This window comes from Spermophilus citellus (genome assembly GCF_964194105.1).
Source record: "Spermophilus citellus genome assembly, chromosome: 14".
NCBI lineage: Eukaryota > Metazoa > Chordata > Mammalia > Rodentia > Sciuridae > Spermophilus > Spermophilus citellus.
The window spans coordinates 45,136,782-45,197,729 of record NC_138194.1 but is presented as its reverse complement, the minus strand read 5'-3'; the positions used below and the strand labels follow the sequence as shown (position 1 = coordinate 45,197,729).

Genomic DNA, 60,948 nt, shown 5'->3' with positions numbered 1-60,948 from the left:
AAAATTAGTGTGCTGTGCCTTAAAAGGGAACACCCTAGTTTTCAAAGGAATCAAGAGTACGGGTTAAAATACCCATGAAAGCCTGATTACTTTAAATCTGAAAAGTTAGCCTTTGGTACTAGCTGATGAGCAAACAACCTAGAAACTACATACACCTGTCTGATTGGCCATTACCTAACCTTCCCCTCGTGTTGTGTCACAACTGACCGCTGATAAAACCAGCCTTGTTTCAGCACTTGCTCACCTCAGCACCCCAAGCAGTGACCTCTGGTGCATGCCCTGGAATCATGGCAGCCTCTTAATCTTACCCAGGCAACCACCCTGGTCCCTTAAGGCTAGGTCCCTTCCTCTGCAGGACTGGCCTGCAACCCGGTAGAGCGGAGTCCGTAGCCCCAGGCGACAGGCGCCTAGCAACCAATGCGCGCATTGGACGGGCGTGGCTGCCGCTGCCCCGGGCCGGGCGGAGCTGAGCCACGCTGCCCAGCATCGCAGGGCTGCCGGCCGCCGAGCATGAGCATGCTTGTCCTGAGAGCAGCTCCCGTGCGAGTGCGCGGCCGACTGCCTCGTCCCACCACTGTGGACAGCACAGCAACGTGGCCGGGCTGGGCCAGGAGCTCGAGTCGGCACAGGGCCGCAGCTGGCTCCCGCGCTGCCCGTTACCCCCACTGCAGTCGTCGCTGCCAGAACTACCCCTCTTTTTACCACGGGCCCGGCACCACAAGAAGCCCTTCCTCTCATACGAGGAGCTGCAGGGACAGTGAGTGCGGGTGCCTGGCCGTCTGGCCATCTAGCCCCAAGGCGTTGGAGGTTGGGAGGGCCGGGACATTTCCGGGTCAGGCCTGAGAGGGAGGATGAGTCCCCTCCCAAGAAGGGGGAAAACGACCTAGAGAGACACCTGGGCTGGTTCCTCTAAAGCGGAGCTGCCAGAAAGAACTAGTCACAAGGACCTGATCAAGTATACACTGAAGGGTCGGGTGACAGGAGATGGGGAATGAACCAGGAGACGAAAACTTGCTTGCTAGATATGTAAATTCCATTCCCTCTCCCCTTCTGATACCGGGCAAACGTATCTCTTCATTAAGTGGACACACCCTTACAGGTTCACTCTCCACCCCTCCCAGAACTTAAACCTTAAGGGAGTGTGGGATGTACTTACTTCCTTCTTTCATTGCCATGTATCTGCCTTTCCCCCACACTTGGCACCCAACCAGATGGGCCAGGACTTTGGAGGCTGACCCTATTAGATTGTCATAACCCAGTTTTCATTTCCAATTTTGCCTTGTACCAGTTCTGATTTACCTATCATTTGTGTGCTACTTTTTTCACTAGGGCTTAAAGCTACTAGAAAATAGTTGCATTGCAGGTAGACTTCTATTGTCATCTTTTCATCTAGCCTTTTGGGGGTTATAGATATCATGGAAACTGTAGAGCCTCTCTCTGGATAAATGCAAACAATTTTGCAAACAATTTTAAAGCATTATACTCCCTAAAGCACAAAAATCTCTGCTCTTAAATACAACTGTGTATGCATATGTATGCTTAATAGTGTTAAAATCTATTAGAATTTTATTTTAAAAAATACTTCTGACATTTTCATTTTAAAATTCTTCCTTACAGTTTTGAAATTACATTATAGTGCATTGGTACTTTTCATGGGAACACCACAGTATATAGAGTTGGAGATGAATGAATGCCTTCTTTATTTTCCACTACTTTCTCTTTAACCCCAGTTAGAGTTAATTTAGTGTTCATCCTTACATTCTTTATTTTTTGGTCATGAATGAAATTATGTATGGATTCTTTTGAAAAATTGCTTTTCCAATTAAGGTTCAGAGAAACCTTCCATATGAATTTTATACTTAAGGGGGTGTACTGAGTATTTCATACTATAGATGTATCAATTTATGTAACCACTCTTCCACTTGAGATTAGTTCCTTTTTTTCCCCTATTATAAACAATGCAACAATGAACATTCTTACACCCAGGAACAGTTCTATAGAATAAATTCCTTAAAGCAGAATTGCAGGCTCAGATATATGTACATTTCCAATTTTGGTTGGATCTTGCTTTCAAAAAATTGTTTTTATGTACAGTTATAATGCTTTTTATGTATATTATAAAACTAAAAAAATTTTAAGTATAAATCTAAAAGAAAATAATGAACAACCTTTTCCCAATTGCATTCCCTTTACTTGTTCCAGTATCAAAATACACAATTTAAAAAAAATTAAACATCTTTTTAAAAAATTGTGAATTAACTTTTCATCAGCAGGCCGTGATAAGGAAAAATGTTTATTAATTTAAAAAATAGTTTATGCTCAGTGTTTATTACATGTCAGTCATTGTGCTGAACACTTTGCGAGTGTTTTAAAATTTATTCTTTATACACCTTATGAGGGTCAGAGGCAGGACCCAATGATTATGTAGCTATTGAAGGGCAGAGTCAATATTAGAATCCAGTTTCACTCCAAAGCCTATGTTCCTTGTAGGATTTGAATTCCTGCTTAGTCATTGGCTGAAATTTATGTTTCTTTGGTGTGTTAGCTTTTCATCCCTATAACCAAATACCTGACCTAACAACTTAGAGGAGAAAGTTTATTTTGGCTCAGTTTCCAAGGTTCAGCCCATGCATAATCTATGGTTAGCCACCACTCTTGGCCAAAGATGAAACAGAAAGATGCTCAGCTTATTGGGGGGGGGGCGGGGCGGGCAGAAGTGACATGATATAATCTCTGAGGGCACATCCTCTAACTTCTTCCAGCCACCCCACATACCTTTAGCACCTAGCACATTCAAAATTAGGATGGATTGATTAGGTTACAGCTCTCATAGCATAATCATTTCTCTTACTACTTAACACAGGAGCTTTTGGGGGATGCTTTGTATTCCAACCATAACAGTTGGGTAGTTTGAGGAGGAAATGAGATCCTGTGTTTGATGTTAATTTCTTTACTTCACTAACTTCTGTGTAATTGGTACGGTCTGATGCCTCCAGTGATGCTGGTTTTTCTCCAGTCACTTCTCTGCCCTTTCTTCATCTTTCTGCTTTGCATATATTTTAAGGAAATCTGTCTTTTTTTCTTTTTTGGATCTTCTAGGCTAACTTTAATGTAGTTTCTGGCCTTAATTGTTACCTGTAAATAGGTAACATTTTTTATCTCCAAACCAAGCCTATAATCCTCAATTCCTACTACTTGGGTCCAGGTTATATATCTCCACTGGATGGCTTGTACTTCAATTTTATCTAAAACTGGACTCTTATTGCCCTTTAGGCTGAAACTAACATGTTCTCTTTTAGATTAATTCATGGTTCTATAATTTTTTTAGTCATCCCAGTTCATCTTTGATTCTTTTCCAAACTTTCCACATCCAATCTACTATCAATCTGTCATTCTCACTGCCACACTGCTCTAATTTGCACACTCTGGACTCTTATTAATAGCTGTCTAACTCTTCCTGCCAGATTAATTTTCCTAACGCATAGCAGTGAATATATGCCACACCCCTATTCCAAAACCTCCAATGGCTTTCCATTACTTAGAGAAGAAAATATAAACCATTTGCCCAGCATTCAGATTCGTCCCAATCTATTATTTCATTAACTCTTACAATGGCCTTATCTGAACCCCTTTTTCCAGGCAAACTAGAATACAAACATCCCATTCTCCATGATATCTTGCACTTTTATATTTGGGTAGAATGCCTCTCCCCACATTTTGGCCTGTCTGGATTCTGTTGAAATCTTGTTTTCTTCTTTCTTCCACATCTTTATTGAACCTCCACCAGAAAGTATTCTCTCCCTCCTCTTAACTCATCTAATACTTTATCTTCTAAGGCTTTAATTTTACACACCCTGCCTTCCAGTTGTATAAGTGGATATTTTTCCCCTTCTGTATTGGAAATTGCATGAAGGCAGAATCTGTATTTAGTTTGTCTTTGTATTTCTCATACATATGGCACATTGATTTGTACATAGTACATAGGTAGTAAATGTATTTGAGTAAAAACTAATATATACTTGGGAATAAAAAAATCACAGGTGTTAGTATACTGCTAGCTGGAGTGACAAATAGGTCCCAACATGTTAGTGATTTAACATATAGAAGTTTATTATCATTCACACTGTAACAATTTCAACACAGGTGTTCCTAATCAGCTGGTAGCTTTCTTTCATTTGCTAAAAAGACCAGGCTCTGCCATTCATTAGTGTTTCATTCTTGTCTAAATCCAGTCAGTGGATAGTAATTATTTTAAATACATACACACACACACACACACACACACACACACACACACACACACACCATACTGTACATCTTAAATAGACACAATAAAATATATATTTGGAAAATAATCCTGTAAGCAGAGGGGAAAGATAAAGTGTGGATGAAGCAGTTATGTTTCTTAAAACCATGTAGAAATTTGTTACACCTTGTGTTTGCTCACATTTCCACCTCTAGGAACAACTCTATTCTTAGGAGGAGGAGCAAGAATTTGAGAGACTAGTTAGTCTTCTTTGCCACCATTATTTTCTACTTGTCAAAACCTCTGGGACTTAGCTCGTACCCCAAAACAAAAACCCAGCCACTGCCCCCATTCAGTTAGTTCAGCAAAGGTGCAGTTTTACCACAGAATACAAATGTAGCTTCATCATTAATATTTATCATAATGAACTATCATTGTTCACTTTATTTCCCCCAATAGACTGCATGTTTTTATATCCTAATGATGTTGGTATTTTGGCTCCTAGCACAATGCTGGCATTGTGAATAAATAAAATATCTTTCTTAATGAATCTATAATTCTCTTTGTTCATGTTCATTTGATAATTATTTTGGTTCAAACAAAACTAAAAATAAAGATGATCTTACCATCTCCTGCTTTTTTGGTGTTTGGATTATTTTCAGCTTCCTTTCTATTATAATAGTACAGGATTTGACATCCTTGAAGATAAATATTTATGTGTATCAGTGATTATTCCTTTCAAATAAATTGCTGAAAATAAAACTTTCTGAGTCAAATATATTTAAAATTACAAGGACATATATATTGCTAGATTGTCTTCTGGAAATAAACCAAACCATGCTACTACTGAAACTTTGTGAGAGTGCCTTTTTCCTTGAACCCAATCCTATACTGTCTGTTATTGACTTAAAGAAAAAAGTTCCTGTCATTTTCATTGGCCAAAATAGTAGCTCCTTATATTATTTTGCTTTTATTTGAGCACAAGTGAGTGAACTTTTTAATGACTATTTGTATTTTTTCTGTAACGAGTTAGCTGCTCCTTAATAAATGCACTCTATGGATTATTTTAAGATTTTTAACTCTATAAAATCGAACTTCTTTAGTTATTTGTGTTTGAGAAGTTTTACTGGGAACTTCTGGGTATTGTGGCAGAGTGGGCTGACATGGAAGAATCCCATTTTGCTTCACTAGTTTTCAAATACTAAGTAAAATATAAGATGATTTATGGATATGTGGTTGAGCAGGAACCAAGAGAAGGAAATCCCCAGGTGCCTGAAATGAAGGAATATTCACATAGAAAGCCACCATTGAGCCATCTGCTGAAAGCTAGGAGTCACAAAGGAGTACTGTTCCAGTTACTATGACTGCATAACAAATTTCTCCAAAACTTAGTGGTGCAAAACAACCATTTATTGTGCTCATGGACTCCATGGGTAAGGAATTCGGACAGTGCAGAGCAGGGACAGTGTGACTGTATTCCACCATGTCTGAGGCTCATCAGGAAGATTTGAAGGCTCGGGGGCTAGATTCACCTGAAGGCTTATTCACTCACACGTCTGGTAGTTGATGCTGACTGTTGATATCTGTGAATTGTCAGTTGGAACCTTTATATGTAGACTCTCCACATCTCTTGATATCCACACAATATGGTGCCCTGAGAAAATCTGGTGAAAATCAAGTCATTTTTTAATGACCTAATCTTGGAAATCATACTGTGTGACTTCCTTTGTTTTGGTTTTTTTTTTTTTTTTTTTTTTTTTTTTTTTTTTGGCTGAGGAAGTTAGTTTAAGGGAAAGGGACACAGATCTCATAGGAGTGTTGACATCACATTGGAGGAAGAACATGTGAAAGTGTATTAGTGCATCTATACTTGAAAAATATATAACATGTCACAAGTACCTTAACCCTGAGATGGTAACTTAAAAAATTCTCACCGTTGGCCTGAGAAGCTTGCCATTCACCTGAGCTGCAGTAAGAAAAGAGTCAGCTGCTAGAGATCAGAGCTTCTTACCTTCTACTGGCTCAGTGCTGTAGTCTCAGTTCACGTTACTACATGGTCAGGGACCATAGTCCAAGAAAATGACTTATTTGTTGGTCTGGTATCTCTGAAACTCCAGGCCAGTCAGAGACCAATGAAAAGCCTCTACCAGGATGTCCCTAGCTCAAGCAAGTGTTGACTTCTAAAGATAGCATTTTCTCTAGAGATAAAGCCTCAGTCAAGGATTACAAATTATGTGAAGAAATTAACCACAAGGAAGGAGACTTAACAGATACGCAAATGGGACACTTGTACCCCCAAACTAAAAGTAATAGAAGGGCATGAAAAAAAGTATAATATTCAAGGAAATAAAAGAGCCATGTGTGGTGTTACACGTCTTAATTCCAACAACTCAAGAGGCTAAGAGAGGAGGATTGTAAGTTCAAGGCCAGTCTCAGCAATTTAGGGAAATTCTGTCTCAAAAAATAAATAAAATAAAAAGGGCTGGGGAGTCTTAGACTCTGTCTCAAACAAATAAGTAAATGAATAAATAAATAAGGCTAGGGATGTAACTTGGTAAAGTACCCCTGGGTTCAATCCCCAGTAACATACACACACACACACTAAAGGAGATGAAGGAATGGACATGATAAGGCAAGAATGAGACAGTATGAAAAATAACAGGAGGATTAGGAAAATAACCTGAAAAACTTGGAACAGTTTGGCACAACAAAAATTTGTCCCACTTTCAAGACCAGTAGTATTGGGTTGAGGTGTCCTGTGTAGAAAATTAAAAGGAATTCAGATGACTTAAATGATTTTGGTTTAAAGAGAGTGATTGAACACATCCATTGACTCCCTCCTAAAATCTTATCGAAATGATTGGGAAAGGATTTAAAAATTAAAATTGTATAAATTCATAAAGAATTAGAGAAAAATAGAAGAGCATCAACAAAGTTTTAGAAGTTGGAATCAGGATGGCATTGAAGTTCTCAGCAATAATATCAGAAACATGTAGACAGTGAAACAGTCCTTTCAAAATTTTTGGAAAAGTAATTTCTAAACTAAAACTCTATTCCCATCCCAAATTATCATAAAGTGCCGGGGGGAAATGTAGACAATTTTCAGACATTCATGTTCTCAAAAATTTTACCCACTACTTTCCCCTTCTCAGGAAGCTTCGTAAAACAAGGAGTAAACCTTTTACATAATTTTTAGAAACTAAGGCAGTGTGATATTGGCTCAGAGGCAATCAATAAGATCAGTGAAACAGTATAAAGGGTCTAGAATCAGACTCTAATGAATTAGGTGTTCTGGCTTTATCTTTATGTTTTCAGGTAGGAGAAAGGATTTCTTCAATATTATAACATTCATAGAGAAAAAATTAACCAATATGAATACCAAAATTTAAAGTTTTCTATAGAATAAAGGACACCATAAATAGGTTACAATAAACTAGTAGTAGAAAGAAGGTATTAGAAATAAACTTAACATATAAAGAAGTAAAGCTCAGAATATGTAAAAAACTACTACAAACCAATAAGACTGAGACAAAACCCTGAACAAAAATAGCTAAAGCATAGAAATAGGCAATTCACAAAAGAGGAAATATAAATAGCCAAGAAACACTGTTTTCAGGGAAATAAAAATTAAAATAACAATGAGGTACTATTTTACATGCAAAGATTAGCAAAAAATTAAAATAGCTTATTCATTACAAGTATAAGATTTAAAATGGTTACTCATTATAAGAATGTGGGCAAACAAATTTTATGGAATATAAATCGATTAACCACTTACTTATTCAGGGCAAATTGGGACTAGTACATGGAGAATAAACTAGTAATAGTATGTAAAGTTCAAAATCTGCATACATTAAGGCCCAGGGAATCCAATTTAGCTATGTTTCCCTGGAGAAGCATGCATATACAAGACTGTTAACTGTCACATTGTTTGTAATATTGGAAAATAGTGAACAATTCATGTGACCACCTGTAGGAAAATGGACAAGTACATATTCATACGATTTATTTTATATAGGCAGCAGTTCAAATGAACACACTAGATCTAAATGTATAAATATGACTCAATTTCAAATGAGTGGGGTAAGAAAAGTTGCAGAACTGTGAAAACTTCTGTCACATATTCCCAGTAGAGATCAAATAAAGTGATACCTTTCTTTCTTGTTTTTGTTCTCATACTGTAAGCAAGTGTCCTTTTCATCATCTGGTGGGTGTCGTGTTTTTCACATTTTTGTGCTTTTCATTGTTGATTTTGTTACATAAAATGAGTCCTAAGTGTAATGCTGAAGTGCTATCTCATGCTTTTAAGTATAAGAAAGCCGTCTTGTGCCTTGTACAGAAAATACATGTATGAGATAAACTTCTTCAGTCCTGGGCAATGATGCTGTTGGCCAAGAGCTCAATATTAATGAATCAATAATACAGTAAATTAGGGATCTTTAAACAGAAACACACAAAACAAGGTTATGTATTAATCTGTTGCTAAAAATGAGTAGAGGCTGGTAAGATCCTATCCCAGTGTTTCTCCTAGGAACAATGATTCAGTGTTCACTAATTCAGTTTGCAGTAACTCTGAAGAACATAACTATCACTAAAAATGAGAATTGAATTTACTTTCATTGTACTTTATCTGAAATAAACTTTACGTATTTGCTTACTTAGACTTCAAAGCCAGGACCTTATCTGGTTTGGTTCCCTATCACATCCTTAGTGCCTGACATGATTGGCAAATTGTTATTAAATGAATGGAAGGATGGATTAATAATAAGTAAGCAAACAAACATCTGTTGAACTTTTCCTTCTAGTTCTAAACTAGGTTACGAAAAGAAAATCTTGCCAGGCACAGTGGCACACTGCTGCAATCTCAGATACTTGGAAAGCTGAGGCAGGAAGATCTCAAGTTTGAGACCAGCCTCAGCAACTTATTGAGACCCTGTCTCAAAATCAGAAGAAAAAAAAAAAAAAAGCAGAGAGGACTGGGAATATAGCTCAGTGGTAAAGGACCCCTGGGTTTAGTCCTGAGTACCATACACACGCACACAAAATAATAATAATAGAATTTGGAATTTAATTATTTCAGCACATGCCTGAAGCTGTACATATTTGAAAATGTAGGTTTAAAATTTTTTTTATAATGGAAAATTTCAAACAAACATAAAAACAGAGGTAACAGTAAAATGAATCCTATTTATTTATTTATTTTGGTATTGGGATTGAACCAAGGGGCACTTAACCACTGAGCCTCATCCCTGGCCCTTTTTATTTTTTATTTGGAGACAGGGTCTCACTAAGTTGCTCAGGGCCTTACTAAATTGTTGTGATCCTCCTGCTTCAGCCTCCCATGTCACTGGGGTTGCAGGCATGCGCCACCTCCCCCAGTCTCATGAGTTTATTTTGAACTTTCTAGAAGAATCCAGTTTTAAAGAAGCTTTCTCCTGACCTACAGGATCAAATGCCTCAATAAGACTATCTTTGGGTAACTCTGGTTTGAGATGTTCAGAAACCCAAGTGTCCACCGGAGGGTAGCAGGTACTTACTGTTAGTCCCAGCCTCTTCTGTCCTGGAAATGGGGCTTCTAAGAGGCTGCCTTGAAGCTTAAAGAACATTGTCAGGTCATCTCCATCTCTACAAATAAAAAAGAGAAAGAAGTTCCTGGGATGGTGTCTGGAGCATGATTCTAAGAGTCCTTTCAGGGTGTGGAAATCATAATTTACTCCATATTGCACTTTAGTTTTGTCACCATTTTCGTGACGTTTGGAGCCCCTATTTGTTTTTTCAAGTCTTTAGCAACAAATCCTATGAAATCAAAAGAGCTTAAGAGCTTGTCTTTAAGAACATCAAAGAAAGCATGAACCACTCTTCTTTCTTTGTTGTTTAGAAGAGGATCAACCCCAAGAATAGAGAGGGTGGTGGCCTCATTAGACAATAAGCCTCTGAGACTTGCTGCAGGGAAGGAAGCCTGGGCCAGCGCCAGAGAACTTGGCAGGTCAGATTGGAGAAGCCCAAGTGGCCCTTGGAACAGAGTTGGATTCTCCTTTCCTCTTGCTGTCCCTGACTGTTACCTAACATGCTTCACTCCTGCCCTGTAGCTCATGACGGTGTGGTCACCATCTTTACCTTTAAGTGCCAACAATACATTTCAAGCAGACCTAAGACCTTGTCTCCAAACCCAAAGACTTTCCTCCTGTATTCTTACTTCATTTTCTCCTGTTTTAATAAGTAGCCTCACCAGGATTGGACACAGCTGACTTCTAAGGAATAGCCCTCCTTGGGGAAGGTCACCCCATTGCCACTCCCCCAGCTCTGAGGCACCCTTTCGGTCTCCCTCTCCTCCTTTCCCCATGCCCTCCTCTTTCCTTTGCTCTCACCTTTACATTCTTGTCCTTGTTCTTTTTTCTCCCTCCTGCTATGTGCAGTACACATGTGCATGTTCCAGCCGTATTAAACTACATTCTTGAGCCTGCTCTCTCTCACCTAGGGGTGATTTTACATGCTTCCCCCCTACTAGGATTCCGTCCAGTGTGCTCCCAAGCACTCTGGTTTTATTTGTTTGTTCCCCCACCTGCCCTCTCATTATAGCATCGACTAAACTGTATTATCTGTTTCTTTGTGTTTCCTTTACTGGATTCTAAGTGTCTTAAGTCCCTCTCAAGGGCAGGGACTATTTGCTTAGTATATTTATCCAAAAGCTTGGGCAATTACTGACATAGAATCAACCTCCAGTAAGTTATTTTGTACAAGTGAAGGAGCAGAGCTGAATCTGGCCATCTCTGATTCTTTGCTTGTGGAGATTGGAAAGAAAATGTTCTGCAAGGAACCTGGAATTATGGACATTCAATAAATTGTGGCTATAGTGGCTGTTGTCATTCTTCAGTGAGTCTTGCTCATGACTGTTCTCTTTGGGGGGTTTAGTCGTGCCTTGCACATAATAGACACCTAAGATAGAAGACTGAAATGAATATGTATTTAATAAATTAAATAAGCAGGATATATGATTGGTTTGTCTGTGTTTAATGTAAAATTATGACTATATTGAGGATAAGTTTATTTTCTGTGGGACATAGATTTTGACTTCTTTTTTCAGGCACAGATGCATTTTGTAATGGCTGTATTTTTGAGAGAATCCTATGCTTTCTATTGTTTTGAAGATGACAACTTGTTAGACTTTACTTCTTTTTTTTAAATATATTGCTAAATGTCTGTCACCTGGAACTGGAAAGAATTTACTAAAATATTTAAAAATTTAAAAAATTCTGTGTAGTAGAATTAAAGGCATCATTTAAAAAAATCATTTAAAAAATCCCAGAATATGTATTTATAGGCTAGAATGCCTATGTTAATATTTGATCTGCATGATGAAAAACAAATAAGATATCTACAAACCGTACCTTGTTTTCTTTGTCCTTAACGCCCTGTACCTGGAGCAGCATCTCATTTTCATCAGATTTGAAAGAAGAAGAAAAAATGTCTGTGTTATATCCTGAAATCAAATTTGAGACTTCTAACTTCACCAGAAGTTCCCTGAACACTTATTTTCTTTTTGAGAGTAGTTGGAAGAAAGCAATTTTAGAAACCCCGAAGATGAGGACAGGTAAATTTATTTTTATTGTTATTTTACCAAAGGAAAAAAAATAGAAATAGTGCCTTGAATTTACCTGTTTTTGAAGCAGTCAAAAACACTTTATAATTTCTATGACATTTATATCATGAGTGTTAATATGTTGTTCATGAAAAAGAAAATGGAAGCAAATTAAAATGAATTAATGTAATTCTGTGACAGATCATTTTTTTTGCTTTTTAAAAAATGTATATATGACAACAGAATGCATTACAATTCTTATTACATACATACAGCACATTTTTTCATATCTCTGGTTGTATATATAGTATATTCACAAAATTCCTGTCTTTATACCTTTATTTTGGATAATAATGATCATCCCATTCCACCATCATTAATTACCCCACGCCCCCTCCCTTCCCCGACAGATCAATTTTAGAGAATTCTCTTAGCTGGGGTGTGGTGGTACATCCTGTTATCCCAGCAACTTGGAAGGCTTAGGTAGGAGGATTGCAAGTTCAAGGCCAGTCTGGGCAACTTAGCAAGACCATATAAAACAAATAATAAAATGTCTGGGAGTGACAGACATTTCAATGGTAGAGCACTTGCCTAACATGTATGAGGCCCTTAGTTCAATCCCAGTACCTCCAAAGAGAAAAAACAATAAAGAATTACTTCTCTTTATATTTAATGCATTACTCTCTCTGTTGGATCACACTAATTTTCATAAATAGTGTATCCTTTTAAATATCTCGATTTTTTTTATATTTTAGAACACTCAATTTTGTTTTATTTTTATTTTTATTTATTTTTATTTTTTGCTTTGTACCAGGGAATGAGCCCTGGGACACTTAACCACTGAGCCACATCCCCAGTCCTTTTTATTTTTTATTTTGAAGCAAGGTTTCACTAAGTTGCTTTGGGCCTTACTAAGTTGCCCAGGCTAGTCTTAAACTTGCAAATCCTCCTCAAGTTGCTGGGATATCACTATGCCCAGCAGGACACCAAACCTTTAACAATGTCTTTATGTGTCAGTAAATTCAACCAAAACTTTGTTTTGAGTATATTAAATGGAGACTATATTATATTCTACAGTTGCTCAATAAAGACTAGTTTGAGAATGATTGACATATGTATGAATAGCTTCCCCCCTTACCTTTAAGTTACAGCTGTTTTTTATTTATTCTGAACTCTGCCTTCAGCTTTATTGATGGACATAAAATTCTTGAAATAGCGAAATTCAGACTACTCAATCATTTCATCCCTTCTAGCTTTGGGTGTGTTGCTATACATACAAATATTTTTATAAGTTTCTCACCAGGTCCCCATTAAAAGTATGCAGAAAATACTTGATTGACCACTCTCCTACCCCTCAACCTACTGTTGAAAAGTGAATCTGTATTACAGATTTTTAGTCAAAGTATTTTTTCCAAAAGAGGAAAAATCAAAGGTTGTAAAATGGCATTTTGAACATTCAATGGAATAACTTGTATCTTAAATACTATGTTGCTGCTGGACTTGCTTAGTAGACACATTTACAAAAGCTTAAAGACCACCCAATTTTAAACTTCTTCATCTACCTTTTCCATTTAATGCCTTTGTTTTGAATTTTTAAAAATAATTTGACAATCTCTTTGTTCATTGATATGTAAGGTCAGTAGAAGCAGCAATCTGGATACTTGGTGCTGCTATTTATAGATTTGTTATGAAATTTTGTGCAGAGAAAATTAAAATCAATGCCTAAGAGAATTAATTCTTTTATCTCTCATTGCTAACTCAAATGATCATGTACTTCTACCTGTTAATTGTTTGCACAAAATCAGGAAAATGAAAAGATTCAAAGCTGTAGGTAATACCAGACTCTTGAAAGTGCTTTATTTAAATGTGATGCTAATATTCTAGCAGTTCTGATTAAATAAAATAATAAAAAATGTGGACAGTGAGTGGTACTAGAAGTTGAACCCCCGGTCTCCTACATGCTAGGCAAGTGCTATACCACAAAGCTATATTCCCCAGACCCTTTTATTTTGAGACAGGGTCTCACTAAATTGCCCAGACTGACTGCAAACTTTCAATTCTTGCATCTCAGCCTCCCAAATCTCTGGGATTACGGGCATGCTCCACCATGCCCAGCTCTTACTCTAATTTTTACATATATGAATTCTATACTCTAATTCATAAGTATATATTTAATGTTGATGGACCTTTATTTTATTCATTTATTTATATGCTGTGCTGAGACTTGAACCCAATGTCTCACACATGCTAGGCAAGCACTCTACCACTGAGTCACAACCCCAGCCTTTAATCAGTCCCTTATCCTACTATTCTGTATACTCCATGGACAGGAATTGGAAGACATTTTCTTGGTAGAGATACTAGATAAATTATAGTTGCTTAACTTACTTAATGGCTGATTAGCTATATTTTATTATGAATTAGAGTTTGTAGTAAAGTAATATACTTTAACCAAGATGATTATGATAATATTTTATATCAGAATACCCCTCAGCATTTGGTCTGGAAGAGTTCAAAGAATGTGTCAAGATGCCATATTTACCAGTATTGCCAACATGCCAAAAGAGTGTAAGTTCAACTCCACTGGAGAATCATAAACAACTGCTACGCACGGATGCCCAGATGCCTACAGTCAGGTAGATCTTTGATAGGTAACTTTATTTTGAGCAATAGTTATTCGCAGAAATACTGTTCGATGTATAGAGATTTTTTTCTCTTAGTGAATCTCTTTCTTGCCTACTGATTTTTTTTTCATAAAGGATTTATGTTTTAAAATCTAAACCATTTTATTCAGATTGACAACAAACACTTTACTATGTTTTCAAGTGTAACATTGCCAGAAAGGATTAGGGACTTCCTTTGAAAAATCTTGAGTACCCTACCCTAGATCATGCCCATGAGAACATTGAAATACTCAGAAATAAAAAAAGCTAACTCTAACTGAGTGCGGTGGTACACGCCTCTAATCCCAGTAGCTCAGGAGGCTGAGGCAGGAGGATCACAAGTTCAAAGCCAGAAGCAATGGCGAAGCACTAAGCAACTCAGTGAGACCCTGTCTCTAAATAAAATACAAAATAGGGCTGGGAATGTGGCTCAGTGGTTGAGTGCCCCTGAGTTTAATCCCCAGTACAAAAAAAAAAAAAAAACAAAAACAAAAAACAACAACAAAAAAAACTAACTCAATAGTATTAACAGTTTTCAGTATCTTGAACATAGAATCTGTAATTCAATTCTAGAATGAGGTCTAGTGTGGCACATGACTATAACCCCAGCCATTTTGGAGGGTGAGTCAGTAGTAGTTCAAGTTCGATGCCAGCCTCAGCAAGTTTGTGAGACCCTGTCTTAAGATAAAAAATAAAAAGGGCTGGGAATGGAACTCGGTGGTAAAGCAAACTGGGGTGAATCCTTAGTAACACACACACACACACACACACACACACACACACACCAAAAAAAAGTATTTATGGTATTATAAATTGCAACTTTTTAAATGGGAGGATTTATATTTTTATAGTATCTTCCAGAAATAATGAACTTTAAAGTCATCCAGTTATACATAGCACTGGTGTTTTAGAATATATTTCTTGAGTTTTCCAGCTCTAATATTATTGTTAGGGACTCTTGAAATAAATTGTGCTAATACAAATAGAAAACTAGAGCATGTTAAAAGTGAAAAGTTGTGATAATATTTATCTAAATTAGGAAAATAAATAAGAGCTTTGGAGAAAAAAGGAAAATAATTATTTGATTACCTACCCATTCTAAAATGTCCATTTTTTACTGTTAGGCATTTTCTTCTATCTTCTTTAGTTTCATGGATTTATTTTAGTTTTGATTTTAGTGTACTTGCAATTCTTTTTTTGCCTTTTTAAAACTTAATGCATTATGTGTTTTTTCATATTACTGAATATTCTTCAAACAACATTATTGGCTACATTATATTCCATTAATATGTCCATGTTTTATCCATTTTGTTTGGTGCTGGGGATTGAACCCAGGGGCGCTTTACCACTGAGCTACATACCCAGCTCTTTTAACTTTATTATTATTTTTTTAATTTTGAAATAGGTCTTCACTAAGTTGCTTAGGGTCTCACTAAATTGCTGAAGGTGAACTTGCAATCCTCCTGCCTCAGCCTCCCCAGTCTCTGGGATTACAGCCATTTGCCACCATGCCCAGCTTGGTTTTTAAAATAATACCATAAGTAACAATAATCATATATACAATATTTCTCATCATTTTAAATATTATCTGAAGATAGATTTTCAAGCAATAAAAATATAAAAAACAAAACTACTCTTTCTGAAGTAAGGTTATAAGAAAAGAAGACAGCCTTAGCAATGATGGAAGAGAAATAGTGAATTGTTAGCAGCAGGGTAGTTTGGTTATCTACAAGGAAGGAGGGTGGGATGCTAGAGATGAAGCACCTTTTGATAATTTTTTTTTTTTTTTTTTTTTTTTTTGCGGTGCTGGGGATTGAACCCAGGGCCTTGTACATGTGAGGCAAGCATTCTACCAACTGAGCTCCATCCCCAGCCCCATGAGACACCTTTTGAAACATGAGCATAAAACCTATCAAGGACAGTAATTTTACCTCATTACCAAGAACCCAGTCCCTGACCTTTAACTTCTATCATTTCCATCTGTGGACACAGTGCTCTGCCAGTGGCAACAGACTTTGTTCCAGTACTGACCAGTCTTGTTATGTTCCTTCATAACACAACACACAGTCATCTTAAAGGAGTGGTAAGCCTGAAAAGCACCCCTGAACTAGCCCATTCTGTCTCTTTATATAATTTCCATGTGATGTCAATTAACAAGTGGGTTCTGGGGTTAAAGATGAAGCTCAAGAGGAGAGCACATGCTTTACCATGTGCGAGGCCCTGAGTTCCCTCCCCAGCACCAAAAATACTCTTAATTTTTTTTTTTAATGTGTGTGTGTTTTGTGGTATTGGGGAGGGAACTCCAGTCCTTGGACATGCCAGATAAGCACTCTATCACGGAGCTTTACCCCCCAAGCCCCATATCTAAACATTTTATGTTGACTCGAGTGTGAATTAATTTAAGCCAACGAAGGATGATCTGAACACATTCATGTTATGACAAGCTTCCTTCCTATGTAAAGTGGAATTGTGGTGACTAAGTGACAGAATGTACACAAAGTGCTTGCCAAGCATAAATGTTAATTCTTACCCCTACTTCTGACATGCGTGTGTTCATTTTAGCTATTCTAGTGAGAACATGTCAAGTTGCCTACAAGTATTTTATTCTCCTCTGCACATCGCACAGCGCCCTGTGAAAGAACAATTTTGGCAAAGCAGGAAAGTACTCTTCTTAGTTTGTTTTGTGTACAACTCCTTACCCTCTTTTACTCTCCGTATGTGAATATTTGAAATTAAAATCTTTGATAAGAATTGAATTTTTTTTTCAAATTTCTTTAATGGTGATCAGAATTTTTTGGTGACTCTCACAGCACACTCTGGAAATATAACTGAAAATGGTCATCCTAGAGGTGAAGAGTATTTAAAAGTCATTGCTGGCTTTTTTAAAATTCTAATTTGTTTCGCTCCTGACTTTTAAAGTTTCATATAGCTATAAGAAGTTGAGAATTCTCATAACCCAGTATCTCATCCATAGCAGATTCAATCATGATGTATTTCCCCTAACAATCACTTATTATCTAGGCCGATTACAGCAGGAACAAAAGTTAAATATGACAGAATTCAGACTGCAGTGGCTGATAGGTAAGAAGTACACAAACAAGGAATAGTTGGCATCTGACACATCCAGATATCATGTTACTCTTGATTCTCCTCCTCTTAGTATTTCTTGTGTCATAACAACAAAGTGTTATAGTAAAGATTGTAGGAAAAGTTAGACATGGCACCCATCTACTGGTAAAACTTGCTAGGAAACCCAACACATTGGGTTGGTTCATATCTGCTTCTGATTGGGTTAGTTATAATGGAAGGGGTCTCCTTTTTTAACATTTATTTAAGTTCCCTGTGATGTCATTTAACAAGTGAGTTCTGGGGTTGGAGGTGTAGCTTAGTGGTTCAGCACATTCTTTGCATGTACAAGGCCCTGGGTCCGCCTCAACACTGCCCACCTCCCCACAACAGGAAAACCAAAAAACCAAAACAAGTGAGTTTTACTGAAAGTGTGTTGTTTACCTGTTATTGTATCCTTTAAAGTTTATATACATGTGACTTTATGATAATATATACTCTTTTAGGATAAAGAAGACAAAGGGTACATGTGCCATGGTACCACTTCAGGAGAAATCAAAAGGTAAACTGGCTTATCTTTTTTCCCACCAAATGTTTTGTTAGAGTGTCACATACTTATCTTTTTTACTTCCTTTATTATTATTTTTTAATTGATTTGTCTTTGTTTTGTTAATGCTCTTTTTAACGTTGTTTATTTATTTCATAAACTTAGAGGATCTTGAGTCCATTATGCACATACATTTATAATCTCAGGACCCTAGGATAGGCCCTCACTTGGACCATGTAGTAGCCTGTAAACTGATCCTGTTTTGAGTTTTTGACCTTTGAAATCCTTTGACTTAAAGCCCTAACACCTTGATCTTTAATCACATTACTGCCTTCTTCAAAAAACAATAGCTTCTCATTACCTGCAGACATAAGTATGACTTTCTTAGTCTTTCATTGAACCCTTTACCAACTTCCCCTAACTTTCCATTCCAACCTTATCTTCTAATTTTATTTATTTATTTTTTTGTGAATCTTGTTTACCAAGGATATCTCACTACACCAACAGTTTGGGTTACAAAAAACCACTCTTTTTTAGTTTGGGGTTCTTTTTTTTTTTTTTTGGTTTGGTACTGGGGATTGAACTGTGGATCACTTAGCTACATCCTCAGCCCTTTTTATTTTGAGACAGGCTTGAACTTCTGAGCCTGGCCTTGAATTTGTAATCCTCATGCGTAGTCTCCCAAGTAGCTGGGATTATAGGTGTGTACCACTGCAGGAATCTCGAAAGCTACTCTGGAATCAATTTATTCTGAAGTGTACAGTGACTAAGAGGGTTTACAGCACTGTGATATATTTTTGCCATATTCAGAGGACAGCTCATCCTCTGAAGCTTAAAAATTAGGCATTCTAGGACTGGGGTTGTGGCTCAGTGGTGGAGCATTCGCCTAGCACTTGCAAGGCCCTGGGTTCGATCCTCAGCACCAGATAAAGATAAATAAAATAAAGGTATTGTGTCCAGCTACAACTAAAATATAAATATTAAAAAATTAGGCATTCTCACCTCCCTGTTTTTGATTTGTTTGATCAGAATTTTATTTTTCAAAAATAGACACTGGAAAATCTGTTCTCTCAGATTTTCAAGATTGTAGAGAACTTCCTAGAAGTATACTTATGCTTCATTCCTTCCTTTTATATGTGACTGATTTATGAGGAAATTATACCAAAGGAACCATACCTGACACATGACATAATGCATCTGACTAGCATCTAAGTTCTAGCTATTCCCTGAGGTAATTTTGTCCAAAGTTAATGTTAAAGATTCATGAGCCATACAGTTAAAACTTTTCCATTAAAAAAAAGTGGGGGTCTTTTGTTGATTATTGTCTAAGCCAGGGATTTCGTTTTTAAATTTTTGGGGGGGGAGGGTTACTAGATTTTGAACTCGTGGCATTCAATCACTGAGCCACATCCTCAGCCCTTTATTTACTTATTTATTTATTTATTTATTTATTTATTTATAATTTAGAGTCAGGGTCTCACTGAATTGCTTAGTGCGTCACTTTTGCTAAGGCTGGCTTTGAAATTCTGATCTTCCTGCCTCAGCCTCCCAAGCCACTGGGATTATAGGTGTGTGCCATCACGCCAGGCTTAAGCCAGGGATTTTAAACAGTGAGAGTATTAACATTTTGAACTAGATAGTTCTTTATTGTGAGCCATGTCTTGTGCATTGTAGGATGTTTAGAAGTATCCACAGCCTCTACCCACTGTATGCCCCGGCACCCACAGCTGTGAAAAATAAAACAAACAAAAAAAAAGTCTCTAGATATTGAAAAACAATAACAAAAAAAAAAAAAAGTGCAGCAAAATCCCCTTCAGTTGAGAAACACTGGTCTAAGCATGACACCCACAGCATTACGTTATTTGCTTTTTGTCTTTCAGGCTATCAAATGATCTATCCTTTATCCAAATGCACTAAATATTTCCTTCCCAGACTTTCAAACCCTTTCTATTTATTTATTTTTGTGGTAATGGGAATTGAACCCAAGGACATTTAACACAGGGACAGGGTCTCATTAAATTGCAGAGGTTGGCTTTGAATAAAATAAAGGTATTGTGTTCAGCTACAACTGAAAAATAAATATTAAAAAATTAGGCATTCTCACCTCTCTGTTTTTGATATGTTTGATATGTCTGTCCTTCCTCAGGTTCCTGAGTAGCTGGCATTATAGGCGTGTGCCACCACACCCAGCTTTATTTTTAACATAACCATGGTTGTCATCTTCTAGTGCATTCATCACTTAAAACAACAACAAAAACTGAAATTGTAAGGCTTCTGTTGACGAGGTTGGTAACAGAATTGACAGTAGCTTTGTGAGTACATCTATGGAAGTTCATAAGGTTACATGCTCATAAAATTTTCCTTGGCTATTTCCTTACTCTGGATTTCCATAAGCCATAAAAACTTCTGTTATCAACAGGAGGCATAAAAGAAAAATAAGAATGTTAATCGGAACAAAAGACATGTGTTTTGCATCTTGGCCCAAACAAACATTTGTTTGCCTATTTTCCAAAAGACCAACTTTATGGCTCTTTGAGAAAGGGTGTGAATATACGGGCCTTTTCAAAATCCATATGTTATAACCTAATACCTAATGTGATGATGACAGGAGGAGCTGGCACTTTGGGGGAATGATTGTCACGAGGATCTTGCTCTCATGAGTAGATTAGTGTGCTTATTAAAAGAGGTTGAAGGGAGCACTCTAGTGCCCTCCTAGCCCTTCCCCCTTTTGAGAACTCAGCATTCATCCCCTTTTGGTCTTCCCCACTCTGCCATGTGAGGACATAGCAATAAAGCTCCATCCTGGAAGCAAAGAGTAGGCCTTCAAGTGACCCATTCTGCCAGCATTTGATCTTGGACTTCCCAACCTCTGGAACAATGAGAAATAAACTTCTGTTCTATCAATTATCCAGCCTGCATTATTTTGGTGTAGCAGCAGGAACAGAACCACAGGTACTCTGTCTTACTTAACTTTGTACCCCTGCAGTACGTATGTAAGGTTCTGCAACAAATATACTTGCTGAAAATTATTTTCTTCAGAGACATACAAGAAGTCAGTTAATTTTTTCACCAAACATGAATTAAGTATTGATCATATGTCAGGTATTGTTCTAGTTACTAAGCCTTGAGGATACATCCCTGAACAAAGATTCCTGCCCTTGTGAAGTGTATATTCTAGTAAGAAAATATAGCCCACAAACACAAGTCCATTATGTAGCATATTAGAAATTAAGCACAGCCTGGCACAGTGATGCACACCTGTAATCCCAGCTACTGAGACAGGAAGATGGCAAGTTTGGAAACAAAATTTAAAAAGGGCTGGGGATATAGCTCAGAGGCAGAATGTTCCTGAGTTCAATCCCCAATAGCACACACACACACACAAATTAGGCATGATAGAAACAATAAAAATAGAGCAAAGTAAGGAAAATTATGGGATATAGTTAAAGGAGGTATATATATATATATATTGTGTATATATATATATATATATACAGTATATATATATTTCCCCTCATTTTTTTATTTTAGAGAGACATTTATAAATTCATATTCAAAGAGAATTGGAAATGTACTTGGATTCTTTGTATTATTTAATTTTACCAATGTTTTATACTTAGGACTTCATAAAGAAAATAGGATGACTATACCAAAGCATGTAATTATAGTTTGAGAACATTTCTCAGATTAGTAAGTGAAAATAATTTTCTGTAACTTGGGAGAATGACTTCTTCCTGATTAAAAATATTTTAACTGTTCCCTTCCAAAATATCAAAAGTGTTACCCCCATGTAGTTCTTATTTGATGGATGAATGAGAAATAAGGGCTTTTTATTTGTTGGGATTTGATAAATTTCATAGGAACATTGTCCTAATTATTGAGGTTTGGCACCTTCCCCTAGTAGTACCTGAATTAAGAGGAAACATCAATGTTGATGGGCTAACTAGTGTTTTATTGTTGTTGTTGGTTTTGTGTGTATGTGTATGTGTGTAAATTCCTCTTTATTTTAAAAAGTTTTAATTTTCTTTTTTTATTTATTCTCTTTAGTTATATATGACAACAGAATCCATTCTGATATAATCACACAAGCATCTTATTCTAGTTTCCATTCTTATGGATGTACACAGTGGTGGGATTCACTGTCTTGTTTTCATATATGTACATGGGGAAACAATGTCAGTTTCATTCCCCTGTCTTTCCTGTTCCTATCTCCCTCTCTTCCCTCCATTCCCCATTGTCTAATCTACTGCACTTCTTTTCTTCCTCTCCCTCTCCCCCCCATTGTGGATTAGCTTCCACTTATCAGAGAAAACATTCAAGTTTGGTTTTTTGAGACTGGCTTACTTCGCTTAGCATGATAGTCTCCAGATCCACCCATTTGCTGGCAAATGTCATCAAGTTTTTCTTCTTTATGGCTGAGTGTTTTAGTCAACTTTTTTGCTGCTGTGACTAAAAGACTGACCAGAACAAATTTAGAGGAGGAAAAGTTGACTTGAGGGCTCATGGTTTCAGAGGTCTCAGTCCATAGAAGGCTGCTCCATTCCTTAGGGCTTGAGATGAAGCAGAACAACATGGCAGAATAATGTGGCAGAGTGAGGCATCTCACATTATGATAAGAAAGCAGAGAGAGATTCTGCTGGCCAGATACAAAATATATTCCCCCAAAGCCACACTAGTAATGCCCACCTCCTCCAGCCATGACCTACCAGCCTTCAGTTATCACTCAGTGAATCCCTATCAGGAGATTAACTCACTGATTGGGTTAAGGCTCTTACAACCCAATTATTTTTCATCTGAACCTTTTTGCATTGTGTCACACATGAGCTTTTGGGGGACACCTCACATCCAAACCATAACACTGAGTAATATTCCATATAAATATATCCATTCATCTATTGAAGGGCACCTAGGTTGATTCCATAGTTTAGCTATTGTGAATTGAACTGCTATAGAATCAATGTAGCTGTGCACTATAGTATGCTTATTTTAAGCCTTTGGATATATACCAAGGAGTGGGATAACTTAGTCAAATGGTGGTTCCATTCCAAGTTTTTTTTTAATATATTTTTTTTGTTTCAATTGACCTTTTATTTTATTTACTTATATGTGGTGCTGAGAATTGAACCCAGTGCCTCACACATGCTAGGAAGGCACTCTGCCACTGAGCCACAACCTCAGCCCGCCATTCTAAGTTTTTTGAGGAATCTCCATGCTACTTTCCACACATTTGCAGTCCCACCACATGTGTTCTTCTTCTTTTTTTTTTTTTTTAAATGGGAAGAACTCTTTAATGCAACCACAATAATATTTTCACAGCAGAAATAATCACAGATAATTCCTTAATCCCATATGCTCAGTCAATACACAGATTTTTCTAATTGTTTCAAATTAATTTTATAGTTTTAAATATAAATAAATCTGGTTCATACTAGGAGCATCCATTGCAACCACATGTGTTCTTGATCATTGTCTTTCTGATTGGAGGGAGATGGAATCTCAGTGTAGTTTTAATTTACATTTCTCTAATTGCTAGAGATGTTGAACTTTTTTATTTATTTGTTGACCAACATATTTCTTCTTTTATGAAGTGTCTGTTCATTTCCTTAGCCCATTTATTGATTGGGTTATTTGGTTTTCTTTTGTTGTCAAGTTTTTTGAGTTCTTTAAATATCCTGAAAATTAATGCTGTATTTCAGGTGCAGGTGGCAAAGATTTTCTCCCATTTTGTAGGCTCTCTTCACTTTCTTGATTGTTTCCTTTGCTGTGAATAAGCTTTCTAGTTTGATGCCATCCCACTTATTGATTATTGATTTTATTTCTTGCACTTTAGGGGTCTCATTAAGAAATTCAGTTCCCGTGCCAACGTGTTGGAGTGTTGGGCCTACCTTTTCTTTTAATATGTGCAGGGTCTCTGATCAATATCTAGGTCCTTGATTTACCTAGAGCTGTGTTTTGTGCAGGTGAGAGATAGTGGTTAAGTTTAATTTGCTGCATATGGATTTCCAGTTTTACCAGCACCATTTGTTGAGAGAGGCAATCTTTTCTCCAATGTATGTTATTAGCACCTTTGTGCTAAACCTTAATATGAAAATCTTTGTAACTTCTCAAAGTATCTGTGGATGAGCCAAGTTTGTTTTTGCACTTTCTACTCTCTTCTATTAGTCTTCTTGCCTGTTTTGGTGCCAATACCATGCTGCTTTTGTTACTATAGCTCTATAGTATAATTTTAAATTTGGTATTGTGATGCAACTTACTTCATTTTTTTAGCTAGGGAGTGCTTCGGTTATTATGAGCCTCTTGTATTTCCAGATGAATTTTATGAGTGCTTTTTCTACTTCCATGAAGAACATTATTAGAATTTTGATGGGAATTGCATTGAATCTGTATAGTGCTTTTGGTAATATGGCCATTTTGACAATATTAATTCTACCTAGCTAAGAACTTGGGGCAGGGGGTCTTTCCATCTTCTGAGGTCTTCCTCAATTTCTTTATTTAGTGTTCTGTAATTTTTATTATAGAGATCTTTCACCTGTTTTGTGAGATTGATTGCCAGGTTTTTTTATTTTTTTATTTTTTGAGGCTATTGCAAATGAGATGGTTTTCCTAATTTCTCTTTCAGCTGATTTGTCATTGGAGTATAGGGATGCAACTGATTCATGAATGTTAATTTTGTATCCCGCTATTTTGCTGAATTCCATTTATGAGTTCTAGAGGTTTTCTGGTAAAGTTTTTTGGATCTTCTAAATACAGGATCATGTCATTGGCAAACAGAGCTAGTTTTAGCTCTTCTTTTCCTATTGATATCCTTTTATTTCATTCTTTTGCCTAATTACTTTGGCTAGAGATTTGGGGAATATGTTAAATAGAAGTGGTAAAAGTAAGCATCCCTGTCTTATTCCTGGTTTTATAGGGAATGCTTTCAGTTTTTCTCTATTTAGAATGACATTGGCCTTGAGTTTGTCATGTATTGTTTTTACAATGTTGAATGTTCAGGTATGATCCTTTTATTCCTGTTTTTTATGAGTGTTTTAATCATAAATGGATGCTACATTTTGTTAATGCTTTTTCTGCATCTATTGACATAATAATGTGATTCTTGTCTTTAAGACTATTGAAGTGCTGAATTACATTTATTGATTTTTTTTTTTTTTGAGGTGCTGGGGATCGAACCCTGGGCTTCAGGAATGCCAGGCAGGCAAATCCTTTTCCATTGAGCCACATTCCCAATCTAACTTACAGCTTTAAATAGGGTCATGAGGGTAGGTATAATTGAGAAGATAATGTTTGAGAAAAAAACTTGAAAGAGGTAAGGGAGTTAAGTTATTCTGGTAGGTCCAGAAAACGCCCCAAGACAGGATGGTGCCTGGCCTGTTGGAAGAACATTAGGAGTCTAGCTTAGCTAAGGAGTAGAAGATGAGATAGGAGAAACAACGGGATCTCTAGTCTTGTAGGACCTTAGAAAGGACCTTGTATGTGACTCTGATTGAAATGAGGAGCCACTGAATGATTTTATCAAAAGAATAATTTCAATGTGGTCTAAGTTTTAAAAAGATCACTATGGCAACTGCCATCTATTTCAATAGCTATTCTTTTTTTAAAATGACCTTGAAAATTCCTACTTTTAACTCTGATGGAATGAATAGCTTGTATTAGAACAACTTTACCAGCAGACGACTTGAGAGGCCAAAATCCTGAAGGAATAACCAAAGAGAAGTGAGCCAAAATTCCTCAAGCATATTTCCTTCTACCTAGAAGAAAATCAATTTATCTCTAGAGTAATATAAAATGAACTATATCCTTGAAGGCAATCGCACAGAGTGTCTAATATTTAATTAATATTTACCAGACAAGCTTCTTTTGGGAGACCACATAGCCCTAAGGTTACTTGAAGAATTTGACCCAAACATGGATATCAGATCAAATCACACAATTTATATCAACCATATGAATAACAAAAATCTTTTTAATAAAAAGAATTAAAGAGTTTCCTATATGCCCAATTTTCTCAGTTTGGGCATATGGTAGATGTTGTGGCTTTAAAGGCCATAAGATGAGAGAACTTTTTTTTTCCCATATAACAAATATGCATTGTTATATTTAAGCAGCTGGGCTCATCTGCAAATACTTCTAGACAGTTACAAAGATTTTCATTTTATGGTAAACCAATGTAAACCAGCATGTGAAAACAGATTCTGATATATGTCTAAACTGTGTGACACTTTTGCTGGCAAAGAAAAGAAATAAGCCAAAACCGTGGAACAGACTGCAATAATTGCAAACAAAAAGCCTGATCAGGCAACCCCAAATCCAGCAAATCCCCCAAGAAATTCCACACCAAGTCTTCACATCCCTGATTACCCTCCAAACTATTGACTAATGAGAGGATGTTATTCATGCCGTTGAATCAGGTCCCTTGTTTTAGGGAAGTTTGACTGGTACTTGGGAGGCATGGCATTACTTTTGTCAAATTTGGAAAGGATGCTTTATAAGGTGTTGCAATCACACCATTCCATGCCATAAAGATAACCTATGCCAAGAAATAACATTTGGGATACTCATGTTAAGTGGACATGGTGTTATCTATGGTATGTGTTTTGAAAACATTTGGTCAAGTCATTTTAAAATGGTTGGAGGCAGAGGAGAAGTTAAGTGAAATGTTTGTGAAGGACATAAAAATCATAGACTCTTTCTCTAGCTTTAGTGAACTATGAAATATGAAGGCCTTAATTTTGTACACTAAAGTTTTCTTTGATTTATTAAAAAAAAAAGTTACCAGAGAGAAGAGGGACAACAACTAAGAGAAGGAACAGACAACAGAGGCAGACCTACAAATGATCCAAACGTCTTAGTCTGTTTGGGCTGTTATCACAAACTAGTATAAACTGGGGATCTTATAAAAAACAGAAATTTATTTATTTAGTGTTTCTGTATATTTAGCTCTAAAAAGTAAATGTAATATGTACCTGAATGACCAACTGCCTAACTAAAATTCCATTATGGAAGAAGGAGTAGAAAGGGGAATTTAGTTTGCTACCCTAATTTTTTTTTTTTTTTTTTTTTTTAGCATTGGGGATTTTACCTAGAGTGCTTATCCAATGAACCACATACTCAGCCCTTTCTGAGATGGGGTCTCACTAAGTGACTTAAGGCTTCACTAAATTTCTGAGGCTAGCCTTGAACTTGTAATCCTCTTTCTTCAGCCTCCCAAATTTCTGGGATTATACGTGTACATCACCACACCTTGCCACAATTCTTTTTGAACTAAAATTTCTAACTTTCTATTTCAAGTATTTAGAAATATAGTTATTTTTTGGTAGTTTGATCTTTTCGCCATTCACCAGGCTGAGATTCTTTTTTTTTTTTTTGTCATTATATATAGATTATTTTGGATTACCTATGCAGATTATCATAGTCATTTCTCAGTAATGTCAGTTTTGTTTCTTCCTTTCTGAATCCTAAACCTTAGTTTTCTTATCTTACTAATCTGGCAAGAACCACCAATATAATGCAAAATAGAAAGGAATAGTAGGCATCTTTGATTCATTTCTGATTTTCAAAGGGACTTCCCTTAATATCTCCTCCATAAGAATAATGTTAGTTACAGGGTTTAACAATTTTTTTTTCTTTTGAATACCCAGGATTGAATTCAAAGGCATTCACACTGAGCCACATCCCCAGCCCTATTTTGTATTTTATTTAGAGACAGGGTCTCATTGAGTTGCTTCACCTTGCTTTTGCTGAGTCTGGCTTTGAATTTGAGATTCTCCTGTCTCAGCCACTGGGATTACAGGTGTGCTCCACTGAGCCTGGCTTAGTTACAGGTTTGAGTAGTTATCCTTTAGGAAGTTAAAGAAGTCCCCTTTAATTTTCTAAGATTTTTTTCCATAAATGAGAGTTAAAATTTTATCAAATATTTTTCCTGGATAGATTGAAGTGATAATATGATTTTTTTTCACTTGAAAAATACCATGTATAGATTATATGATGCTAAGTGGCTCTTGCCTTCTGAGGGTCATCCAGTTTAGGCATGATTGCTATCTTTTTATGTACTTCCATATTAAATTACCTAATAATTCATTTGGAATTTTAATAAAATCCCTGTTTTAAAAATTTATTTATTGGGCTGGGATTGTGGCTCAGCGGTAGAGTGCTCACCTAGCATCGGCGGGACCCGGGTTCGATCCTCAGCACCACATAAAAATAAAGGCATTGTGTTGTGTCCAAATACACCTAAAAAAAAAAAGATTTGTTTAAAAAAATAGAATTATTTATTTATTTTAATTAGGTATATATGACAGCAGAATGCCTTTTGATTCATTGTAAAACAACCGCAGCACAATTTTACATTTCTTGGTTATACACAATACAATGTCGCACGATATGTGTAGTCATACATGTACCTAGAGTAATGATGTCCATCTCATCCACCATCTTTCCTACCCCCATTTCCCCTCCCCACCCCAACCTTCCCTTTGCCCCATCAAAGTTCCTCCATTTTCCCAATGTTCCCCCCCCCATTATGCGTCAGCATCTACTTATCAGAGAGAACATTCGGCCTTTGGTTTGGGGGGATTGGCTTACTTTATTTAGAATGATATTCTCCAACTCCATCCACTTACCTGCAAATGCCATAATGGAACCACCATTTGACCCAGCTATCCCACTCCTCGGTCTATACCCCAAGGACTTAAAATCAGCATACTATAGTAATGCAGCCACATCAATGTTTATAGAAGCTCAATTCACAATTCATAAGCTGTGAAAGCAACCTAGATGCCCTTCAATAGATGAATGGATAAAGAAACTGTGGTTTATAAACATAATGGAATATTACTCAACATTAAAAGGGAATTTAAAAACCCTTTTTAAGAATGAGACTGCCACTCATTTTCCTTTTGGTCCTGTTCTTATCTGAATTCAATGTCAAGATGATAATGGCTTCATGGAATGAACTGGAGAGTATTCTCTCTCTTTCTGTTCTCTGAAGGATTTGACCTAAACTCGAAACAATCTCTATGTTGAAACTCTGATAGATTTATTTGTAAAATTATTTGGGTTACTTGTTTTCTTTGTGGGAATCATTTAATATTTATTCAGTAATTTTAATTTTAGGACTCAATGCATTCTATTCTTTCAATCAGTTTTGGTAAGTTATATTTTCAAGAAACTTCTGCCTTTATCTCAGTTTTTAAATTTATTGACCCAAAAGTTAGTCTTTGCTCTAGCTGTATTTCTTTCCCTCTTTTCCTAATATTAGGTATTTGCACCTTCTTTCCTTTTTCCCCTTAATTACTTTTGCCAGAAGCATTTTTTTTTCATTCGACTTTTCAATGAAAACTTTTGTCACTATAAATTCTAACTTTGGTTTCTATTTCACTGATTTTCCCTCTTTCCTATATTATATTTTTTTCTTCTATGCTGTTTGGGTTTGTTATTTGGGCTTATTTTATTCTTTTTCTAACATGTATCTTAGGCTTAAAATTTTCAACCTTCAATTCATATGTGTGTGTGTTACCAGGGATTGAACCCAGGGGCACTCAATCACTGAGCTACATCTCAGCCCTTTTTATATTTTATTTTATTTTTATATGAATATGAACTTTTAAAATTTTGTTCTAATTAGTTATGCATAATAGTAGAATATATTTTGATGTATTCTACATATATGGAGTATAACTTCTCATTTTTTTTATTATACATAATATAGTATTACATTGGTTGTGTAATCATATACGCACATAGGATATTGTCTGATTATTTCTATTATCTTTCCTATTCCCATTCCCCCTCCCCTCCCTTCATTCCCCTTGGTCTAATCCAAAGTACTTCTATTCTTCTCTAAACCCACTCCCATTGTGAATTAGCATCTATATATCAAAGAAAACATTTGGCCTTTGATTTGATTGGTTTATTTCACTTAGCATAATATCTTCCAGCTCCATCCCTTTACAGGCAAATGCCATCATTTTATTCTTCTTTATGGCTGTGTAATATTCTATTGTGTATATGAACCACATTTTCTTTATCCATTCATTTGTTGAAGGGCATCTTGGTTGATTCCATAGTTTAGTTATTGTAAATTGAGCTGCTATAAACACTGATGTGGCTATGTCACTGTAGTATATTGATTTTAAGTCCTTTGGGTATAAACTGAGGAGTGGGATAGCTGGGTCAAATGGTGGTTCCATTCCAAGTTTTCTGAGGTATCTGCATACTGCTTTCCATAGTGGTTGCACCAATTTGTAGTGCCACCAGCAATGTGTGAGTGTGCCTTTTCCTCCATGTCCTTGCCAACATTTATTGTTACTTGTATTCTTGATAATTGCCATTCTGACTGGAGTGAGATGAAATCTCAGTGTGGTTTTAATTTGCATTTTTCTAGTTGCTAGAGATGTTGAACATTTTTTTCATATATTTGCTGATCAATAGTATTTCTTCTTTTGTGAAGTGTCTGTTGAGTTCCTTAGCCCATTTATTGATTGGGTTATTTGTTTTTTTGGCATTAAGTTTTTTGAGTTCTTATATTTTATTTTGAGAGGGTGTCTCACTAAGTTGCTGAGACTTTCATGAAATTGCCAAGGCTGGCCAGGAATTTGCAATCCTCCTTCCTCAGCCTCCTGAGTTGCTGGGATTACAGGTGTGTCCCATCCCACCCAACCCTGATTGTATTCTTACGGTTTATCTCTCTCTCATTCTCAGCTTCCCATTTGTTTGTTTGAAGCAAAACAAACAAACAAAAACAATTGCATTGGAGAACTGAAAATCTCTTTTTACACTTGAAACTATTCAAGGTGAAGTTACATAATGGTATTTTAAAGAAACATGGCACATTGATAATCCCAATGACTCAGGAGGTTCACACAGGAGAATTACAATAGAGACCCTAAGCAACTCAGCAAGACCCTGTCTCAAAAATAAAGCTGGGCACAGTGGTGCATGCCTGTAATCTTATTAATTGGGAGGCTGAGGCAGGTTCTCAAATAAAAGATAAAAGGGACTGGGACTATAATTCAGTAATAAAGTGCCCCTATGTTCAATCTTGATACAAAAGAAAAGAAATGGAAAGAAAAAAGAAAGAAGAAAAAGTAAATAAAAAGTAAAAAGGGTTGGGGATGTAGCTTTGTGATAAAGTGCCTCTGGTTTAATTCCCAGTACCTAAATGAATATGGGTCAGTATATTATTTTCAAAGACCAATCTGTTTCTCAATAGAAGTATTTCTACATATTTACGTATTTAAGGCAATATATAGTGACTGTGTGGGAACTTTGAGTTTAATGGTTCTGTGATGAAACCCTGCTGATGGAGTCCCTAGGTATGTGCCCTAGGTATGAGCTGGAATATGGTTCAGTGGTCGAGTGCTCCTGAGTTCAAGCCCTGGTAACTGCGCCCTCCCAAAAGAAGCATGATACAGACTTAGAAATAGTTTTAGATAATTAAATAGAAATATTATTATTATTTTGCAAAAATATAGGGATTGAACCCAGAGGCATGCTACTGCTGAGCTGCATCCCAAGCCCTTTTTATTTTTTTCTTTTGAGACAAGGTCTTCAATAAGTTGCTGAAGCTGGCCTCAAATTTGCAACCCTCCTTCCTTAGCCTCCCAAGTCTCTGGGATTACAGGCATGTGCCACCATGCCCAGGCAAAAGCATTATTTTTTAATTAAATATTTTTTTATGTGACTTACCATCATAGTCACAGATATTGTGGGAAGTAAGGCATTGGCATTTCTAACTCAAAGTATATATTATATGAAGATCTAATAGTGTTTTATGGTCACTGTGAAATCACTATTTTACTCGCAATTTTTTGTAAACTGATTATGCGTGCAAACTTAATTTAATTTGAAAAGCTGATTTTCTCCCCCACAGATTCTAATTTCAGTGACCCTGTTACTGGAGCACCAGTTCAGTACTTACAAAGACTTTCCAAAATGGCTCTTTTGGAGTTTAATACCATTCGTCAGGAAACAAGTAAAAAATCAAAAAAAGGCAAGAAGCGAGAGTTACGAGACTGCTGATAAATACCATATGGTGTGATGCTTTCTTCACTGCTTTTTAAGGTTTATAGTTGCTTTTTTTTTTTATATGTGTGATATGATGTGCAATGATTTACATAAAAATGGAAATGTAAATAGGAAATAAATATTTTATGTTATACGTGGAATGGTTTGTATTTTGTTAATATCACAAAGAGTCATTTAAATTAAGGGAATATAAGCATTAGAGAAATTATATTCCCTGAATTTTATGCACATTGATTTTTTCCTTTAGACTGAATTGACTCAACATTATTTGAGTACCTGTCTGTGCAATGAACTTTGCTGCAGAAAGTCTTCCTGAAAGACAAAAGAAGACAGAAAGAGGAGGAGAGTCCGTGTCCTTGCATGTTTTATATTAATTTACACAAATACACTATTAATATGTATGTGTTTGTCTGCATTATTACAATGGATTAGTTCCTAGGAGGATAACTAATTTAAATGGATTTGTTTATATTTTGATTGGGATCATATGAATTTTGATCATATGAGAACATGTGAATTTTCAAAATCATATAAATTTTGATTGAGAATGATTTAAATACTACCTATACTTAAAAGGTATTCTCAATAAAATTTGGTGACCTCTCTTGAATGAGCACTTCTTTGACTGTCAGGTGGATTTCATTTATTGAACTACCATGTCCTCTTGACATTTAGTATTATTTATTAACCTTACGAAGACCTTAAAAAATAAGATGATATTATTCCTGTTTTATAAATGGAATAAATTGAGTGTCTTTGTTTTATACTATGTCTCTAGCTAGAAAGTGGAAGAACTAAGATTCTAACCTACTAGGATTCAAAACTCCCATACAAAACTTCATGGCATAATAATTTTTAAAACCTTAAGTTCAGTTGATAAAGTCATGATTTAATTCCTTAAAATTTAGGGCAAGGTAACACTTCCACAGGCAAAAATATTTCTTAATATTGAGTTGAGTTTGCAAGTTCTGACATTGACACATCTTGGAGCATTTATACTGGTAAGTGGAGACCAGGATTATGTACATGGATAACCATGTCTCCCTCACCCCTCCATCTGCCCCATGAAAGAGTTCACTCAAGTCAGTTCAAGAAAGGAGTAGAATGTTCATGGAATGTTTATTTCTTTTTAATAAATGAGATGTTCTGACAATAGTTAATCACCTTTTCAGCCTTGGGATCAAATAACTTATGTTTTTCATTAAATCTTAAAAAAAATACCCACAGGCTCTACTTCCTTAGATCACATTTAATATTTTTTTTCCTCAAGAAGTTTTTAGAAAAACCAGTATGTATTTAGTACACAGAAGACACAAATCACCCCCAAGTAAGATTAACCTAAGATTTAGAGATAAGGGTGAGAGGTAAACTTTTGACATTGCAACCACCATGCATATTACATTTATGTTTGGGATTGAAGACAATCTTGCCAGAAATAAGCCTTTTGCATTTGGGATCTGGAAAACCCCTCCAGTGTAAGCAATATCAATCATAACCACGGAGAACTGTACCTTCTGATAAATATTTAGGATGGGAAGATGGAGTCTTGATTTTTAAACTGAGAAAACACTTCTTTATTAAGAATAATTACTTCAGTGAAGGACAAATTCTGTCAATGAAGTTCCAATGAAATTTCCTAAGACTCATTTTCTTTTCTCTAATTCTCTGTTCACCAGGCAGCCTTCTTATATATAATTTAGATTCCCAAATGAATATATCCATTAAAAAGCAATGCCTTGGGCTGGGGCTGGGGCTCAGTGGTAAAGCGCTTGCTTCGCATGTGTGAGGCACTGGGTTCCATCCTCAGCACCACATAAAGGTAAACAAAGATATTGTGTGTTCATCTACAACTAAATAAATATTTTTTTTTAAAAAAGCAATGGCTTCTCTGGATGATAAGGCTTAGATCTGGGAATGTGTGTGCTATTTTGGTTTTTGGAGACAAGACTTTGCTATGTTGCCAAGGCTGACCTGGAACTTCTGAATCTCCTGCCTCAGGCTCCTAAATAGCTGGGATTGCAGATGTGAGACACAACACGCAGCACACATTCGTTAAATAATGCACCTCTATACCCCTGTTCTAATTTTTTTTTTTTTTGGTGCTAACCCTGATCCTAACCCAGGGATGCTCTACCACTGAGCTATATCTCCAATCTTCATAATTTCTTTTTTAAATTTTGAGATAGGGTCTTAATAAATTGCCCAGGCTAACCTCAAACTTGCAATCCTCTTGTCTCAGCTTCTGAAGTAGCTGGGATTACAGGAATGTACCACCATGTCCAACTCTCTTCTGGTTCTTGAAACTGAATTGGAATATAGTTCACTGTTGATTGCATATAGTTCACTATGGTTGATCTGGATCAAAATTTCCTGGAACACAGTGTGTTCCAGGTAGCAAATTTGCTGAGTGCGGTGGCACACACCTGTAATCCCAGGGGCTTGGGAGGCAAGGCAGAAGGATTGATTGCAAGTTCAAAGCCAGCCTCAGCAAAGGCGAGGAGGCACTAAGCAAGACACTGTTTCTAAATAAAATACAAAGTAGAGCTGGGGATGTGACTCAATGGTTGAGTGCCCTTGAGTTCAATCCCTGGTACCCCTCAAAACCAAAAACAACTACAACAATATGGTATAAGATTCAATTCTTTATGCATTTGGGGAAATTTTTTTAATTATATCTTCAAAAACTTAACTCTTTCTGTGCTATAGTTTTGAGTTTTCTACTTCAGAAACACAAAATATCTTTATTTGGGATCATCTTCATCTGTTATAAGAAACTGCAGGATTGAAGGACCAGAATTTGTGAATATTTTCTATTTTCTCTCTGATTGCTTTAATCTGTGGAATTTTTTTACTCTCCTAGGTGCATTCACCATTGATTATTTTAGTGTTTCTTCTAGGTCAATTTAGTCTCTAACTATACCTCTTTTCTTCCTTGCTGTCTAATTTATTAATTCTGCAATGATACTATTTATGTCTCTAGTTTTGTTTTCTTAGGTCTATAATCACTCATTATCTAATTCTCTGTACAGGAATTAGCAGACCCCACTCCCCTCTTTTTTTAAGGCTAAGTAGTAAATATTTTAAGCTTGGCAGGCCATACAGTATCTATTGCAACTACTTAACTCTAACATTGTATCATGAAATAGTTATAGACAATCTGTAAATTAATGGAAATGACTATGTTCCAAGAAAATTTCATTCTCAGTAACAGTACTATGTTTAGCAATAATGCTTTTAAAGTAAGTTACAATGTTCCTTTTAGTCCTCCTTAAGGCTGTCTGTGAATTCACTATCTCTGAGGTTCCTTAACAAGTTTTCCTGGGAGTGGGTGCCTCTTTGGAGGCATCTTGATCATTACCAGGTTGATTTAATAATAAATGCCTATTAGTATAGGGCATTGTGCTAAATGCGTTTTATCTACAATCCTATGGCAACTTCCAAAGAACCCAATTTTAAAATCTTTAGGTATCTCATTCTCACTCCATTCCCCTAAGAAATATTATACACCTTCTCTTTTCTCTTTAAATTTCCAAGACCTTCCCCACCTTCTCACTGAATTAATGACTCTTCTTAATGCAACTGAGAAAAAAGGAGCAATTAGAAATAACTTCATTCACTCCAAACCCTGATCTACAAACCTACCTGCCCCTGTACTCATCCACACCCTCTCTATGAGAACCCCTAGAGGGATTCCCAAGAGCCCCTTCACTTGCACAGCAGGTAAGTCCCTATCTCCTCTCACGACGGCAATTGCATCCCTGAATCATTACAATGTCCCCTCTTAACTTCATCATTTCCACCACTGTAAAAACTTGCTTCAGAATCTCCAGTCCTAACTGAAGACATACCTCCTGTGATCTGCTACTCCATTTGTTTGCCTTTAGAGCCAAGCTCCTTTGAAGTGTGGAACAATCTCTGTACTTCCTCCAAATGCTTTTCTCTCTTGAATTTGTTCCATTTAGGCTGTTGTGCACTACTGTTATGTTTAAATATGAGGTGTCCCCCCAAAACACACGTGTGAGACAATTATGACTGTTCCAAGGGGGAAACGATTTGATTATGAGAGTTGTTGTAGCCTAATCAGTGGATTAATCCACTGATACAGATTAACTGGGTGGTAAGTGTAGGCAGGTAGGGTGTGGCTGCAGGAAGTAGATCACTGGGGGCGTGCCTTTGGGCTTCCCATTTTATCCCTGATAAGTGAAGCTCGTTCTCTGTTTCCTGGCTGCTTTCCTCTGTCCTCAGAGAAGGGCATGATCCTGGGCAAGGTGCCCTTTTGCCATGATGTTCTGCCCTGCCAGGGTCCAGAGCTATGGAGTTGGCTGACTGTAGACTGGATCTCTGAAACTGTGAGCCCAAATAAACTTTTTCTCCTCTAAATTGTCCTTGTCAGGTATTTTGGTCACAGAGACACAAAAGCCAACTAAAACAACTAACCACTCACTAAAACAGCTCTTGTCTGATGACCTAGTGTATCACAAGCCAATAGAAATTCTTCTTTTATTTGACATATCAACTGGCATTAGACATAGTCAATATCTCCCTCCTATTTGAAGAGACTTCCAGGACATAATTTTCTTCTTACCTTTCTGGTCACTTCTTTTCAATCTTTTTTTTTCAAAGTCAATAGCTAGTAGAGTGGCATATTTGAGATTCAAGCCACTCAAAGGCAAAAATTTCTCCACCTTCCTCCTTCCTCCCTTCCAATTCTTCTTCTTCCTCCTCCTCCTCCTCCTCTTTCTTCTTGTTCATACTGGGGATTGAACACAGGATGCTTTACCACTGAATGACATTCCTAATCCTTTTTATTTTGAGACAGGGTCTTGCTAAGTTGTGGATGCGGACCTCAAACTTGGAATTCTCCTGCCTCAGCCTCCCAAGTCACTGAGATTATAGACATGTGCCACTGCACCTGGTACATTTATTAATTTCTATATCCTGAGTAGTTATCACTGTGTCCAGCACAGAATATGAACTGAGAAGTATTTTTATTACTTTGCAAAAAAAGAATATCAGAGACAGAGTTGGTGATAAGACAGTTCAAACCAGAGACACTGGACTCTCTGGGCAGTATGAAGGAGATAAGACCAACTAGTGGAATTTCTGAGGAGTGGGGGAACAGGGAGCAGACCCAATAGATGAAATGGCCAACTTTGGTTAGTACCTGATAGAAGGAAATCGAGTTTTGTCAGGAAGGCACTATCTTCAAAAAATAGCAGTGTGTATTTGACAGAAACCCACTGTGTAAGGACAAATCCCCTGAGAACCAAATTGGAGACAAGCATGCAGGCAGTTCATTGGGAGTGCTGCCAATAACTCCCTGAGGAGGCAGAGGCAGAATCATGGGCAAAGGACTTGAGCAGGCAAAGGACTTGACCACCCCATCTGTGGAGCTGAAAATCCCTTCAGGATTGTCTCACCTACAGCAAGGAGATTTTGCCTCTATTTCACCTCTGATTCTCTTGCAGATCTATCATTGGATCATGGGATGTGAACTGCCCTCAGAGAAGGGCATGACCCCGGGCAAGGTGCTCTCTTTTGTTGAGAGAAACTCCTGAGAAGGGGACTTCACTGAGAGTGCCATGAGCAACCAGTGAACAAGGGAACAAGGACTGCAGCCCTAAAGAGGAGATCTGGGTCACACACTACAGCTCTCCCCAGAGGAACCAGTGTATTAGGTAAGGAGTTGTTTTAGTCAGCTTTTTTTGCTGCTGTGACTAAAAGACCCAACAAGAAAAATTGTAGAGGAGAAGAAGTTTGAGAGCTTACAGTTTCAGAGGTCTTAGTCCATAGAAGGCTGGCTCCATTCTTTGGGGCTTGAGATGAGGCAGGACTTCATGGCAGAAAAATATGGTAGAGGGAAGCCACTCACATGGTGATCAGAAAGCAAAGAGAAAGAGAGACTCCAGATATAAAATACATACCCCATAGCCACGCCCCAAGGAACCACTTCCTCCAGCCATGGCCCACCTGCCTCCAGCCATCACTCAGCTAATCCCATCAGGAATTAATTCACTGATTAGGTTTAGGCTACAACCCACTTATTTCTCCTGCAAACCTCTTGCATTGTCTCACACATGAGCTTTTGGGGGACACCTCACATCCAAACCGTAACAGGAGTGGCGCCAAGCACCCAAAAGTGGACAAAGAAGATGGCCTACCATGATTTGGTAAGGTTCCTGTTAGGAAGTGGCTCAAATAAAAAGACGTCAGAGTTAAGGAAACACACAAGATTGTGATGTACCCAGAGGGTAACATGGTGGTAAGCTGTTATCACCCTTAGGACTAAAGCATGGGAAAAATATCAGCTTTCCCAGTAGAAATGGGTGCTACAGAAGAGGAGCATCTGGTAGGAGCTGTAGTTATGAGGGATGCCAGAGGTGGGACACCACAGGGAACAGATAAATCCCCAAGTCTTTCCACCCCAACATTCCACCTCCTGCCAGTGTCTTCCACCTGCCAACCCTAACTATAGCCCTTAGTTGTGTATCCTGGGGGATACATTGCACAGGAATCAGCACAGAGCTGGAGAAACACAGATCAGGTCTAAGGCAAGAAGTCAAGAGAATAAACAGCAAAGAGCACATGTTAAAGAATTCAGGAATTTGAAGCAGGGGTCAAGGGTAAGTGTGGACAAAATGTTCTCTGCTGTACCTTTCAGGTTTTTCTACTGACCAGAACTGAGGCTGACCTGAGTCAGCGTAGGACTGAGTTTGTTGAGTTTCCCTGATGTGAGGACTGGACACAAAGTTTGGGGGCAAAATTGAGCAATAGGCAAGGCTGAACGATCCTCAGTGGAGGGATTGAAGGGACTGCAGGGAAAGGAGGAATGGAGGAGGATAGAATGCCCAAGAAAGAAATCAATGAAACCCCCACACAAAGGCCATTTGACCTTGCCTCCAGCCCCACCAGGTCCCCATTTTTGTTTCCAGCTGATAGATCAGGTGGAAGTTCAGACCTTCCTCCCAGGAGCCATTGAACAAGTATGGTGGCTTAGAGGTGAGGCACTCCCCAAACTCCTGTGTTCCTGCAGGCATATTCAAAGGTGAATGGTGGAATGAAAGCTGTGACCTAATCAGTTCAACCTACTTTGAATGCCTAGGTGGTAACTGTAGGCAGATGGTGTATGGCTGGAGGAGGTGGGTCACTAAGCATGCCCTGGAAAGATTCATCTTCCCTGTGGCCACTTCCCCTCTTTCTATCTGCTTTCTGAACACTGTGAGGGAAGCAAGTTCCTTCCGCCATGATGTTCTGCCTCACTGTGGGCCCAGGGCAATGGAGTTGGCTGACCATGGACTAAACCTCTAAAACCATGAGTCAAAATAAACCTTCCCTCCTCTAAGTTGTTCTTTTGGGGTATTTTGGTCATGGTGATAAAAAGCTGATTGACACAAGTGAACTTGAATATGCTCTGCAGCCTGAAAAATCAGTGAGAAGCAGGAAGAGAGAAAGGGGAGAGTAGGAAACCTTTAAAATGAGGGGACTGGTGTGGATGGGAGCAACCTCTGCATGGGAGGGCGTCACCACAAAAACAGCCACAGGTGTCTGATGATGAACACACTTGGAGTCCAAAAGATGGTGGAAAACATTTTTCGATTCACCTATACAGTCAGCCCAGAAATCCGGTCTTGGTGTTTTCCCTTCGTTTTGCTTCTGGGGTGCTGGGCCTCCAACCCAGGGCCTGGCCTGGTGCATGCTAGACAAGCACTCCTCTGCTGAGCGGCACCCCCAGCTGTCTCCCTTTGCTTCTCACTCCTCTATCCTCCTCCTTCCCAATCCTGTCTTGGATCTCTCTTGGTGGTGGGAGGTCAAGGCTCTGAGATTCTTTTCCCAGATAGGAAGGTAGCAGCTGTGAGCAGTAACATACTTGTTCCTGGTGAATGTGGCCACTGCCATGGCACCGCTTTAACGGGAAGCATCATTTCATCTCTTCAAGAGAAGCTCCCCTCCCACCAGAGGTGAGGCCAGGAAGGAAGGAAGGGGCCGAGGAGGTGCACGGCCTTGTCTTTCCTTGCTAAAAAATTGTGAACAATTATTGCCCAAATGGTTACGTATCAAGCCATAGGAACTCATCTGGGTAGCTGCTCTAGCCAGGTACCTATCACTATCATGAGTTGAAAGGTTTCTCTCCCCAGAGATATATCTGTGTCCTGAGCCCTGCAACCTGTGAATGTAACCTTATTTGGAAAAAGCGGTCTTTGTAGATGACATTGAGTTAAAGATCTTAAGATGGGATCATCCTGGATTGTCTGGGTGGGCTCTAAATGCAATGACAAGCTTTTATAAAGCATAGATAAAAGGACACGGGGAAAGAGAGTACCCTGGGAAGACAGGAGCAGAGATTGGAGTTTTGCTGTTAGAAAGCCAAGAATCACCTGCAACCACCAGAAGCTGGCAGGGGCAAGCAGTGACTGTTGCTTAGGGAGGGAAGGTGGCCCATGATTTCAGAAAGCTGGTCTCCAGGACTGTGAGAGGACAAATCCCTAATTTGTGTTTATTTGCTTTGGCAGCTCTGAGAATCTAAAACTTTAATGCTTTGCATGCATTATTTCTAATCTTCACCCTGACTGGTAAAGTGAAGGTATTATTTTACCATTTTATAGACAAAGAGCTTGTGATTTAGTAACTTATCCAAGTTCCCACAGCTGGCAAATTGCAGAGCCAAGATTTGCATTCTGAGTCTAAGCCTCGAGTAGTACGGTAGAGTCCTCTTTGGATAGATCATTGTTAAGATGTTCCTCTTGTTCCAAAAGTGCTCTTCTGCATTCCTGGCTCGTGGGCAGGTTCCTGCTTGCCCCACTCAGCTTACTCATACAGCAACATTTAATAGATGAACTGTTTGTATTGGTCACTTGATGAAGACCATGGTCACAAAGTTGATTTTCACCAGTTCCTTCTTCTCTCTATTGATGGTCTCAAGCTTCAGAGGAGGGAAAGTTTCACTTCCCTACCTCAGAAAATAAATAGAAACCTCAAGCAATAGTTTAAAAATATTAATAACAAGCGGCATCTGTACAGTGATTTATGAATTAAGAAACCATTTCATTCCCTATCTAGTCTGTTTTATGCAACTCCTACCTGAAACCAGTTAATTTATAAACAGTAGGAATTTATTTCTCACGGTTCTAGAAACTGGAAAGTCCAAGACCAAGCAGAGTTGTCTTCTAGTGAATGACTAGTCCCTATTTCTAAGCTCGTGTCTTTCATGTTCCAGAAGGGAGGGACACTGTTCATACCTGAAGAAAGGTGGGAGGGCAAAGGAACCAACTCCCTCTGCCAGCACCCACCCCCACTTTTTTTTTTTTCTTTTGGGGCACTGGGGATTGAATTCAGGAGTGCTCTACCACTGAGCTACATTCCCAGTCCTTTTTATTTTTTGTTTTGTGACAGGGTCTCAATAAATTTCCCAGGTTGAACTTGAACTTTCGATCCTCCTGTCTCAGCCTCCTAAATCCCTGGGATTACTGGCATGCTACACAGCACCCAAAGTGTCAGCCTTTTTAGGACACCTAATCCCCTTTACATGTGAGGAGACCCCATGGCCTCATCAGTTCCTGAACAACATAGCTCTTGACACTATCATGTTGGCACCCACTATCTGGGTTCTGGAGAGGCCACATTCAATTCACAGTGCCCACATGGTTCCATCTGAGCCTTGGAGGATAAGCTACATGTGCATGTAATATTTGGGTGATGTTGTGAATGAGGACCAGAGTTCCCAAGTCTAATGGATCCCTCAGTGTCTCAGTTTCTGAAAGGAAGTGCCCCACAGCACTGTACCTCTGTTATGGTTTGAATGTGGGGTGTCCCCCAAAAACTCAATGTGTGAAATAAAGCAAGAAGGTTTGGGGGAGAAATGATTGGGTTACAGCTTAACCTAATCAGTGTATTAATCCCTGGTTGGATTAATTGAGTGATAATTGAAGGAAGGTGGAGTGTGGCTAGATGAAGTAGTCCATTGGGGGTGGGACTTTGGGGTATATATTTTGTATCTGGGGAATGGAGTCTCTCTCTCTGCTTCCTTACCACTATGTGAGCTGCTTCTCTCTGCCACAGTCTTCTGTTATGATATTCAGCCACACCTCAAGCCCTGAGGAATGGAGTCGGCCCTCTATGAACTAGACCTCTGAAACCGTGAGCCCCTAAATAAACTTTTCCTCCTAAAATTGTTCTGGTCAGATCTTTTAGTCACAGTAGTAAAAAAAAAAAAAAAAAAAAAAAAAAAAAAAAGCTGCCTTAAAACAACCTCCTTGAGTTCCATCTTAAACTCATGAAATCAACCATGTAATTTCAAGTGCTTCACATTTCACTGTTTTTTCTATCCATTTTTTTTCTGCATTTGCAAATAAGGGGGATTGCCACTTGGAATTATGGAGAGCTGACTCCCATCTGAATGGGTTTGGGATGTTGAATAAATGATATTAGCAGCCCCGAGTCAGAAGTAAGCTGAGCTGAGACCTGCTTTAGAATAAATATTTGTGATTCCTCGAGCAGTTCTTGCTTCTTAATGTATGGCATTTTCAAAATACTTACAGTCTGCACCCTGATGGGTGTTTATGTTTAAAGAAATATAGAAACTGCCATCAGTACATAGTGATCCCACCAGAGTATTAAGCTAAACACAGAAAATGAATGTGTTCACAGCCACAGGCACACTTTACAGTTCCTGGAATACAAGTCAATATCTACACAAAGTTGGTATGTAAGGAGGAATGCCTTTTGAATCATTGAGAGTGTTTCACTTGTGCCATGTTTTTTCCAGGAACTAAAGAGACATTGGTCTGTAATTCCCCCCCCCCTCTGTGTGTGTGTGTGTGTGTGTGTGTGTGAGTGTGTATGTGTGTGTGTGAGAGAGAGAGAGAGAGAGATTGGCGATTGAACCTAAGAGTTCTCTACCACTGAGCTACACCTCCCATTCTTTTTGTTTTTTGAGACAGGGTCTCACTAGGTTGCCCAGGCCTCAAACTTGTGATCCTCCTGCCTCAGTCTCCTGATTAACTAGGATTTTAGGCATGCACCACCATGCTGGACAGTCTATGATTTTTCTACAACTCTACAAACCTAATAAAAATCTGAGATAATGTGTGCATCAGAAGAGACCAAAAGTCAATCTTCTAACCACCAGATCTGGTGAAATACTTACTCTCAGTGACCTTTTCTTAAAACTGTTTCCGACGTAGCTGACAGACTTAAAGTCTAGTACTATCAGGAGTTATTTTGATAATTACAACAAAGAGAAAAAAAGACTTCTTTGGCTCATAGCAAGCCAATGCCATTTAATATAAATATACTTTTAGCAGATTTAATATATTCACAAATTGACTTACAAATTAGCAGATTTGACACATACTCTTGAAACAATTTTTGACAACTGGCTTCTCCTCCTCACTATACATCTGTTTCCACAGTTTTTTAAAAAGATTTTTTTTTTTTTTTTTTTTTGTGATGCTGGGTATGGAATCCAGGGCCTTGCTCATGCTAGGCAAGTGCTCTACCATTGAGCTACACCCCCAACCCCATCTTTTTTTGTTGTTTTTCTATTGGTACCAGGGATTGAACCCCAGGGGCCCTTAACTACTGAGCCACATTTCCAGGCTTTTTAAATAATTTATTTAGAATCAGGACTTTACTGAGTTGCTTGGGGCTTCACTGAGTTGCAGAGGCTGGCTTTGAACTCCTGATCTTCTTGCCTCAACCTCCTGAGTCGGTGGGATTCCAGGCATGAGCCACCACACTGAGCTCCCAACCCCATCTTAATCATTTCTAAGGGCACAATTCAGCGGCATTCAGTATGTTCACATCTACAGACTTGAGTTCTCTTGGTGTTTTGTTTTGGGCTGATTTCTTTTTTCTTTTTTTTTTTTTCACCTTTTTTTCTTCTTGGCTTTGCTCCTACAACTGTAATAATTGAGCATAAATAAATAAATAAATAAATCTGAAGCTTGGTACAAAAGGGAAAAAAAGAGTGATCCTCCTGGCACTTGTGACAGAATATCTCATGACAATCTTACTGAGTAGGTGAGCTCCTGAGACCTTGGGCTTGTTTTCCAGGGCTGTAGCCAGAGGGCAGCCTCCTGTGGGTTGGGCTGGAGGGCGGGGCAGTGGTGGGGAGGAGGGATGGTACTAGCCTCCAACAGTGAAAGTGGGAGGTTTTTAGTCTCTAAGGCCAGGTCTTCCTCAACCTTTTGAAAGCCAAGCAGACCTGTTTATGCCCTGGAATCTTTCTATTGCCAAACTCTGACAGACTTTGGGGTCCCATAAATGAAGAAGACAGGAGTGGACTATTTTGTGATGGGTCAGAGGATTCACCCATCTCACCCCTAGCTTCAGGAAGGAGTCTAGTTGTCACAACTTCAATATCAATGGAAACTGGACTTGGGGACAAGGTTCCCTATGTACCAGGGAATGTAGGGACTCTGGTATTGCTTATGTGGGCTGGATAGGACTGATGGCAGAATGTGTCAAGCCTGTGTCTTCGGGATACCCCCTGTAACAAGCAAGGAACAAAAAGAAAATGATACATTGCAGTGAAAGTCATACTTATTCTAGTATTTTTTGTTATAATTTGGCAAAATCAGGGAGAAGTCTAGTCTTGAATTCTTAAGTGGATGCTGTGGATGACTTTGAGGGAATATTTTCATTTGAGCACACAGTTTCTACTTGTGGAGACATGAAGCAAATCCACTCAACCATTGAGCCTGCTACGTGAAGCCACTATAGTGGACATTGAAAGGTGAGTAGGATATGGCTCTTGCTTTTGAGGATTTTATACCCTGGTGTGGATGCGTGGGATGATATAAATGTAAATTCACATAAATGCGCAGCACTGATTTTCTTTAAGACTTCACTTCTGGTTTGGAGGGTAGATTAAGTCAGGAGGTAAAACACAATGACAAGGAAATCTATTAGGAAAATTATAATTAATGAATTGCTTTCAATATACATAGATCTTGCATGTTCTAAGTCCTAAGTTAGCCACTAAAAATCTAAGAAAAATAACCACAGTCCCCATCCTGGAAGGCCTGACACTCGGGAGGGAAGACAGAGAGCCACTGTCACTGTGGTTTGAGAGAAGGTATCAGGTCACCTATGTCTCCGCACCTCTTTCTTGGGTGGGATTTCCAGGACCACTTGGAACTTGGAGCATCCTTATCAGGGAAGTCATCGAAGGATCCAGAGCCACAGACCTGCAGTGCTGTGTAAGGGAGGCAAAGGAGGGTAAGAGGGAAGAAGGAAGGGTAGCACAAAAAATGGAAGGGGTAGGAAGATGATCCCCCAAGAATCTGCACCAAGACCACTCTGCCATGGCTAAACTTCTCTAGACAGAGTAGTTAATTTAAAATGCAATTCTCTAAGTGGCCTGAGAATGTCTGCCAACTCAATTGTTGAATTCATCTATCCCATCCTATTTCTTTGCAGGTTCATCACAGCTTGTCCATGACCTGGGAAGGTCAGTAGGGTGTGGCCATGGCCTGACATGATTTTCAGTCCCTCTTAAGATCTATCCAAAGCATCAGGGTAGCCATAGTGGGACAGAATGGAGCCCTAGATGGCTGGCTGGTAGCCAAGTGCCACATCTGTTGCTTCCAGAAGCAGCTGGGGATGTGGAGTGTCAGGAGCATCTTCAGCCAGCATGACTGAGTCAGCTCAAGCTGCTGTAACAAATCGTCATAGCTGGAGGCTTAAACACCAGGCATTTCTTACAGTTCTGGAGGCTTGAAAGTCCAAGATGAAGGTGCCAGATGGCTTGGTATCTGGTGAAAACCTGCTTCCTGGTTTGTAGATGGTTGTGTTCTTTCTCAGAGTAAGAACATGGAGAGTGTGACATTTCCACAGGGGAAGCAGGGTGAGGAGAGAGAGATAGAGAGAGAGAGAGAGAGAGAGAGAGAGAGAGAGAGAGAGAGAGAGAGAAGAAGAAGCGGGGAGAGGGATTCTTTGTCTCCTCCTCTTTCTGGCTCATCTAGAAAGACTGCCCTCATGACTTGTTTATTCCCAAAGGCCACACCTCCTGATACCACCACACTGGAGAGTAGGTGTACCCCAAAAGTTCATATGTTGGAAACTTAATTTTCAAATTCTTATGTTAATGGCATTTAAAGCTGAAGCTTTGGGAAGGTAATTAGGATTAAATAAGGTCATGAGGGTGGAGTCTCCATGGTAGCACTAGTGGCATTACAAGAAGAGAGATCTGAGCTAGCAGCTGGCTTTGTCTGGCCAAGTGATGCCTCCACCTCACTACATGCTAAGACCATGCTGGCTCCATGCTCTTGGGTCTCCCAAATCTCCAGAATCATGAGCCTAACTTCTATTCCTTAGAAGTTATCTGGTCTCAGGTATTTTGTTGTACCAACAGAATATTAACTAAGATAGAAGGCATATGAATTTGGGGGCTTCACATTCAACCCATAGCATGGCAATATGGAGTTTTGAAATTCATGTTAGAATACAGGTTAACCATGTGGGCTCCAATGCTGGGCTGTCTGGGGTCAAATTCCCACTCTGAAAGTTGCTAGCTGGTTAACTGTGGCCAGTTTTATGTCTTTAATTGTCATCTGGAATATGAAGATGTAAAAAATAACAACAAAAAATAAAAAATAATCACAATGATGATGATGATGATAATAAAATAATAATCACCCATTTCTCAGGCATGCTGGGAAACTTCCGTTAAATAAGGCATGTAAAGCTCTTCACATGGTGTTTAGTTATGTTATTATAACCTTTCAGGTTCCCACTCACCTTTCAGGAATGGAGCTAAAGCCTTGGAGTGTCAGGGGCAGTTGTGGCAAACAGAAAACCACATGAATAGCACAGTAACTCTAGAAGGGCTGATGGGCCACTTTCCCTCAGTTGAGTGCGATACAATTACCAATCTTGGTTTTCTTTTCCATCTTAGCAGAAAGGCTATAATTTAAATAAGATGAAAGGAGGCTTGCAGGCTCCTGATAACAAAGAACATTACAGGTTGCCCTTGAGAATCTACAGCTTCTACCACCGTTGGAAAGAATCCAGGTTGAGGAATCTGCGGTGAAGGGACGACACCTGTGCACTCCCTTGAAGGAGAGGGGAGGGGAGCATACCAGCCTCTTCCTTCCATTAGAGTGGAGGTGGTATGCTGGTGTTTAAAAAGACTTTTATGAGCATTCCTGAGCTGTCTTCCACTAGGGTGGCCAATCTGATTTCTTAAATTACCTGATAATGTACAGTTTCAACTCAAGGAAAAATGGTTGCATCAACTAGCTCAGTTTTTGGAAGAGAATAAAAAAAAGAAACTTATATTGGAGTTCAATGAGAATGTTCATATACTTTTCTTTTCTTTTCTTTTTTTTTTTTTGTAGTTGTAGATGGATACAATACCTTTATTTTATTTATCTTTACAAAGTGCTGAGGATTGAACCCAGGGCCTCACACATGCTAGGCAAGCGCTCTACTACAGAGCTACAACTCCAGCCCAAATGTTCATATACTTTTAAATAAAATTTTACACATGTCTCTGCCTTTCCCCTTCACTTTTCAAGGAGAGGACAGCAAAATGTAACTCTTGTACTTATTATTTTGGTTCAGAATTTAGGACTCCCTCAGGCAGCCCCATAATGGATTTCTCCTCCCTTCCAGTGCTGTTTTCTTCATTCCCAGTCCTACTACCCTTGGTTAGCAATGATGGAGGAAAGACATGTGAGTATATTCACTGGAAACCTTCCATCTGCGAGTGGCTTACCACACGTTGCAACCATCTTGAAAACAGCGGTGCTCACCGACTCTCCACATTGTCAAGGAGGTAGGGCCAGAAGTCTGAGAATAGCAAATGAAGAGCGGTGTCAGGCTGCTAAGAGACACTGTGGCACATCTCCATGGAGACCTGTGAAGTGAAGACAGGTCCAAAGCCATTCATACTTAAAGGATGTATGGCTTAGTAACCACCACTGTCACATACCAATCTGTCAGCCACGGGGCTGAACAGTTAACACACATCATTCCATTTATTCTTCACTACAAGCCCAACAAGTTGGAAATTACCATCAGCACTTCGAATACTGTTTTTGATGAGCTTCAGAGCAGTGAAGTGATTTTCTTGAGGTCTCATAGCTAGTTGAAGCAGCACTGGGGTTTTGACCAAGTCTGTCTTATGCCAAAGCCTGTGTTCTGCATCATCCCGGGACTGGCACCCCTACATGGTTGTAGCATGTTTATGACCTAGAATGAATTGGACTGCCATAGTGTCTCACCTCTATACCTTAAATCATCTCACTATTTGTTTACAAAGGAGAATATATGCAGAGTCTGACTTCGTGGGGGTGAGGGAGATACATTTGAATATAATCATGTCTCAAGGTGTATTCAGATTCCTCAAAGATGATGGTTTGGAGACCCAACACATGTATGGAGACATACAAGACCCAACTCCTCCAGGTGAGTTTGGGCATGAGGGTTTCATTTGGCTTATGAGATGTGGCAGATAAATCCCAATATTTTTAGTGAATCCTGAGTGTTATTTCCTCCAGGAGTACCAAAGTCGCAGGCCCCACGGTGGGGCAGGACAGGGCCCCCCTAATTATTGCTGATTTACTGCCTTCGAGAACATGATTTACCACTGGTCGTGTTACAGGAACACCATGGGATAGACACTAGGCTACAAACAAATGCAGAAATGAGTCTTCCCTTTCGGTCCTTTGGAAAGACAGACACATAAGCAATCAATTGTGATTTTGAGGACCATGTGCAAAAGTGAAGTGCATGATTCTGTGTGAGCACAGCAGTGAGACGGTCTAGTCCTGTTTGTGAGTTCTAGAAGGTTCTCAACATTTGGCCAAGACTGTGCTAAACAAGAGTGAGAAAGGTCAGTCAAGTCAAGGAAGCATTGTGTTGGCTGGCTTGGAGGAATGAGCGTGGATGTCAGTAAGGCAGGATAGTGAGAAATTGTGAGCATGAAGTTGCATGTGGGAAGCTGAGGAAGGGGCAGGGGGTGGCAAATACCATTTATGAGAAATACAGCAAATCTCTCCCTCTTTTTTTTTCTTTTTTTAAATATTGATTTTTTTTTTTTTTAGTTTTAGATGATGCAATATATTTTATTTTTATGTGGTGCTGAGGATCAAACCCACTGCCTCACGCACGCTAGGCAAGCACTCTACCACTGGAGCCACAACCCCAGCCCCTTCGTCCTCTTTTAAGCCCAGCTTTATAACAATGAAAGTAAGAAAGAAAACAATGCAGTGTAATTTGCACGACTACTCTTTTTGTAAAAAGGTTTATGTTTCCAAGGGGGGAATAGTGGTGGCACACTCCTGTAATCCTAGTAACTCCAGGAGGCTGAAGCAGGAGAATCACAAGTTTGAGGCCAGCCTCAGCAAGTTAGTGAGACCCTGTCCAAACAAACAAACAAACAAACAAACAAATAAATAAATAAATAAATAAATAAATAAATAAATAAATAAATAGAGCTAGGGATGTATCTGAGAGTTAGAGCACCCTTGGGTTCAGTCCTTAGTCTGCAAAACAACAACACAAAAAGGTTTGTACTTCCAAATATTCAAGAGTATGATACTTCCTTTGGGTCCTGGCCAATTTTGACCACTGACTTCCCCATTCGAGTAGAACGTTAGAGACTAAAACTCCTGTCTGGTGTTTTAAAACACCAGATGGTGCACGCCTGTAGTACCCGAGGCTCCGGAGGCTGAGGCAGGAGGATCGCAAGTTCAAAGCCAGCCTCAGCAAAAGCGAGGAGCTAAGCAACTCAGTGAGACCCTGTCTCTAAATAAAATACAAAATAGGGCTAGGGATGTGGCTCAGTGGTCGAGTGCCCCTGAGTTTAATCCCCAGTACCCCCACCACAAAAAGAACAATGAATTAATAATTCATAGGGCTTCCAAACCATTCCAGTCTTTATATCTACCACCCAGTTAATGGTGATGCTTAAGCAAGTTAGACACAATAATGGATAAGAGACTTTGAGAATGCTCTTTGAAACCATATTAAGGCAGTCAAAAACTCTCTGGGGGGTGGGGGGAGGAGAGAGATATAAAGGTCCACAAATGCTCAGTGTGGAAATTCTCTGGTGGAAAAAAATGGGCCCACAGATGTTGAACCCACCAGGATATCTTCTCAGATGTTCGAGGGATTTGGCTACTTTGATCTCAGGTTTGCATCTCTGAGCCTCTCTCAGAGGACACATTCTGTGCATCCCTGGCTCCTGATCCACTCAGGAGGGTCCTAGAGAGTAAGGAACCAGAAACTGTGACACAGTTGCAATACAACCCTTCTCCTTTAGTGGTCACCAAGAGAAGTAGAACACAATAACTGTAATAGGAGGGTTTAATTGTAAATGATAAGAGAAGAAAACGAAAAATAAATATAAAAACATACTTTAAATTCCTAGGACTGAAAAAAACTAGCAGCAACTCTCCACTTTGACGCCTGTGGATGTGTGAATGGAGTCTACACAGCCCAGGGAATCACAGGGCTGTTCATTCTTTGGGAAAAGGAATTTGCGATTAGCATATCCATGTATGTTCTCAACCATCTTGCGGATTTTATTTTTCAATGCCCCTCTTTCATGTTCTTGCATTTTTCTGGGAAAGGCCTCTCCATCATACAGGATTACACATGGCCAAATTCATTTTCCATTGGATGACAAACCACACTTGAATTTGTCAGGTTGAAAGGTCAGGGCCCTTCTCTTGTTAGTCAGTCAGCCTCCCTCAAAGTGTCTCAGTCATGAGAACATGTTGGAATCCCCAGGCACTCTGTGCCTCTGAGGCTCAGCCCCTCATGGACACTGAACTCTGCACCCACTTGGATTCCTAAGGACTGACTCCATCCCGAGGATGGGCACAGCAGGGGACCCACAAAGGAAACTGCATGGTGCTTGTCATTGTGAGGCAGGTGATAGTCAATGATAACCTGGAATTTTTAAAAAAGGTCTATTTGCTGAACCCTACATGAGAGATATTTTTCCCATCGCACTACCATATGAGAATAAGCCCCTTCATAAAAGATATGTCCAGAATTGTTAGGAGGTGAACAAAAACATAGTTCTATACTTCTAAAACAGCAACAGAGAATTGAAGAGTTGCCAACTGTAAAATGGATGAAGGATGTTTCTAATCCAAGCAGCTGTAAGTCCACCAGCTCTTAACATGCCTGTACCTGGTGGAGAAGGTTTTCTTATGCTAAGTTTACATTAATTTGGCTAGAAGAGACTGGCCAACCCCAAGGTACTTGGATCTCCTGTGAGTTCCTCTGTTTACCTCTCTGTGTGTGCTATAGATAAATGTCATGCTACCCATATACAGAAGCATCTGAGGAAAACCTCATCGTTTCAGATTCTGCTAACTAAATTTGGCGCCATTCACACTAGTAGTGATTAGAATTTAATTTGGTACTGTTTGTAATAAAATGAGTCTTCATAAATCTTTTATAATATAAAGGAGATTTTAATAAAATGCTCAGGAAATATATATTTTTTTCCAGTACTTACAAACCCTAGGTCACAGGAAAACAACCAAGAGGCTAATTCAAATTGGTTTTGCCTAATCATTAAAGAAGATCCTTTCAAGTCTTTACTAGGCTATATTAAGATCTGATTCTTCAGCTAAATAATTATTTATCTCTTTCTTCCTCAGCCTATGTCACGGAGCACCCTGGATAAGTTCTTGGAAACAGCTGTTGGTAATTATGTTGAAAATTATGATAATTAGTCATCATGTGTATTTTAGTTACTTAATGTATATTAAAGTAATAAATCTAATAAAATGCTACAATTCAGACTTTTCCTTTCATTAAGTATTTAGTAATAACTGTCTTTACTAAACTGTCATTTTAGTGGGATGCTAAATACTTTATATCCAGCATCTTATTCAAATTTTCACCATCCTAATGAGGTAAGTATAAATAAGATATTGACATTACAGATGAGATTTGGGGAGATTAGATAACTTGTCCTAACCTATATAGCCTGCAAGTGATGGAGCTCAAACCCAAATCCTCTTGATTCCAAAGCCAGGCTCCTGAACCCTGTGATGAACTGTATTCATGGTGTGGAAAACGGTCCCTGGAGTGCCTGGGTAAGATTTTTGCTGTCTGTTTCCATGCTTCACACCATCTGGCCTCCATGAAGTCACTCTGCATACACTTGTCCTGCCCTTGTGGGCACTTTCATTTGTAGGGTTTTTTGTTTGTTTGTTTTTGGCAGCAGACATTGACAGGGGTGCTTAACCACTGGGCCACATCCCCAGCCCCCCCTTTTTTTTTGAGACAGGGTATTGCAAAGTTGCTTAGGGCCTTACTAAATTGCTGAGGCTGGCTTTGAACTCTTGAGCCTCCTGCCTCAACCTCCCAAGTTGCTGGGATTGTAGATGTGTGCCACCTAGCTTGCCTTGTGGGCACTTTTGAATGATTGAAAAGTTGTAGTTAGAGATCAAATGAAAGATAACACCCATAACTGGAGGGAATTGCAAGCAACTTTGTGAATAAGATTTTTGATTTAGCTGAAGGATGATCTTTTTATTTTATTTATTTTTATAGTGTGCTGAGGATTGAACCCAGTGCCTCACACATGCTAGGCAAGTGCTACCACTGAGCCACAAACTCAGCCCCATGAAGGATTATCTTGTGTGAAACAAAACTCCAGATTCTGCTTGCTTTTGTTGAAATGTAGAAATACTGACTGAAAAACTTAGAACCTGTTACATATACTTTTGAAGAAGGCAGAGGACACTGATTAAAAAGATGATTAATGTTGAAAAAAGAAGTATAAATAACATTTACATTTAAAAAATGTACACTTTCTAAAAAGGTTTCAGATGATGAATACTAATGATTGCATTTTAATTGAGTCTATTCTCTGGTCTTTAGGCCTAACCTATACATAAAGATGTATAATGCCACATTTTGCTTTTCAAATTAGAGTAAAAAATGCCAGTGGGTCACTCAGTCTGCTGCATGTGTGGTGAGGAACATCCTTTAGGAGATTAGAGAGTCTGTAGCTCCCAAGGCAGATTCACAGTCAAGGGCAGAGCCCTCAAGCCCCAAGTTCTCTTTTAAGAATCTTTCATACGTCTGTTATCCACGTGAGGAGGTACAATATGTGGACTGTGAATCAGAGTTGGATTTGGCTCCTGGCTTTTTCCCCTAGTAACTCCATGTTATGGGTTGATTGCTGTCCCCTCCAAATTCACTTGTTGCGTTCTGAGGTCTCATCTGGAAGGAGGGTCATTGCAGATGTGATTAGTGAAGATGAGGTCATACTGGAGTAGACTGGAACCTTAACCCAATATAGCTGCTGTCTTTAAAAAAAAGGGGGAAATCTGGACACACACACACACACACACACACACACACACACACACACATGAAGAACCATGTGAAGATGAAGACAGAGATCAGAGTTGTGCTTCTGGAGTCAAGGAATACCTAACATTGCCAGTGAGTCATCAATAGGGAAGAGGCAGGGAACAGATGCTCTTTCACAGAGCTCCGAAGGAGCTAACACTTTGGTCTAGGACTCCTGGCCTTGGAACTCTGAAAGGGTACATTTCTGTTGTTTAAGTGCTCAGTTTGTGGTGCTTTGTTAGGGCAGCTTCAGCAGACTAAGGCACTGTGTGATTCTGAACTAGTTCCTCAACCTCCGTAACTCGCGGTTTCCTCTTCTATAAAATGATAATGCTGTACCCCATCAGGTTACAGAGAGTTACTTACCAATTGTTTTAGAATGGTTTCTTGTTTGTTATACACTACTTATTTATTGCAGGCTCAGAGGATAGTGACCCCAGCTGTTGTCCTTTATTTGTTCCCAGTGGCTACACAGATGTTCCATTAATATTTGTCAAATGATGAAGCAAGCCGTTTAGTTACATTAGGAAATGCACACAGTATGATAGCACAAAGTGAATACTTATTTTATATCAGGCATAAAATTTAACCTTCTTAATCTCTTTTTTTTTCAATAATCCTCCCAACAAGTAAGTTCTGTTTTATTGAGAAAGAAACAAAGAAAAAGAGATTAAGTTATTTATCAAGAGTGACATTACCATCAAGCTAGACTTAGAACCCAGTCAACCAGGTTGTCTGAACCTGGAGTCCCATATGTTAACAACTCTACTATCTTTTAGGGGCTGCTGTGTGTGCTCTGTAAATGTTGGTTCTCTCTCCTCTTTACTTTCTTCCTCAATTATTTATTAGCCCATGTGATGGCTTTGTGGTATGTGTGAACTTGGCTGGACTGAAAGACCGTCCCCAGAATTCCTTCTCTAGCATGTTATTAGAAGGGCTCCAGAAGCTATTGTCTCAAGAGAGTCAGAAGATAGAAGGGGAGCAGCAGTCTTTTATACACCAACATACACACATACTCTCTCCCATTTGTTCAGCCAAACATATCCAGGCGTTTCTCCCAAGAGAAGGTGTAAGTAAAGCACCCAACCAGTTGACTTTATGTTGGGAGAGTATTCCTGACCTGATCTTTTGAAAAACCTCTAAGAATTTAGGCCAGCCCAATGTGGTGGCACATGCCTATAATCCCAGCAGCTCAGGAGGCTGAGGCAGGAGGACAATGAATTCAAAGCCCTAAGCAACTTAGCCCTAAGCAACTTTGTGAGACCCTGTCTCAAAATAAAAAATAAAAAAGGGCTGGGGATGCCGCTCAGTGGTTAAGCACCCCTGGGTCCAATCCCCAGTACAAAAAAAGTTAAGGTCATCCCTGGAAAGAGAGGGGCATGTGGGAAGATTACTTTCTACCTGTTCTAGCTCCTGTCCATGGGGTTCCAGCCTGCTTCTGGGCTTCCCTTCCTGATGTCCTTCCTTATGAGACTTTGGATTTGCTTAGCCAGCCGCTATGGTATGAATGTTGGTGTCTTTCCCAAATTCGTGTTGAAATCCTACCGCCCAAGGTGATGGTATGAGGAGTAGGGCCTTCGGAGACAGTTAGGTCTTGAAGTAGGTAGGGTACTCTTGGATGGGATTAGCATTCTTATAAGTGAGAGACTCCTGAAAATCGAGCTCCTCCCCCCTCCCACTTGAGGAGACTTCAAAAAAGAGAACTAGAAAGTGGGCCCTCTCCAGGTACCAAATCTGCTGGCACCCTGACCTTGGACTTGTGACCTACGTAAGGTAATAAGTAAATTTCTGTTGTTTAAGAGCCACTCAGTCTGTGATATTTGACTGTAGCAGCCTGAGTGGACCAAGACACCAGCTTCACCTTGTGTAAGTCAGTTACTTGGTTCTGTTTCTGTGATTGAACTGACGGATACAGCCCATTTTGACCTTGTTCATAAGCTTGGCTATTATGACAGTTCTGATTAATTGCTTTTTATTTGCTTTTATATTACTTCTTACAAGTATGCAAAGGATTAATATCACTCATTAGGATTCAGGGATTGAGGACAAAGTTCTTAGTCAAAGGAGCATCTGGAAAAATTGCTCTACACTTGTGTCTCAAATTATAAATCTGTTTTGTTGTTGCATCAAGTTGCAATGGAGGGAATTTAATTTTTTTTAAAGTTTATTTTATTTATTTAATATTTATTTGTTTGTTTGGGGATATAAATAAACAGCCCTTTTGAATTTTTATTTTGAGACAAGGTCTTGCTAAGTTGTTGGCCTTGAACTTGCGATTCTCCTGCCTCAGCCTCCCAAGTTGCTGGGCTAAAATTAAAGAATTTTAAACACTTATATGATATATATCATGCATATATGATTTGGTGATTATCTCTTGTCATGACAATCTCCAGCACTAAATGTGTGAACAGATGTAGCCCATGATCTTAGCAACAGTAACTATATATTTTTTTTGGTTACTGATGTTCACCTCAGTTTTGTTCAGTATCACTTATGAAGTGCCTGTTCTAAGTCCACTACTGAGTTGGGGCCATGATTTGAAACAAATCCTTAAGAACATAAATCTGTAAAATTGGAAGGAATTTTAACTGGCGTCTTGCCTGATTCTTTGGCTTTGTATATCAGGAAACTAATTCAATCAGTGATTTTCTCAAAGTCATGCAATTATAGAACTGAATCTAAAAATCCAAGTTGTCTGATTCATAATGCCATTTTTTTGTTATGCTCTTTCTGTTATTAATTTTTAAAACAATCTTTTGGACATTGATAACTTCACTAGATATGATAAAGTCTTTTTTTTTTTAGATCATCTCATTCTGTATACTGTTATGCTCAAATTCGGGACCCCCAAAAGACCACCAGAGACCAAGATATAAGCAGCAAAGAGGTGTTTATTTCAAGCTAGCTCAGTCCTCTGTGTACACAGCAACTGGTGATGCAGAGAGGTCCCCAGCCCAGGGTTTGCAGCAGTTTTATACACTCTTTGGGGAAGGCAGGGACTTCACATACATCATAGCATCTCTTAGAAAATCATCACACACCACGGGAAAATCAAACAACAACTCAATATTGATTAGCACATTCACTGACAAGTTGGGTAGGGGTGATTGGTTAGTACAAGAGGGGGATTCTTTTGAACTGATTGGTTTAAGCCAAGAAGGGAGTATGCACTGAACTACATGGTTTCCCAATATGTTATCAACCACCATAAACTACTGGGAGGGTCATCAGGCATTCCAGGTATTTTCCCTGTCTCATGCTGATTGGTGGCTGCTAGGGGGTTGCTATGGGTCCCCACCTAGCCTGACTGAGTCAGGGACACCTGGCTCAGCAGATCTCTCCTGTTATTTGTAGATAAACAACTCAGCAGGGTGGGCATGTGCCTAGGAGTGCTCTGTGGGTCTTTCCAAGGACAAGGGTCATGCCCCCTTCCTTGGACAGGCTTTGCTCTGAGGTAGAGGCTGGTTTGTCAATACTAATTAAGAATTTATAAATGCTTACTAGAAATGAAATTGACTTGCTGTTGCTCTGTTGTCGAATCAGTGCCTATATCATAAAGTGTAGCAAAAATTCAGATGAGTCACAATCATATCTTACAACAGTGGCACATTTGTAATCAATATATTGTAACATTAGGATTAAGTTTTCGATAAATCAAAGACAAAAAGAAAAGTACTGGACTTTCAGTATCCCTGGGCAGTACTCCCTTGGTTTATCTTCGGAGCATTTGTTTGCTTATTATTGATGTTTGAGAATTATTTATACATTCTATATACAATTCCTCTATCAGATGTGTGTTTTTTCCGACTCTATGGCTTAACTTCTAATTTAATCATCAGCATTCTGATGAACAGAAAATTTTAATTACTGCATTATAATTATTATATAATAGTGGGATTCATATGCACGTAGTGTGATAGTGAGGAACCAGGAGAGGGGCCAGCAAGAAATGAAAGATGGAGACCAGGCAGAGAAACACACTAGAGTTTATTTGTCAGAGGTGACAAACAAAGGCCATCTCTCCACAGAGGGAGAGAGGCAGAACAGGCTTGGGGTTCGGAACTTTTATGGGGCAGGCTCAAGAATTAGAGCCCGGCAGGTCCTTTGTGGGCGGTTAAGGGTGGGGGTGGTATGAGGGAGTGGTGAGCCTGTCTCAGAAATGCCCTTGGGGTATGAGGGAGTGGTGAGCCTGTCTCAGAAATGCCCTTGGGCGGGAAAGCAAAAGTTTTCTTAAAATGGTGGCTGTCACTTAAGATGGCTGTCCAGTTGCTAAGCGAGGACCTTACCCAGTGTAATTTGATCCATCTCATCCTCTAGTACCTTCCCATTCCCTCCTTCCTATCTCCCCTAATCTTCTTGCTGTACTCTACTGATCTCCCTTCTATTATAACTATTATTATTTTAATTGGTACACTATAATTTATATATATGATCATTGTATATTTACATGGACCAAGAAAAATTTGGTAGATTTCATTCCCTCATATTTCTCCATCCCCTCCCCTTCTCCCTCCTTCTCAATCTCTGTCCCCGTCTTTTTTTTTATTTGATTTTTTTTTTTTTTTTTAGCATCAGGAATTGAAACCAGAGGCACTTAACCACTGAGCCACATCCCATACCATTTTTATTTTTTATTGTAAGACAGTGCCTCACTAAGTTGCTGAGGCTGGCCTTGAACTTGCAATCCTCCTGCCTCAGCCTTCCAAGTCACTGGGTCCCCTTTAATTTTGATGAAGTAAAAAAAAAAAATTGTCTTTTATGAGTTGAACTTTTCAAAGAAAAGTTATTAAACTTATCAAAGAAATCTGCTTAGTCCAAGATTGCAAAAATATTTTGTTTTCTTCTAGAAGTTTGTTTTTGATTTATAATTTTTTTTTTTTTTTTTGCTTTGCTAGCAAAGGAAAAACACAGGGGACTCCTGTTCCAAAGCTGTGGTTCTTCCCATAAGCAAGAACAGGGGGCTTTTAAAGAGGTAATTCAAAGGCACCTTCCACAGTTGTTGTAATTCACTTGTTAATTCAGGAGATTGTCATTTCTGAGACTTCTGGTACCATCCCCAAAGTCTGGATTACTTCATTCCTATGGTGGGTGTGTACTCAAGGACAGATAAATCTGCCTAAAATGGGGAGGGAAAAGTAATCCTGTTTCCCCTGAGATTAGGGAGGGAGAGAGATTAGGGAGGAGCAGGGAGAGAGGAAGAGAAAGAAATAAGTCCATTTTAAAAATAAGTTACAGTAGCAGAGCAGCAAGGGCTACATTCAGAGCATAAAGTGGACACTGTGACATTTCCCCACTGTTAATCTCTACATTCCATTTCTATGGAAAAATGAATGACGACACTTCTAAGCTCCTTCCTGCTGAAAGGGGGTGAAGTTGGGGGAAGTAACCCAAAGTCCTTGTTCTCTATCAAGTGGGGGCATGGACGTTAAGGACATTCGGCATCTGAGCAGTCCAGAGGTCCACAGTGGCAGATGCCAGGTGACTGGACAAGGCATACTTAGGGCAGGGATCATATTAAGATAAAAATAAACAAGACAGTAAAGCATTATTTTTTTCACAATTAACACAAAAGCAACTATTATTTAAGCCAGTCTCTGAAAACCATGAAGACAGTAACTCATAATCATATTAGTGAAAACAGAACACATTTATCACTATAGGAAGTTAAGAAAATTTGTAAATCTATGAGATCAGACTCAAATTAACTCAGGACAAACTTGTGATTCTTGATTCCTTTGTGGTAATTTATGATTCATCTTGTATTAATTTTTGTATATAGTGTAAATTATAATTTTTTTTTGTTTTACATATGGTTATCCAGTAGTTCTAGACCCATTTGTTGAAAAGACCATCTTTTCTTAGTTGAATTGCCTTTGCTCTTTGCCTATCATTGAATCTTGTATTAGTGTTCTTGATCAAGTTGTCTATGTTAACATTTATACCATACTCTCTTTGTTACTGTCGGCTTACAAAAAGTCTTGAAGTCAGATAGTGTTAGTTCTCTAACTTCATTTTTCTTCATTCAAAATTGTTTTGGCTATTCTTTGAATTTCTGTAAGATTTTTAGAATCTTCTTGTCAATTTCTACTTTTAAAAAGCATACTGAGTTTCGAAGGGGATTGCATAGAGTCTACAGGAAAATCAGAAGGGGCCTGATACTAATGTTGAGTTTTCAATTCACAAAGCAATGTGCCTCTATTTGTTTTTATCTTTTTAACATAGTTTCCAGATTACAAATCTTACACATGTTGTGGCATGTTTATCCATAAGAATGTCATTTGGTATGATGTTTTAAGTGGTTTTGCCATTTGTAATTCAAATATCTGCTTATTCATTGCTAGAATATAGAAATTCAATTGTTTTTTGCATATTGATCTTGTATCAATATTGTTAAACTTGCTTATTCATTCTAATAGTTTTTTTTCTTTTGTAATATAAGGTCCTTGCTTAGCATCTGGATGGCCATCATAAGTGACAGCTGCCATTTTAAGGAGAAAGTTTCGCTTTCCCACCCAAGGGCGGCATTTCTCTCTGAGAAAGGCTCACCACTCCCTCATACTAACCCAACCCTTAAACACGCGCATTAGGACCCACCTGGCTCTGATTCCTGAACCTACCCCATAAAATTCCCAGAACTCAAGCCTGTTTTGCCTCTCTGTCTGCTATAAAGAGACGGCCTTTATTTGTCAGCTCTGACCAATAAACTCTCATGTAGATCTCTGCCTGGTCTCTGTCTTTCACTTCTCGCTTACCTGCCTCTTGTTCCTGGCTTTCCCTATGAGAAACCAGCCTCTACCTCAGAGCAAAGCCTGTCCAAGGAAGGGGGCATGACCCTTGTCCTTGGAAAGACCCACAGAGCACTCCTAGGCACATACCCACCCTGCTGAGTTGTTTATCTACAAATAACAGGAGACATATGCTGAGCCAGGTGTCCCTGACTCAGTCAGGCTAGGTGGGGACCCATAGAAACCCCCTAGCAACCATACCAAGAGATAGGGAAAATACCCAGGATGCCAGATGACCCTCCAGTAGTTTATGGTGGTTGATAACATGTTGGGAAACCATGTAGTTCAGCACATACTCCCCTCATGGTTTAAACCAATCAGTTCAAATGAATCTCCCTCTGGTACTAATCAATTATCCTTACCCAACTTGTTCCCACCAGTGAATGTGCTAATCATGTTTTAGAGTTGTTTTATGATTTTCCTGCGGTGTGTAATGATTTGCTAAGAAATGCTATGATGTATGTGAAGTCCCTGCCTTCCCCAAAGAGTGTATAAAAGTGCTGCAAACCCTGGGCTCAGGGCCTCTTGTCATCAGTTGCTGTGTGTGAGCGGAGGACAAAGCTAGCTCACCATAAACACTTCTTTGCAGCTTACACAGATCTTGGTCTCTGGTGGTCTTTTGGGGGTCCCAAACGTTGAACTAACCACTTGAACTAACCAATCACCCTTACCCGACTTGTTCCTGCCAATGAATGTGCTAATCAATG

At 38.7% G+C, this 60,948-nt stretch overlaps 1 protein-coding gene across 1 annotated transcript; it reads left to right on the top strand.

The window, feature by feature from the left end:
• Positions 1-501: 501 nt before the first annotated feature.
• LOC308633755 (uncharacterized protein C8orf89) lies at positions 502-32,120 on the top strand (the record flags this gene model as incomplete). Its single annotated transcript, XM_081266801.1, has 5 exons — positions 502-757; positions 11,674-11,837; positions 14,308-14,461; positions 18,061-18,116; positions 31,972-32,120. Exons 2-5 carry the CDS (start codon positions 11,711-11,713, stop codon positions 32,118-32,120), a joined length of 486 nt encoding a protein of 161 aa, XP_081122927.1. The 5' UTR covers positions 502-757; positions 11,674-11,710.
• Between the last annotated feature and the right edge of the window lie 28,828 nt (positions 32,121-60,948).